The sequence below is a fragment of the Pristis pectinata genome, chromosome 26 (genome assembly GCF_009764475.1).
Source record: "Pristis pectinata isolate sPriPec2 chromosome 26, sPriPec2.1.pri, whole genome shotgun sequence".
Classification (NCBI taxonomy): domain Eukaryota; kingdom Metazoa; phylum Chordata; class Chondrichthyes; order Rhinopristiformes; family Pristidae; genus Pristis; species Pristis pectinata.
The window spans coordinates 15,632,152-15,704,240 of NC_067430.1; the positions used below are offsets into that span (position 1 = coordinate 15,632,152).

The 72,089-nt window shown below is 42.0% G+C and overlaps 1 protein-coding gene across 1 annotated transcript; it reads right to left on the bottom strand.

The window, feature by feature from the left end:
- Positions 1–273: 273 nt before the first annotated feature.
- On the bottom strand, positions 274–35,840 carry vwa1 (von Willebrand factor A domain containing 1). The gene is made up of 6 exons (XM_052039412.1): positions 35,544–35,840; positions 24,094–24,657; positions 8,285–8,560; positions 5,298–5,570; positions 3,742–4,017; positions 274–2,867 (listed from the first exon to the last, which is right to left on the bottom strand). The coding sequence occupies exons 2-6, from the start codon at positions 24,629–24,631 to the stop codon at positions 2,794–2,796; spliced, it is 1,437 nt and encodes a 478-aa protein (XP_051895372.1). The 5' UTR covers positions 24,632–24,657; positions 35,544–35,840; the 3' UTR covers positions 274–2,793.
- Between the last annotated feature and the right edge of the window lie 36,249 nt (positions 35,841–72,089).

The following is a 72,089-nucleotide window of genomic DNA, read 5'->3' on the forward strand; positions in this document are numbered from 1 at the left end:
AGTAGGACTGTCCAATAAGACCAGAGAAAGGATATAGTGAAGCAGAATGAAACAGCAATAAGTTAATAAACAGCAGGAGAGGCTAGAGGAAAAGGAACAACTCTGTGGGACCTGTGCAGGGACATAGTGATGTTTGAGGAAGCAGCTAATTCATTTCTTTTGATTGGTAGCAGCAAACAGAAATTGTTTTGAGGTTTTATGTTTTGAAATAAAATACCTGAAGGACTGTTGAAAAGAGAAAACCCCAGGCAAGTATTGCAACAAAGTTCAATATTGAATGTTAGAAAATGGTTTATTAGCTGGAATTAAAGTAGATATTACTGTGGCAGAATTATCCATTGATCCTGTGGATTGGTAGTATGCCAGCATTACTAATTAAAGATTAACTGTAAAGTTCTGTTCCAGGATTTCATCTGTCGATGTATAACATATATTTTAAATAATAATTTTGCATGCAGTGAATTTCACAATGACCAGTGAAGGATGGTTGTACATGATGTTTCAGTAAACATAATAGCTTGAATTAATATCTAAGTCCTTTATCATTACATTGCTGAATATTTAATATGGGATTTTGTAGATATGAAGTTGGAGGCGCTAGCTGCTTTGGAGGGTCAACCTTAACTCAATAGCTTTTTTACAGTAGGTAGAATCATAGAATCATTACAAAATGGAAGGAAACTATTCAGCCATTAAGCCCAAGACCAAATAAGACCCATTCTTGGCTGCTGATCCCACAAAATTAATTATTTCAAATGAAAACAAAGTGAAGTGTTCTATTTGGCTCACTGAAACCTTCTTGATGGTTTGAAGTAGATTCATACTCAGGCATTAAAGGGAGGCAGTAAACCACATTTCATGATAGAGCACATTCAGCATTCTTGTACATTAAAATGGGAGGTTTTGTTCATTCTACTGGAACCTTTTTTAATGATTCACATAACTGGTATTTTGGTTACTGTGTACTAACATGTTAAAGGTGAATTTAAAAGAATTTGAATATAGTTCAAGTGATATATAACTGCTGGTTGCAACACACCATGCATGTTGTACAGAACATTCTGGACAGTTCAACAATCCTCAAACACCACAAAACTATCAATGAAACCAACATTATAAGCAAACACCACGGTGCTGACTAATAGAACAGTAATTGAAAGGAATAATTCTTCTGCTTGTATCAATTTTTTCAATGATGGTAGCTTTGCTTTGATTGGTCTATTGTCGACCTGTAACAAAAGCAATTTTGAAATGGATTCCTTTTTCTAAAAATGTATAATACAAATAATGGATCAATGTTCCTTATGAATGAACTTCTAGTTAATAAATTACTCCTGATAATATGGGGAGGGAGGATATATATGGATGTTTAAGTACTGATAAGATATTTTTTTTAGAGGAATGGAATATTAAGACATCTTAGCTAAATGGTTATGTCCTGTGCGAAGGGTTCTCAAGACCAAATATGTCACTTGGGAAACCCTCTGACAATACTCACAATATACTCTTCTAGCTTTTCCTTATAATTGATGCTTTACAGGGGAGTACCAAAAGCAGCTGCATTATCAGGTCAGATCAACATCACATTTCATATTGGTCTTTTCTTATCATCTACAGTATTGAGAAACTTATGGTTATTGAAAAAGAAAACATAGCTTTCAAAACACAGAAATTGCAGCCTAATTAGCAGTGGAATCAATTCCTTGGTGACACACTTACATTCACATTTAATTTAATGTGTGAGTTACACACGTTTAATTGTGCATGGAAACCAAATACATAAACTGCTACATTTACATGGGATTTTATGAGGATTGGGCAGTCATTGAACAAACTAGTAAATAAAAACATCACACGCTAGCATTTGCTATCCCATAAAATATGCACAAATCCAACAAAGTTTACTTTTTCTTTCAGAATATCTTGTCCCATATTGATAGGCTGCAAGATCTAATTGTTTTTTCCTGTTTCAGAAGCTTATATTGTCTCTTTGATACTAATGCACACACACACGTGCATGGCCACACACACACACACTAAATGACTAAGTCACTGGGATAGCAACCAAGAGGAATCCAGATTGATATTTCATCTCCTTGAGGGTCATGAGGCCACCTGCAGCTCCCCACACCCATTCAGCCTGTGAGTAGCTCACTCTTTGAGAACTGGGGATTAAACCTGGGATCTTGTGCATTGCTCAACATCACATTAGTATTTCAAGAGACCTTTTCTCATTTCAAAACTTTTAAAATAAAAAAGCTAAAATGAAAGGTATATTAAACTGCCATGGGCATGAATCTGCCTCTTGGGCAGCTACTCAGAACAAAACCCTTCAAAGATAGAGCTATTTTCCAATTTTGGCATTTGTACTCAAAATAATTTCATAATAACTCCACTGCCAAAAATGAAACACACCAGCTGCTTCTGAGCCAGATTTTTGCTCTTCAGTTTAAAGGAAGGGCATAGCATCTTGGAACTATCACAACTACATGGATCTTGGCTCTGTTCAATAGGAATGTGAAAAAAGAAGCAGAGTTTTCAAGGCATCTCCGGGAAGGACGTTTTCACAAAATCTGTACAGTAAGTGCTGTTCACACTCAATGAGGAGGATTCTGCTTTGTCAAGAGCCTGGAATCACAGTACAACATGGATTTACACTTTCAACTGTCCATCAATGAACTCTACAAGTGAACTGCAGAGGGATTTATAGAAATGTTGGCTTAATGTTTTGTGATTTTTTCTGTTGCAAATCCTCCCGTTGTTTCACAGCTTTCCATTATCTTTAGGAATGATTCATCTCTTTTGCCAGCACTGGTGCTTCTGGGTGCAGAATGATTTGGTAGATTGTTTCTCAGGTGATAAAATATCTGAGAAAGGAAAGGAGTCAAGAGTTTGGAAAATTAGTTAATATTTCAGCACTTTATGTTAGAAAATGAAACTTAGAGGTGAACAAAAGCTGTACAGATTCAAATTTCTGCAGTTAAGCTGACACCTCCACATTGAGGCACAGCATTTGTAAATGTTATTGTAATGGTGGCAGAGTGGCCTTGAGTCAGCTTTAAATGTAATTCTGCAACATACTAGCACAGCCTCCTTGAGTCAGGATTTCTACAGTCAGACTGCCATTGGACTCATAGCAGAGGGCAGATACCCGGGAGAAGAGATTGGTCATTGCTGTTAGAAGCTGCAATTCATTCTGTGCATACATGAGGTTTATAATTAATCCAAAGTTATAGTGGAGTTTATAACCAAAATTATGCAATTAAAGTAGTTGACCTCAAATTACTGTTGGACGTTACTGCTATACATTGCGATTGTACAGTGGGGCTGCCGGAAGAACCACTGCCACACAGCTCCAGTGACCCAGGTTTAATCCTGACCTCCAATATTGTCTGTGAGGAGTTTGAACACTCTCCCTGTGACTGCCTAGGTTTCCTCTGAGTGCTCAGTTGCCTCCCACATCTCAAAAATGTTTAGGTTGGGAAGTTAATTGGCCACTGTAAATTCCCCCTAGTGTGTAAATAAGTGGTAGAATCTTTGGCATCAGGGTAAGGGTGTTGGTGCAGAAGTCAGGAGAATAAAATGGGTTAGGGTAGGATTAGTGTAAAAATAGTCATCGGACACAGTGGACTGAGGGGGCTGTTTCCATGTAGTATCTCCCTATGACTCTATAATCATTATGTACATCTCACCTGGTTGAAAGGACAGGCTTGGCAAAGCCTACATGCCTCAGTTACCTACCTTGTTGCTGGGGTGTGCGTGCCGTCCTGCACAAGGCTCTCCCCACACCATTTCTATACACTGCCTTCACACAAATCCGGTTTTCAGTCCCCGGAATAAGATCTGTTAATAGTACTCCTCGAACCTGTGCTGGGACAGTCCTCACAGATGGACTTCTTCGACGACGTGTGCACTGTACCCTGTACTGCAGCACTTTGCCTCTTGCAGGGTCCCACAAGGCTGCCACACCAGTAGGACTGATATTAATAAGCTTCAGTTTGCGGACTTTAGAACTCTCTGTTCAGAGCAAAAATAGAGAGGACAAAAATAATCTGGCATTAGGGGCAAAACCTAAGAGTAGTAAAGCACAGCATAACAAATCCAGTGCTTTTCTTCTAGTTTTTTGTGCTTCTGTATGTTAAATGAATTGGGTGTTGATATTGGCAAGGAGTGACTAGGTTGCAGTATAGATTGCTTTGTTAGGAGCTAATGTCAGGATCTCATTGCTCAAATTCAATGCACCTCCATGGAGTTTTTCTTGGATTCCAACATGGATGACTTTCTATCTGCAAGCACATCATTTATCTCACTAAGGAAGTAACAGGTCATCTCAATATAGCATTTCCCCACCACCATCTCTATTCTGCTGACCCCCACCTTTGTCTGCATTGCATCCCTCCCTTCTGACTCCATTCAGCTTCACCAGGTTAGACACACATTTAGTGGCTATCCTTGGCCATGATCTCTTTCATCCTGCAGCTGGGCCGCACAGGTCAACAAGGAAATCTCTTTCAGCTCCCTGGAACCATGAACTACAGCAAGGGAATTATGAAATGATGTCCTCACTGACAAATCCACTGGTCACACGGAGAAGCACCCCAAACTCAGATGGAAACAGGAAAACATTGATTGAAAGGAAGTGTGGAGGAAATAATTTAAATGGGAGGACAGCTTTTTCAAGTTAGTTTGGAAATAAACTATTTTATGATACAGTATATGCAGTACAACTTAAATGGAATTGAAATTCTGCATTGCATGAATAGTGTGTGGCAAATGACACACGGCTCTTTGGACTCCAGGGCTAAATACTTACTGTGTTCTTTTCCAGTAACACTATCTTCCTTTAAATGTCCTTTCTCAAGCTGCAAATACACGTATTGAAATAATATATCCGGAGTCTCTCCTGATGCTTCTACACTTTGCCTAACCTGCACTATAACTATTCTCATAATTTCACCTTATATTTGGACACCCAATCACACTTTGTCATTTCTCTTGCAATATTCCATCACTATTAGACCTGTGGTGTCACCAATGCTTTGTTGGTACTTCCTTCAGAGAGTCACTATCAATTAGAATCAATCTAGTGCTGATTTTTGAACTTGTGATGCTAAATGTCCAAGACCAAGATTCTAACTTTTTTGTGGGTTAGTGTAAATCAGCAAGGGAGACTTTGTGTTTGGCTGACATCTATGTAGTTGTCAGCCTAGTTGTCTATCAATCAGGCCATTTTCTGATAGATGAAATGAAATGCTTGTTATATAATGTTTCATGAGTCCTATTTCGGAGTTTCTTACCATCTTGAGTGCAAGCTTTCACTGATAATGCTTCTGTTCTGCCAGATTGATACATCGCTGAGACGGTCACCAAGTAGGTAGTATTGGGCTCCAAGTTGTTCACAATGGTGGTGTTCTGGTCGCCACTGACGGTGAGTAAGTTGGTTTCACCCCCTGGTAGGATCCCATACAGAACCTCATAAGAAGCAACGTTGTGTGGAGTGGGGGCCCAGCTGACATGAAAACTTCTTGGCTGTGACTCAGAAATTACAACTACCTGTGGGCTCATCTCCTCTGAAGTCACAAAACACAAAACAACATGACTTAATTTTGTACAATCCAATTAATGTAAAAATCCTCAAAGAATTGCTCTAGAATAATGAGTTTGTCACATTAATAATGTACCAATGCCATACATTTTCTAACTATCTTATGTGTCTCTATGTATCAAGGTATACTGCAATAAAAGAGTCATAATCATAGATTCATAGACTTATACAGCACGGAAACAGGCCCTTCAACCCAACTTGTCCATGCTGACCAAGATAATTATCTAAGCTAGTCCCATTTGCCTGAGTTTGGCCCATATCCCTCTAAACCTCTTCTATCCATGTACCTGTCCAAATGTCTTTTAAACATTGTAATTGTACCTGCCTCAACCACTTCCTCTGGCAGCTTGTTCCATGTACCCACCACTCTCTGTGTGAGAAACATGCCCCTCAGGTCCCCTTTACATCTTTCCCCTCTCACAAAGCTATGGCCTGTAGTCTTAGACTCCCCTACCCTTGGAAAAAGACTGACTATCTGTCCTATGTGTGCCCCTCATGATTTTATAAACCTCTGTAAGGCCACCCTTCAGGCTCATTCACTCCAGGGAAAACAGTCCAAACCTATCCAATCCCTCCTTATAACTCAAGCCCTCCAGTCTAAGCAACATCCTTGTGAATCTTTTCTGCACCCTTTCTAACTTCCTCTAGTGGATCTACTTTCCTGAAACCCAGGCTCTGACTGGTGTATTGGACTTTGGTTTTAAGTTTCTGATAAACATGTTTCCTGGTCTACCTTCACTGGATTGTTAACAGTTGAATCCAGTGATCAATCTGTCAAATCACCCAAAAGATAACTGTCTAACTGAATGGTGTATCTGAAGGTAACAATCCCTGATGTGTGCTGCGCTGAGTTAATCACCAATGTAAGTCATTGACCAAACGGTCCTAGATGTGATCGGCTGCTCTTTGGATTCCCAAAGTTTATTTTGATAAGTACACAATCCCTTTGTATCAATGGAAAAAGAAAGATCTGCAAATATATGGTGCCTTTTGCAACATCAGGATATCCTAAACTGTTCTACAGCTAATGAAGCACTTTTGAAGTACAGTCAATGTTATAATGTGTCAAACACTGTAGACATTTGGACAAAGTAACTCCCTCACAGAAAAAAATGATAACAAGCAGGTAATCAGTTTCTGTGCCATTGACTGAGGGATAAATATTAGCCAGGACATCAGGCTTAACTGCTGTTCACAAAACTAGGGCTAAGGATTCTTTGATGTTAACCTGAGAGGGCAGATGGACCCCTGGTTTAGTGTCTCATCCAAAATACAAACAACCTAGAAATCTAATCATATAGTGCATGTTCTTAAGCACTACAGAATTTGATTACGGAGTAAAATCAATTACTAAGCATGACTGATACTTGGTCATTCATATTAAAACTTTGGATCGTGCATTTCCGTGGGTTTAAAACCACATGCCAAAACACTTTGGACATACTGTACATCCATAATGTATGCTTGACCATGCTGCATAGAGACCCATCCATGATTTCACATTGTGCAGGGTCAGTGGTGCACATGGCTGCTGACATTATTTGCAATTTGTAAGTCAACTGCATAAAGCCTGGCAGACAAATGCACACATCACCAGAGTTAGTAATGTATTAATTAGACTTAGACATAGAAACATGCGCATTTGCTTTTATTTCCAGAATGATGGAACTCATGTTTGGAAGCTTGGTTCATTCACACTTGGGAATACGATGTACAATCCATCTCCCTATTACAGAAAGGGCATTGAGGGTTTGCAGGAGGTGGAAAAAACCCCAATTTACAAGGATGAAATTTGAGGTTCCAAGTATACGGAAAGACACTTTCTCCAGAAACAGAACGCAGTGAAGGTCTTTAAAATTATTAAGAGTATTGATAGATGAATATACAGAAGTTGCAAATTTAATGAGATTTCAGAAAATAGTACCATGAGTATAAAATAGTCTCTGCTAAATCCAATAAGAATTTAGGTGAAGAAGTTGCAGATTATATCATATTCTAAACAGAAGGATCAGTGGAGATGATCAGCATAGATACATATAACAGGAAGCTAATGAGCCACATGATGGACGTGATGCTGATAGAGTAAGATGAAGAGAAGAAGGGAGGAGCATAAAACGTGGGCATAGATCTGCTGGGACAAGTGGTTTATTTCTGTGCTCTGGACCTCTGTAACTTGATATTGATTACTAAAACTTTCCCTCTTTGCAGACTGATATAAAGTGAATTGTGCTGACCATTCCCATGATGGCCCTTGGGAATAATGGAGAGAGTTGAGCCAAAGAGGAAGTCTGGTGGTTTATCTAGATCTGCCTCCCCAGTGGCATTTACCAGTGGCAGGAAATTGGTGGTTGGAGGGTCTGCTTGTCTCCCACCAGTGTTAGAGCAGTGTATCAGTACAACACCCATTTAACACACTCCTCCCTCAAAAATAATCAAATATGGACAGACCTAGAGTGAACACAGATAAGGAGTCAGACCCACGTTATAGTCTGGATAGTTTTGGTTTCCATGTAGAACTGAGGACCAAAGTAATACCCTTCCTGTCTCCTTGCTGAGATCAGCTAACAGACTCGCAGCATTCTGTTTTAGGTTATGTTATGTAACAGCATGCTCATGTTCTTGTGAACTGTCTCATCGATTTCAGATAATTCAGGTTACAGTACATCAATCAGAACTCACCTTCCAATGTAGTTACCTTTGTCACAAGGTACTTGTTATGGTTGGTATTTATTGGAGTAAGTTTCACTTCATAGGTGGTCTCTGGGAGCAGCTGTCTCAAAACAACACTTGTTTCATCTCCAGTGACAGTCTTCCATGATTTGCTCTGGGAATCCATGAGCGGACTGTATTCAATCAAATAATAGCCTGTGCTGTCACTAAGCAGCTTGGGCCACAACAAGCGAAAGCTGCTTGCTGTGATGTCCAATGCTCTCAGTTTTTTAAGCTGGATAATCTCTGCAGGGAAAAATAAGACAGGACAAACAGATATCAGTGAAATCTTTTAACATGTAAGTGTTTCTATGCATGTGCACAACAGAGTAGGACATCTACATTAGTGATCTAAAGTCCACCATGCGTATCCCACATGCACAGCTACATGTATTTATGCAGGAGTGTTTGTGTTTTGTATGTGTATATGTACGTGTTATGCATGAAGTGTGTGTGCATCTATACATGTGTCTGTGTGTGAACTTTTGTGTTATGTTTTTGACGCATTGGTGAAGTCAAGTGCAGCATATTGCAGATGTATAACGTGTACAGAAAGTACTTAATATATGGAGCATGATTGTATATAGTTTGTGTCTGTGCCATGTATACAATGGCATGTGAATGTTATAGGTGTGGTATAGTGTGAGTCTGCATTGACATGGTGTGTTAAAATGTCAATGTCTGTGTTGCATGTACATAGTTTTGTGTGTCAGGGCTGTTGTGTGGGTAAGAAGAAAGGGCTGGGGTGTTTAGAGATAAAGAGGTACTTTTGAAAAAACGACTGACTGAAAAATTGCTGCGTTAGTTATACAACCAGGACTGAAACAGGGGTTCAAATAACATTTTAGTAACTGTCATGCAGAAGAGAGTAGAACCGAAGAGATTTTCCCATACAACCCAAACCTATTCAGACTGACTATTTGCCAGTGTTTCATTTTCTCCAAGTTGTGGCATCTATTCAGAGGAAGGGGTGATGGGACCTGGGAACAGTAATGAGGAACAATGGACAATGACAACAAAGATGCGGCTGTTGAAAATTATAAGGGTGATCCTGCACAATATTTCCTATCAATGTTCACCTTAGAGAAGATCATGTTTGGGAGCAGCAGTTCCACAATCACTGCTGTGTGTTTAAATATTCACCCAAAGTCTTTAGCAATCGTATGGAAATCAAAAGGCAATCAGCAAACTGTTGCTTTGTAACTACATGACAGACACATGACAATTCCACAGCAACTGCACAGCAAAAGTCATGCAGCAAGACCTCCAAAAAGTATAACTTCAACAGTGAGAATTGTAACTCTCTGCACATTTTCATATGAAGAAATGCAGAAATCAAGAATGCCATTTGAGACTCACAAAACACTCACAGAGAAGTGCCGTGCAGCTGTGATCAGGAATGATGGTATCAGCTCACACAGATTGCACTAAGTAGTAGAAAAATCAGATCTGTGCCACTGCACCAGCTGGAATAAATTGAGAAAGATATAAAGAGAGAGATAGAAAAAGAATAAAGGAGAAACAGAGAAAAAGTGAACATTAAGTCCTTAGTGATACTGACACTTTTCAACTCATATGTATGTGTTGATGTACAAAGTGGTAATATCATTCCAGATTAGGTATTTGATATCAGTCCGACCACTGCATTTTCGATATTACTGATGAGCGTAGTTCTCCATTTTTTCGTATGAAGGTGCAGAATTAGTGGCTGATGTTGGTGCAATCTGCAACAAATTACAGTTGCCAATATAACCTTAGGCTGTTAGATGCATATTACTCTGCAGACATACCAGAGGCCATTAGTTGTGTGCTACCTGCACCCTCAAACCTTCAATTTCTCATTCTACCAGCCCAGTAAAATCAAGGTCACAATCCGAGTCACTGATAAGTTTGTCAAATCCTCCAAGTGCAATGTGCCCTATGCACGGAGAAGAAACAACACTGATTTATATAGTGCTTTTTCACCTCCTTGAAATATCCAGAAGTAGTTTGGAGATAAACTACTTTTGAAGTGTAATCATTGTTGTGTAGGTGAACAGTCCACTATCTCACTCTACAAATAGCCTGTTTGCTACTTCAGAAGAGAGAGATCAGTCAGGATTATAGGACGATGTCTGTTAATTATCAGCTAATGTTGAACTGCAAACTTCAGGACTCAATATCAAATCATCCCACACCCACTCTGATCTATCTGTCTGTGGACTCTCCACTGTTCCAACAAGGCCCAACATAACCTTGAGGAAAAACACCTCAACTTCCATCTGGGACCATTACAGCCTTTGGGATCCAACGTTGAATGGGATCACCTTGACAACTCTGGCCTCACCCTAGCGGACGGATTCCTTTTGTCCTACCGATCTCTCCCCCATCCTCTCTGCAACTTAAAATTAACTTGTTTTCTCACTTTTCCAATTCAGATGAAGAGTCTTCAACCTGAAACATCAACTCTGTTTTTCTTTCCTCTGATGCTGTGTGGACCTGCTAAGTTTTCAGCATTTTCTGTTTTTATTTCAGAATTCTAGCATCAGCAGTTTGTTGATTTTCAATTTGTGATTAACAACCCCTTTCTTCAAACATCTGTGAACATGACTTATAAAATGATTTTTTTTTAATGAGCATTTTATATGACATTTTATGATGATTACCAATTGGAATGTTTTGACCTTACTGTCACCCTGTTCTTCCAACAAAGATTACTTCACAGATCAAGTCACTTTCACCCTCACTGTTTGAAATCATATAGTTTAAGAAAGCTCAAACCAAGAAATTTGGATCAACTTGAAAATCACAGATACGCCAAAGCAAAATACTGGGGACTTAAAAGGAAAAAGAAAATCAATCTATCAGCAGTCCACATCGCATCTCTGAAGAAAGAAGAGTTTAAAATTTCAGGTCAGTGACTTCCCATGAAATTGGAAAAAGTTCCACCTCTTCTTTGCTTTGCACCATCAGTCTTTTTGTCATTTAATCATTCCTAAACTCCTCCACTCTGATGTCGTCTTTCCCTTCAGCTCATTCCACCCTTCTTCATTACTCCCCTGAACCCCACCCCTTTCCCCTTAAAACCACTTCCAGTTCTGCCGCAAAGTCACCATCCTGAAGTGTTAATTTAGTTTCTTTCCCTACAAGAATGCTGCCTGACCTGATTGGTATTTTGAGCATTTTTTCTTCTCTTTTGAAAATCCCATAAATTACTCAAATTGAGTTCATTCCATTTCCTATTTTTTTTTTGCAGCCCTCTTAATCGGATCACTGGAACACTTTAGGGGGCCTGAGGCAACAAGGAGGGGTGGGGTCCTTCAAGGTCCGGGAATGGAGAGGGGAAGAACAATGTATGGCAACATCTGTTTCATGTTCGCACAGAGCTTCAATTTTTTTTCTGAAAGATATTGTAAGAACCGAAAATTAACACAATTGCCATCCAACAATGATTTAAGTACATGGAAAACGGGAGACCAACATTAATAATACAAGTTCCTCTGAATTGGGAGAGCCCAAGGCACATGGTGTTGGGGCGAGTGAAGCATTAGTTGCTGGGGGTGCGGGGGTGGGTGTAGTGGACACTAAGGCAAGAAGCAATATGGGAAGAATATGTAAAGAAGTGGGGTGGGGGCAGAATTTGTCCTAGACTTGAGGTAATGGGGGGTTGTGGAAGGACTCTGAGGCAGCAGCCAATGTTATTGGGGGGGGTGGAATTTACCCCAAAAACAACACAAAAGTGGGGTGGCGAAGCATGTCCAAGGCACAAGGCATTTGGGATGGGGAGACTGAGGCATGAGGAAGGGGGGATGGTCCAAGTTGCAAGGCAAGAGTTGGGACGAGGGAATCTGAGGCATAAGGCAATGAGCAGGGTGAGGCATTGACTGGATTGGTCCAAGGTGTGACCAAGAGGGTGTGGATCCAAGACACGAGGTTATGAAGGGGAGTCTGAGGCAAGAGATGAAAGGGGGCTGGGGTGGTCAGAGGCATGACACAACAGGGTGAGGCAGTGGTGGAAGGGGGGTCTAGGCCACAGAGCAGGGGTAGGTCTGAAGCAAGGGGTCTAAAAGGATTCATTTGTTTTTCCACTAACACTACATGTTCCAGTAGTAGCTGGTTGCAGTTTTCCTTTGTCGATGGGAGTAAGGACTCATGTTTCAATAAACCAGTTTATACTTTTAATTGGTTTAATTGATAAGATAAAATATCTTTATTAGTCACATGTACATTGAAACACACAGTGAAATGCATCTTTTGCGTAGAGTGTGCTGGGGGCAGCCCGCAAGTGTCACCACACTTCCGGCGCCAACATAGCATGCCCACAACTTCCTAACCCGTACATCTTTGGAATGTGGGAGGAAGCTGGAGCACCCGGAGGAAACCCATGCAGACACGGGGAGAACGTACAAACTCCTTACAGATGGCAGCCGGAATAGGCGCTGTAATAGCGTTACGCTAACCGCTACACTACTGTGCCTGCCCTAAGACATGTGATAGAAAACAAATTAAATGCATAGCTGACTAGTTTCCCTCTTTGTCTGTTACACATTCGAAATGAAGTCTGACAAGCCACACTTTTAGCTGTAGACAGTATTCCAACATTCAGGGATGCTGTTCCAATATCAGGATGAGATCAAAATTCACCCATAAGTGGGTTGGTCACAACAAATTTATGGTGCTGAGATGATACCTTCTATATAGTAGCACTGTAATTTAAGAATATAGGAACAGGACTAGCCAGTGTAGCCCCTGAAGACAATTCCAACATTCATTCAGATTTGTTCTTCAACTCCATTTACTTGCCTTACAGCAATATCCCCTGCGAGTCTTAACCAGCAAAATAGATCAATTTCATCGAGCATATTTATATTTCATCTTTATATCAGAACTTTGCTCCAATTTTTCTTTTCCTATCTCTAGCACATACTGTTAAATTTTTTTTTTAATTTTATTTACAGCGTGGTAACAGGCCCTTCCAGCCCAAAGAGTCCGTGCCGCCCATTTTAAACCCAAATTAACCTATCCGTACGTCTTTGCAATGTGGGAGGAAACCGGAGCACCCGGAGGAAACCCATGCAGACACAGGAGAACGTACAAACTCCTTACAGACAGCGACGGGAATCGAACCCCGATCACTGGCGCTGTAATAGCGTCGTGCTAACCACACTACCGTGCTGCCCTTTCATACATCGTAAGTTTTGAAAAAGCCTGAGCATCAGCACCTTCTGCTAGTTTCTGAGACCAGCCATTTCAGATAAATTGACAACCACTATCTATAAAGCTTACGGAATACATATAGACTGATGCATTTAGAGAGGGTATACAAGGGGCAAAATCATAATTAGAAGTTGGAAGACGAAGCACATGATCTAGAAAGTTGAACTTTTCTGCAGCAGATCACAGCTGTGTTGTCTGAGAATGTCCACGTAACCCTCAATAAATTGTAATTTTTGAGTCTTTGACTAATGTGTCTATAATCCTCATCCCTGTAACCTAGACATGTACTGCAACCTCCACCTATCTTTACACTTGGATCAAATGGATGGCCTCACACTTTCGCCCTTTTGGAAATCCAGTTGCCACAGTTTTGTCCAAGCATTGAATCTGTGAACACTTGCAATCTCCTCTTCCCAACTGCACAACCTATAGTGGTCACAATCTTAACCATATTGAATGTAATCTTACATGGAAATGAAATTATAAGACATTTTATTCAGCAAGATTCAGGGCAACCCATCCTTATTTTAAGTTAATGATAACAACTGAGTGATGAGTAAAGACAAAAGAAGGGAGACTGTCTACACTCTTTGGGATAGTACAATCCAATCATTCTGCAAGAATAACCTGGGAAAATGTCTAATTCTTTGGTTTGCTAGTAATAGTAGAAAGATACTTCAACAATAACGGCAACATTTTGTATTTGCATAGCACATTTAATGTTGTAGCAAACCCAAAGACTTTACAGGAATATTATTAAGCAAAATTTAACACTCACCCAGGCAAGGAAATATCAGGGCACATGACTTAAAATCTGGTCAAAGAACTAAATTTTAAGGAGAATCTTAAAAGAAGAAAGAGAGAATCAGAAAGGATTTGGAATAGCATTCCAGAGACAAGGACCTTGGCAACTGAAGGCCAAGCAGCTAGTAGGTTGATTAAATCTGTCAGTGATCAATAGGTCAGAACAGGAGCATTGCAGATAGGTTTTAGTGCTAGAGGAGATTAAGGAGGGGCGAGGTCATGGCTGGTTTTGAACACAAGAATTTCAAAATTATAGTGTGAGTCACCCAGAAATCAAAGCAGGTGAACAACAATAGGGTTGGTGCTGGTCAGGACAAAGTCATCAGAATTTTGGATGACCTCATTTATAGAGGGTAGAACAAGATAAAATGGCCAAGTGTGTATAGAAACAGTGACAATTCAACTCAAATTGTCATGGGCAATGCAGGAAAATGAGAGAAAGAGACACAGATTAGACAGATCCATTTAAAGAAAATGTCCAAGAGTGAATGAGCAGGTAGATTACATGTACAGGACATGCAGAAACATGCTTGTGCCAAATGCAAGTATGTGCACATAGATCTGGGTGTTGCATAAAGTTTCAATTTAAAAGCAAAAGGGAAAATTAAACTTCTCGTGGCACCAGCCAGAACAACACATGGCTGAGACAAATAAGGAAATGATCAGACAGATGTTGCGTTCTAGTCCACTCCTCCATTCTGAAGCAGCTGAAAAATGCTAGCTGGGAGTGGGAAGTAACTAGTCATAGTTCACTGCAATTAAATCTGAGGGTTCCAGCTGCTATGATGAGTGATGTGTCCTTACTAAAGTATTTACTCATCAAGTCAAGAAAGTCATGTATAACAATATGTACCGGAAATGAATCTGTCATTATGCTGCTGACACTCACATGCCTGAAGAATGTAGACTTTTTCTGTGGGGTAGTGGGCAGAAAGCCTAGCTTTTTGAATAAATAACTTAAAAGGTTTTGATGGATGAAAGGTTGTTTGTCCTGTCCTAATTTATCCATACTGAAGCAGCCTACATATTATCATCTCCTGTCGCAAAATGTATTACTTTCTTAACTGATTTCAGGATATTCATATCTATTTCAGATGTTTATTGTTTATGTTAAGCAAAGCTTCCTAATATAAGTCCTAAATTTTGATTGTGGCCACTTGTCCTACCTTTGCAACTTAATGTGGTATTCTACAGAATTGTATGTTCATGAAAGGTCACTTCTTGGACGCCTCCTTTTCTGCTGAATGGAGATGGGAGCAGTAGAAGCCTGGTTGGTGTTGTTAATAAAGGGTAGAAAATTATATCAGTGCAAAGTTAGGTTAGAACCAGAGAAATTATTAGGAACTGAAAATATTATCACCTAGAAATTGCATGCGTGGCCACATATAGTGCTAACACCAATCTGGTTCCCTGGCAGAAATTTGTGAAATTGACCAAAATACAGTTTGAAACAGCATTAGGTGGTTTACATTCCAGAAGCAAGCTCTAAGATTGGGCCTGCACCATTTATAACAGGACCTCATCCAATTTTGTGCATGTCCAAAGATTGCTGCACCTCATTCAGAGGACATCAGCCATTAGAGATACACTTCCATGGAAACAACACAGTAGCAACAAATACTTTGGCTGCCATGAAGGAGACAGTAGTTTTAAGGAAGATGGAGAGTTGGAGATAGCTCTCATATTCATTCAAAGGAGCATTCAAGTCCTGGTCAACAAACTACCCATCAGAAGGAAGTTGCTTTGTACCCAGGGAGGGCGGGGGCAGCGATCTACCAGATCCCCCATAAAAATCCAGTCAATGGCTGCTGGCTTGTGTGGGAAGCCAGCAATTTGGCAGATCCCAGTGCCTGAGATTCTGCCTGTTCTTCAGTGAAACCAAAGTAAGTGAAATCATTTCTTCACATATTCACTGCCAGGGCAATCTTTCTCATACAGTAAAAAACAATGAATTGGAGTACATGCCAGAGATCTGGTGCAGTAGTTTGGAAAGATACTGTGTTTAGTAAGTTGAAGGTCAACATGACTTTCAGCTCCAAGGAGAGGGTACGAGCACTAAAGTGCGGCTAAATGTCTTCCCTAGAGATATCACATATCACAAGTAATCACAACCTTAGGAAACCCAATCCTACAAATCAGGGAGATTTATGTAATATGTGGTGTCCCCGAATGCTCTGTGAAGGTAGGCTCTTTGCTGATGAGCATGTCTTTGCCTCCTGTCTCAAGATCCCTAACGCAGTCTGAGAGGCCAGCCATAGTCATAATGGATTGTTGCCAGCAGTGTCACCACTGAGGCACTGACTGAATGAGTATCTCAGTATCTCAATGCTAGGACAAGAAGTCCCTGTTACCTTCTGCACACTCTGTGGACTTTGGAAGATACTTGAGCAGTCTACATTCATTTTTGAATGTGATAAATCACGATGTCAGCAAACAGCTATGCTACAATGGTTGTGGTGTGGAGGTTTCTGCTCCAACTTATGTTGGTATGGGCAGAAACATGCATTAAGCAAAAATGGGTGCACACTTGTAACCAGTAAACATTAGGTGCATGTACATGAGTAGCCCACAAAGTCCAATTTTGTGATGTGATTTCACTTGATGTGATGTGATTTCACTTGGAAATAATTTCCAATTTAGTTGGGGTAAAACTAAAATTGAATTATGATGCTCCTAATAATTCATTTTGAATCGTTGACATTTAAATATACAGTATGTACAACATTCAAACTGAGGTTTTACTAATTCTTAATTCAATAGGGGTTCTACACAGAGATAGGTATGTAGTAAGAAAACAATTCAAAATGATCAGATCAAGGCATACAGCAAGAGGTGAGGTGGAACTGTGCAAGTAAACTAGATGGTAATCTCTAATATAAACTCAGAGCAGAGGAATGATTTAGACAATCCAGATCACCCTTCTACTGAAACCTGCAATATCCCTATCACAGCAACCAAGAGACCTTTTTCTTCATTCCCCTATTCAGAGATGGTTGCGTGGTAAAGGGAGTGTAAGTCCATGAAGGAATGAGAGTGGGAATGTTACCATTTTGGATTGAGAATCAATTAAACTTAGATGCCACGAATGACTGGAACATGGCAATGGTCAGGCAAGGCATCACAACGTTTTGGATGCTTAAACATGTCAAGTGGAAGACAGCCAGAAGATATAGCAGTCATCATGTTTTGAGGTAACAAATCATGCATGAAGGTTTCAACCACAGATGAGCTGAGGGGGGCAGAGTTAACTGATGTTATAGAAGTGAAAGTTTATGGCTTTGAAGATGAAGCAAATTTGTGGTCAAAAGCTCATCTGAGGGTCAAACATAATACCAAATAATCTAGTTCGGTGTCAAACAATTACAAGGGAGGGGGGTTGGCATTGGTAGCTAGTGAATAGAAATTGTGTGGAACAAAGATGTTGAGTTAGGTCCTTTAATACCTTGGTGTAGAAAATATCTGCTCATCCAGTACTGGATGTTGGACAAGCAGTGTGACAAATCAGTGAGAGTGAAGAGGTCAAGAGACGCAATGGTAAGATGGAGTTATATCAGCATACATGTGGAGTCTGATGTTATGTTTCAGATGATATCACTAGAAGGGCAGCAGGTAGATGTGCTATAAGGGAAAGCCAAGATTATAGCTTTAGGGTAACTTCAGGGGTAAAGGTACAAAAGTGGGAATAAAAAACATTGAGGGTGAATCTCTTTCTATGACTAAATAATTAAAAATGAAACCAGCCAAGAATACTTCCACCTTGCAAGAGGATGTGGAAGAGTCATTGGAGGATGAATGGTGGGGCAATCATCTCAATGGCTATCAACTGGTCAACAATGGGGAAGAGGCAGTACCACAGTCAAAGTCACATTGGATGCAATTTGTCATTTTGGTAAGGGTCCTTTCACTACTGCAGCATGGATTCAAATATACTGTGGTAACGATGACCCTGAATTTGAGGGTTAGCAACTGTGTTTGGGAGTTATTTCCTTACACACCTCTGTATACGGTTAATAATGAAAATCAAAACAAAACTGTGGCTGGCATAAAAACTGAAATCACTGGAAAAACTCAGCAGGTTAAGCAGCATCTGTGGAAAGAGAAACAGTTAACGTTTCACTCTGTGACCCGTTGCCAGAATTTTATATGCTTCTCCAGGTCTTTTTTCAATGTTCTCCTTTCCAGGTCACAGTATTGTTTAAAAACTGTGAAAAATGATTGGTAGACTCAAGATCCCCAACAGTTGCTGTTGAAAAGTGTAGCTGGAACAAACTCAACAATATATAAAAAATTACTGCTTCAGAAGCATTCATAACTGGAATCAGTGTAATGGGACAAATGCATTAGATTGTGTCAAATGACAGAATCTGAATGCTTTTCATACTCTGTGTTCTTCACACATTACTAAATTATGTCATCATATTTTCCTGCATTAAGCTAAGTCATTGGATTTCACACAGGCTTCATCATTGGCAGTATACAGTATAATGGAAAAAAAACATATTTATACAGGGTTTTTCACCATCTCAGCACATTCCAAGCATTTAACAGCCATTTCTTTTGTGAAGTGTGTAGAAGTGTAGGAAACACAATGTGGACAACAAGCTCCCATAATCAGAAATGTAATAACATCGGGATAAAGTGATTTGTTATAGTTGTTGATTGAGGTATTAATATCATCTAGCCCTCATATAATAACTCTTCACTGAAATTCACTGGTTGAGCAGATGGGGCTTCTCATTAGAGTATCATCCAAAATAATGTTCAAACACTTGGGATTAGCATTATCTGCATCCAAGGGAATCACTTCCATGGGGAGAGTTCCGTCAGTAGTCTGTCAGGGAAATAGTCAATTATGGGTCTGGAGAGGTAACACAGGATTTTTGAGAGGCATGAGTGATACATGTTCATTTTGAAAAACAAAAGTTTCATATCAGTGTTCTTGCTAGAACAGCAAACAACAATTTGAGCTTGTATTCCTTAGAAGACAGAATTCATCTACCACACCAATCAACAATTAAGACGGTAAACAGTCGATGTTTAGGGAAGCTTGTACTAATGGGATGGTCCTGCCCTTTACAGGGAGCCCTGGAGTTGCCACGAAACTGTTTTTATCCCCTCCTTTTCAATTACAAGCTGCCCATGACTGGTTCACATAAAGGGATAGGCAATGGGGTTAACAGTTAATTATTGGAAAATGAAGGTCTTTAATACATTAGTAAAGAATTTTGGAACTGAATTCCCCACCAGATGAACTGGAAGGCTGGCTACTATGAAACCATAGCTAGGAGGGAGTAAAGGAAACAGGGCTAGGGTAGTGGTCAGGTATCATGGTGGGAAAGGAGATCATGAGTGTAGGGTTGTGGACAGAGGAGAGTGCTAACCATGGAATTTATCCCCAAAAGCAGGAGAATATGGATGGCAATGAAACCCAGCTCTACCTATTCCATTACGCCTTCTGACTGGTCTGGTGCCACTGCCACTGAGTTTTCAAACTATTGCTCCATAGGTGCTGGATAGGCTAGAATTTTTTTTCTGTAAAACTTTGAGGAGGCCAAATCTATCATTTTTGGCCTCTTACAGAGTCAGTATTCTTGTCAAAGATTCCAACCCACCAGTCAGATAGCACCTCAGTTTCAAGCATATATTAGCCAACTCAATCCATCACACTACTGGATGGCTTCCTGCCTTTGAGCCCCTAGTAACTTAATCTTATTAAAAACTGTTACTTGTATCCAAACCCGCACTCAGTCTTGTTCACCCACCCCTTTTCTCTTGTGCTGGCTGATCTACATGGGCTGCTGCTCCTGAACAGCTGAAATTTAAAATTCTCAGCATCGTGATTAAATTCTTTCATGGTCTTTTCATTCCTAATCCTACAACTCTGCAAGAATTCTATTCTTTCAGCACTGGTCCAATACTTCCACTATTTTGTTTTTGCCCTGGCATCATAAGCACATTGACAATTGTAGCACTGGCACATAAGGATACCACCCTGTGCAAGCAGGGCCAAACAAAGGAGCTATTTAAACTATTTTCACATCCTAGCTTACAGCCTATTGGCTTGTATCTCTTTTCTGGGCTCTGAGTTTGCAATTTTCTCACTAAATCTTTTAATTCTAATATCCTCCTTAAAACTCACCGTTTACACTATGTTTTTTTAATCATCTGTTCAGTTTAATTATACTTCTGGAAGCATGTTGGGACATTTTCTCTGTTGCCGTTTTCCTGGCTCCAACATATTTGTGCTGTAAACTTCTTTTGTTTTGTACTATAAGGTCCTTTTGTTCCGTGCACTCAAGAGTTGATATATAACCAGGTCAGATGAGTAAAAGAACTTAATTAGTAGATTTTCTGTACAGGGCGAGCGTGGGTACAGTTAGGGAGGGGGAGTGAAGGAGGAATCACTGGATGGAATTAAGGAACCGCCTCAGCTGAAAACCGAGCAATTATAAAAAGTAAAAAAAACCTTTATAATACTTTAATTTTAACTCAATGGGAAGTCATTTTCATTAAGTGATTCTTCTAAAATGAACATTATTTTCTGAGATTTCCTTGTCAAACAATGAAGGAAAATGGCAGTCAGATAAAATGAACCATAATTAATCATAGGTAACCTTTCACACATATGTTAAAAGAAAAGGATATTACTGGTAGCTCATGGACACATTATAGGGGAAAAAGATGATGATCCTTCTGGTGTAAAGCACTCACAATTAATATAATTGAAAGGCATTTTAACCTTATTGACTGATTAGAACTGCATGAATGAGATTTAAATTGAATTCTCTGTTCCTTTCTCCAAATATATTGTGATCAGCTGCCAGTTTTCTTGTAGGTCCAATTGAATACAAAGGCCCATTTTCCTGTACCTAGTATAAAACACTACAGCAAATTAACAGAGTGTGAGAGATAAGATCAATAATTAAAGTGATGGATGTGTGTTTCAAAGCAGAGCAGATATATGCCAATCATCAGGCTATATTTGAGTTATGTAGCTGAAAACTTAATACTTATTCAACGCACAGCAAACTCTTCATCTATATTTGTTCCTAGCATTTTTCTTCAATTTTCTTACCTTACACACAGACATTGTTCAGCTATGGTTAAATAAAAATACACCGTATTTACAGTGGAAAGACACACCATTCAGTCCAAAGGGTCATGCTGGTGCTTATGTTCCTCCCACGCTTCTTGCCCTGGTACCTCACTCAAATGGCAATTCCTCATGACCCTAAGTTATCAGCAGGCAATTTATTATAATGGTCAGAGTCAAATATGACCCTCTCTTTGCCTGACATTGGGTATTTTCCAGCAGGAGCATAAACCATTTTATATGTTTCCCCATTAGTGCTGTTCCAATTGAAAGCGTTTAATTATTGCTCTGATTGAGATCAGGCAACTCAGTAAATTTCAAGAGTCTATTCCAACAAGAATGAATTTAATCAGCTCCCCATGGCACTATAAGGCAATAGCCAGAAGTGTGATAGAATACTCTCCACTTACTCTTCTGAGTTAAGATCCAACTACACCCAAAAACCTGGAAACCAACCACCACAAAGCAGCTTTCTTGATTGTCTTCACATCCACCATCTTAATCATCCATTCCCCCCCCCCCCCCCACCCCACTGGTGCACAGAGGATGCAGTAAAGCACTGTCAACAAGATGCACTCCAGCAACTTGCCAATACTTCTCCAAAACCCATGACCTCGACCACTTAAATGGGCAAGGGCAGATTGCAAATAGAATCCATATCAGTTCCAGATTCCTCACTAAGACTATACTGAATTGGACATATAAAACCATTCATTCATCTTTGCGGAGCAAATTTCCAGAATCCTTTGCATAACATCACCATGCACATGGTAGAAATTCAAAAAGATGGGTCATCACCATCTTCTCAAGGGCAACTAGTAAGAGACAATAAACACTGAGAATCACCCATATCTCAGGAACATATTTTTAAAGACAAAACAGTCATTCATCCTACTCCATGCTCATGCTCATTTCCATGTCCAGAACCAGAAGTATTTAATGCAGCAGCTGATCACAAGGTGACAAATCTCTAGGACTCAAAATGTTGCAAGAACTATTTGGTCTCCAACATAAAAGTCATTGTAATCATTCTCCACGTAAGTGCCCAGAGATGGTGGGTTGGATAAGCCCACAAAATATCTAGTTCCAGATAGTTCTGTTCAGCTATTTACTAAAAGGCTGATTACCGGATCTCATTTGCACTTTAAAAGCAGTTCCTGCACATTAGCACATATTACACCAGCTGCACAAGTAATAAACAAAACCTGTTTACTGCATTTTTTTCTTTTTCCTCCTCATGCTAACTTATCCTTTCTTGCTCCATTTTTGAAGGAATCTGATAATATTTGCAATGTAAAATTTAAATTGGTTGTCAACATAACTCAAATGGCTCATAATGGTGAATTATACAAAGCAACACAGATTACAGAGTGCATCATTTACTCATTCGGATACCTGAGTAGAATATTCTCGCAACTTTCTGCAGAGATATTTCCAAATATTTTAAGTACCTTTGTTTCTGAGGATACTCTAGTAAGACATGTTGTCTAAAGATTGTATTCATTTACTGGGATGTAATCAATGATTAATAATATAAAGATAACATTTCATCATATCAGAATCTTCGGAGTATCTGGTATGTCACATGCCTTCTATGTGAACATTGTGTCTTTGGCAATTCCACCATTGATATCTCCAGTTTCTGCTTCAAGCTCAGAATAGTGCACAGATGCAAACGATTCTGCACTAAACAAATCGTGTCAATTAAGGTAATAAATGAGTAAAAGCGCCTCACTAAACCACTTCAAGAGTCTATCCACAAGTAAATTCTCCTTTGGTAAAGCATGGACAATCGCAATGTCTAGTCTAAGTAGTTGTTCCAGGTATATGCTTATATAAAATATGCTCAGTATCTTACCATAAAGTATAAGTCCTGCTTTATATTTTTTTTATATATACTCTTAACTATAAAACCACCTTCAATACTATGGTGGGGGCTGGGGGATCATCATTAATGGAGAATTATATAAGATGTACAATCACCTCATCCACTGATCAGCATCAAGCACAGGATAACTGGGACCTGAACTCCTTGTTTCATTATTGTACAACCACACACTAGTGAGACTTGCTTAGTCTCTCCACTCAAGCCCAGAGCTGCACACATATAGCCCTGGGAAATGCCAGGTAGAAGCCATCTACCATCATGGATGTCTATATTCAGAGCCCTCGGATGTGCTTACCCCATACTCAGATACACTGTTGCACCAACCAACGCCTGAGTGGGGTTCCAGTTCCCAAATGAAATACGGTAAAGATGAAGGAAGTGTGAGAGTGTACCTCAGATCAAACTGAAAAATTGTATGGAATTAAATTGAACTTGGACAGCCAGTACCTTTTCCCCAGGGTGGTAATAGCAAATACCACACAACATCTGTTTAAGGTCAGAGGAGGAATGTACAGGGGAGATGTCAGAGGTAGGTTCTTTACACGGAATGGTGGGTCCCTGGAAAGCACTGCCAGGGTTGGTTGTAGAGGCTGGTACAATAGGGACATTTAAAAGGCTCTTAGACAGGCACATGGAAGTAAGGAAAATGGAGGGTTATGGGCTGTGCAGGAGGGAAGAGTTAGAGTGATCATGGAGGAGGTGTTCATATAGTTCAGCACAACGTCGTGGGCCGAAGGGCCCGTACTGTGCTGTACTGTTCTATGTTCTATGTTCTAAATGACGGTAACATACACATACCTAGAATTTCGTTACGCAGCTCCTCCATAATAACATACATATCATCAGGATCTACGTAATATAGGTGACTTTCTGATGGTTCACTAGCAGCAGCTTTCAATTCAATGTAATTGCCCCTGCCTGTGCTAACAATGAAAACTGTCACCCCAAGATCCTTAAGGAGTTTGACGGGCTCTGATATGTCATCTGATGATACGCCATCTGTCAGCCATACAAGCACCTTTGGAACATCTGGTCTGGCTCCTGCCTTCTGTGTGAACATGGTGTCTTTGGCATGAGTCAATGCCTTGCCGGTATTGGTATCTCCAAGTTTCTGTTTCATGTTCAGAAGAGCCCATTGCACAGCAGTGTTGGATGTGTATTTATTAAATGGAAACTCCACCACTGGGTCATCACTAACTTGCACAAAACCGATCTGCACATCCTTTGGGCCGATGGTGAATGGCTTCAGTAAATCAACAACAAACTCTTTCAATCCACTGAATTCATAAGGTAAGATACTTCCAGAGCTGTCCATCAAGAAGAGTAGGTCTCCCATTGCATCCTCTATAGTGTGCTCAGACCCTGGAGGAATGGGAGAAAACAACAGGTTAAATTAGAATAAAACACTAACAATACGTTGAACTGTAACCCTAAGTTTATCCAGCTGCTGCCAGGCTTGCTGATTGCTTCCTGTAATATTTTGCTTTTATTCTGAACTCCTTTATTTTTTGCATAAAACACAGGATCACTATACTTTTGACTGTATTTACAAATGGCACATATGTTGAAATTTGAGATTTGAAGTACTGGGTTACACTTCAGAACAGTTATTCTGATATTATAGTGGAGAGTAGAAGTGCAATCAGTTCCGAATTTGATATACAGTTTTGATCTCCTCATATTAAAAAGGCTTTCGGTGCATATATATTGGGTTCAGAGAAGAATGCCCAGAATCTTTTCAGATCTCAGGGAACTATGTTATAAAGTATCAAGTGATTTTTGCAGAAGGAAATACCTTTAGCTTGGAAGAGCACCAAGAACTCATGTATTGAACCTACCTTAAATTCGCTGTATTGGATGTTGAATTGTCAATCAAATCCATTTTGAAAGCTCGTCCCCCTATCTACTGTCCCCCATGACATTCTGTGCATAGTACAAAGAAAGTATTCCCAGAGCACACCCAATTTCCTGTCAAATGTAGGAATGAATCCCATTGTTTTAAATTAAAAGTTATGCATGGTTTAACCCTTTTCCATACATTTTCTGTGTTATGTTGAGCTAATGCTTTGCAAACTCGACCTAAGTAAACAGTAAAAACTCAATATAAATAACTCGCTCTCCTCAAGACCAAATACTTAATGATTTTGGAACATTATGGACACTTACAACTGACAGTCCTGTCTAGCTTGGGACTTATATCTTTATGAAATAAAGCTTCTTGTTAACTATTCTATTGTTACAAGTATCAATTCCTCTCAAGGACAAAATGGAAAGGAATACTGCATCTTCTTTTTTTTGAATAAGACATTCTATTTTTCAAGGTAGAGAATACCAAGGGATTGCATCGGTATTAGCATTAAACATTCCCGTGTCAGGTATTGCACAGAATAGAAATGTGAAGGCATCTCCACACTAACCCAGTATAAAGTAAAACATTGCATCATTTCCTGTGGTGAGTATCCTGTGGTCTCACAGGGTGAGGTTTTCAAGTTAATTCCAATTAATATCCTCAGAGAATTAGCTTGAGCCTGCCGAAATTCATTTCACACCATACTCTGACAGACACCAGATAAATACGATCATTCCATGTAACTGGTCTGCATGCAAACTCATGCCTCAGGCATAAAAGATACATTGTCCTTCCCTGTGATCAACAGTGTGGGAAGGAGAGCATATGTACATAACCAAAACAGTTGCAGTTTTCTTGTGTAAAATATCCCAGATGACAATTCAAAGAGCAGACCTGGAATCCAAGCCAACATTTACCTCTCACCTAAAATTACTAAAACAGATTATCTAATTATCCATCTTGTTTCTCTTTGTGAGACCCAGCTGTGCAAAAATTAGTGTCTAATGGTTTACAAGATTTATTTCAATTTAAAATAATTTAGTTAGCTGTGATTGCGGAGAACACTTTACAAATGCGAACTCCTGTTGTGCATTCTGATGTAGCTGACTTTGGCAATGTGAGGGAGGGTGAGATTATGGTGAGTGGTGTATTCTTGACGGCCTTCTTGCTGTAATTTTGCTGTACCCTTTCCCACACCCTCTTCCCTGCAATCGTTCATTTCCATGCTTCTTGGCTGCAGTTCGGTGCCTTCTCCTAAACTGCTGGTTGATGTTGCGCATTTCCTGCTTCTGAGCATATACTGTATATGATTCATTGTTGAAGACATCCTTCCTACAATGAGCATTCCTTAAGTACCGCTTTAAAGTGACGGCTTATTTTGTATGCTTAAGCCAATGAACCCACAACCTGCTGAGTCCTTGGGAGTCAAAGCTAACACCAAAAAGTGGCAGCTATTTGGGTTTGGTGTGTGTATATATGTATTGTTTCCAAAGTGGGAGTTAAAGGTAATACAAAACTTGCAGCTGAGATAACAGTGAAATATATAATAAATATCTACTGTGATCAGACGTTCCAAGTGAGGACAAAGACCAGAACTGAGGGTTCCCTAAACTGGTTCTGAGGCATACTAAAAGCCACATAACGGATAGATAATAGTTTCCAAGGGCTGTTTAAATACATGGTAAGTGATTGCATTGTACTTGATACATAATAACACATGATTCATTCAACATGAGCAACGTTCAACATTCAACAGATAGACTGTGTACACAGCTGATCAGTGGCCCACACCCTGAGCACCTGTACAAGCACTTTGTTCAATGCCATGTTATTTATCATTTAATCCCTCTTTACTCTACAATCACTGGAATTCTATCACCTTTAAGATGTTGGCTTTTAAACAAAATAATTATGCAACTATTGGTCAAATGACAGGGCTTTATAACAAACAAAGTCCCGGACAATCAGTAAAACATTACAGGTGGCAATCATTGCTTTGAATTGTTTATTAAAATGAATCATTATTTTGTGGCGACTCACCGTCTAGTCGGGCGAACCGGCTTGGCAGTCGGGTCGCGCGGCGTCGGAGCGACGAGGCCCAAGATGGCGATGGGCCTCGTCTTTCCGAGCGACGGGGAGAACCCGCGCGCGGGAAAGTCCTGATGACGTAGGACTTACGTCATTGCCGGTTTTTTTGGGCGGGAGTTTTTCTCCCTTAAAGGGGCCCGCACAAGGCGGGAAAATAAACCAGTTCTGTTTGGCAATCCTCCGAGTAGAGTCTTGTTTTATTCCGCGGTAGCAACCGCTACATTGGTGACCCCGACGGTCCAAATGGCTTTTGGACCCGCGAAATGGACGACAGCGCAGCAGCCAACGCAGTGGCCCTCAAGCTGCCCATCTTTTGGCACTTCGGCCCAGCGTCTGGTTTGACCAGGCCGAAGCCCAATTCCACCTTCGGCAGATCACCTCCGACTCCACGAAGTACTACCATGTGGTTAGCTCTCTGGACCAGGAGACAGCCGCCCAGGTTGGAGACTTCATCCAGTCGCCTCCGGAGGAAGATAAGTACCCGGCTTTCAAAGATCTTTTGATCCGGACCTTCGGCCTCTCCCGTCGTGAGCGCGCCGCCCGCCTGCTTCATCTGGATGGCCTGGGGGACAGATCCCCATCCGCCCTAATAAATGAGATGCTGGCATTGGCCGAGGGACACAAGCCATGCCTGATGTTCGAACAGGCCTTCCTCGAACAGCTCCCCGATGACATCCACTTGTTGTTAGCTGATGCCGACTTCAGCAACCCCCGTGAGGTGGCCGCCCGGGCAGATATCCTGTGGAGGGCCAAGCGCGAGAGCGGTTCGTCCGTCAGTCAAATCACCAGGCCGCGAGCCCAACGCCTGCCTCGCCCGGCCCCAGCAACCGAGCAGCCACGCCCCAGGAACGCAGACGACGACACGGGTGACCAGCTGTGCTTCTACCATCAGAGGTGGGGTGCGGAGGCCCGTCGATGCTGCCCACCCTGCAAGTTTCAGGGAAACGCCAGGGCCAGCCGCCGCTGATGGCTACGGCGGCTGGCCGCCGACAGAGCCTCCTCTTCGTTCAGGACAAGAAATCTGGACGGCATTTCCTCGTTGATACTGGAGTGGAGGTCAGTATTTAGCCCCCGACAGGCCGTGACACTCGTGACAGGCCACCAGGTCCTCTACTCAATGCCGCCAACGGTACAACGATACGGTCTTTCGGCACCCGTACGCTTCAATTACACTTTGGCGGCAGCCGTTTTACCTGGACCTTTACCCTTGCCACCGTCGCCCGACCACTCCTAGGCGCCGATTTCCTTCGGGCCCACAACCTGTTAGTCGACCTGCGAAGGAAGCGGTTAGTCCACTCTAGCACTCTCCGGACCTATCCCCTGGGAGAAATCAGCCCACCAGCCCCGCGCCTGGACTCCATTACCCTTTCTGGTGACGATTTCGCCAAGCTCCTAGCCGAATTCCCATCGATTTTGACACCTTCGTTTACAAATTCTCGGCCCGCACATGGGGTATGACACCACATCATTACCACAGGGCCACCCCTTCATGCCCGAGCACGACGATTACCTCCAGACAAGCTCCGCCTGGCAAAGGAAGAGTTCCATCACATGGAGGAGCTGGGAATTGTTCGCAGGTCGGACAGCCCCTGGGCCTCCCCCCTGCACATGGTCCCCAAAGCCACCGGAGGGTGGAGGCCCTGCGGCGACTACCGCAGGCTGAATGACGCCACCACCCCGGACCACTATCCCATCCCTCACATCCAGGACTTCGCAGCGAACTTACACGGGGCCCGCATCTTTTCCAAAGTGGACCTCGTTAGGGGATACCACCAAATCTCGGTCCATCTGGATGACGTCCCCAAAACTGCGATTATCACCCCATTCGGCCTGTTCGAATTCCTTCGGATGCCGTTCGGCCTTAAGAACGCCGCGCAGACCTTCCAGCGGCTGATGGACGCGGTAGGCCGAGACCTGGACTTCGTGTTCATTTACTTGGACGACATACTGATCGCCAGCCGTAACCGCCAGGAACACCTTTCCCACCTCCGCCAGCTGTATTCCCGCCTCCACGATTTCGGCCTCACGATTAACCCGTCCAAGTGCCAATTCGGACTTGACTCTATCGATTTCCTCGGCCACAAAATCACCAGCGACGGGGCAACACCCCTACCCGCCAAGGTGGATGCTATCCGCCATTTTGCCCGCCCCGACACAGTCAAAGGCCTACAGGAATTCCTTGGGATGGTCAACTTTTACCATCGTTTCATCCCTGCAGCAGCCCGTATCATGCGCCCTCTGTTCTCGCTGCTGGCTGGTAAGGGCAAGGACATCACCTGGACTGACGAGGCTGCGGCTGCTTTCGTTAAGGCCAAAGACGCCCTGGCAGACGCCACGATGCTGGTCCACCCTAGGACTGACGTCCCGACTGCCCTCACGGTAGACGCGTCCAACACCGCGGTGGGTGGGGTACTGGAACAGCTACTCGAAGGCCGCTGGCAACCCTTGGCACTTTCCAGACCAACCATCCACAACCTATCCTTGGGTGTCGACTACACGGCCCTGGCTGACGCACAGCAAGCCGACGACGAACTGCCCAGCTACAGAACCGCAGTCTCGGGTCTGCAGCTCCGAGATTTCTTGGTTGGTCCAGGTCAGCGGACCCTACTTTGCGACGTTGCGACTGGTCAGCCCCGCCCTATTGTCCCTGCAGCCTGGCGGAGACGCGTTTTTGACTCGGTACATGGGTTGGCGCACCCGTCCATCAGATCTACTGTCCGACTGGTCGCCAGCAAGTTTGTCTGGCATGGCCTGCGCAAACAGGTCAGTGAGTGGGCCAGGACTTGTCTGCACTGCCAGACGTCAAAAATCCAGCGACACACCAAGGTCCCACCACAGCAGTTCGAGCCTACCCGTAGGAGGTTCGACCACATACACGTCGACCTCGTGGGCCCTCTGCCGGTTTCAAGAGGAGCCCGGTACCTCCTTACCATCGTGGACCGGTTCACGAGGTGGCCTGAGGCAACCCCCCTGACTGACATCACAACTGATTCCTGCGCCCGAGCGCTGCTCACAACTTGGGTCTCACGTTTTGGCGTTCCGGCCCACATCACTTCAGACAGAGGCACCCAATTCACTTCCAGTCTCTGGGCTGCATTAGCGAACCTGCTAGGGACGCAGCTGCACACCACCACGGCCTACCATCCTCAATCAAACGGGTTGGTGGAACGTTTTCACCGCCATCTAAAATCGGCCTTGATGGCCCGCCTGAAGGGTCCTAACTGGGTTGACGAGCTGCCTTGGGTCCTGCTCGGCATACGCACTGCCCCCAAAGACGACCTCCGCACTTCGTCAGCTGAGCTTGTATACGGGGCGCCACTAGTTGTCCCCGGGGATTTCATACCTGCCCTTCAGGACCAAGGGGAACAACCCCCAGCAGTTCTACAAAGACTGCGCGAGAAGCTCGGCGCCTTGGCCCCGATTCCCACCTCATGGCACGGTCAAGCCCCATCCTGCCAGCCCAAGGAACTACGGGACTGTAAGTTTGTTTTCGTTCGCAGGGGCACACCTCGGGCGCCATTGCAACGACCATATGAGGGACCGTTCCGAGTCATACGGAATAACGGATCCACTTTTATTTTGGACATTGGAGGCAGGGAACAGGTTTTCACGGCGGACCGCCTCAAACCGGCCCATTTGGATCTGCAACAGCCTGTCGAGGTTGCCACGCCACGACGCAGAGGCCGCCCCCCTAAGCGGCAGCTGGCACAGCCCACGGACCTTGGGGACTGTCTCGCCGGTTCTGGGGGGGGTTGTGTGGCGACTCACCGTCTAGTCGGGCGAACCGGCTTGGCAGTCGGGTCGCGCGGCGTCGGAGCGACGAGGCCCAAGATGGCGATGGGCCTCGTCTTTCCGAGCGACGGGGAGAACCCGCGCGCGGGAAAGTCCTGATGACGTAGGACTTACGTCATTGCCGGTTTTTTTGGGCGGGAGTTTTTCTCCCTTAAAGGGGCCCGCACAAGGCGGGAAAATAAACCAGTTCTGTTTGGCAATCCTCCGAGTAGAGTCTTGTTTTATTCCGCGGTAGCAACCGCTACAATTTTGTGTTTAACAACAGCCTAGATACAAGGTAAAGTTCTTTCTAGGCTGTTCCAATGTTATTCTTTAGTATAAAGGTTTCTACTGTACCATGTGGAAGTGTGTCCTGTATATCTTTCTCTGGATTACCTAGTTACTTCACATTCTGTGATATTCACACAGGCTTGAAATAAAGAAGAAGGAAGACAATTTAGCTTATTTTAGTTCATACATCCAGAAGGATCGTGAACTTCCCTTTGCAGTGCAGTGAAGCTCTCATTGCTTCCTAAATATGTCCAGGTTTTTTTCCTACAAGTCTGCTCCATATGTTGATCTACCTTTGTATAAAGAAGAATTTCTCGAGATTTATTTTTACTAGTTTGAAACATTTTATCAGTATCTTTTCTATTCCGTTAACCAAAGATTTCAAAGACCACTTGTAGACACTTCCTTTCATTAACAAAAGGCCAGCATTTCTCCAATCTTTTCTCAAAGCATAACTAACACCAATGGATCAGTTCTGTGGCTCTTTACTGCTATTGTCTCTTGTGCCTCAGGACAAAATCAAATATGGTGTTCAAGGGGCAGTCTGACCAGAGCAAAATGCAATTTGATTGACTTGTGCTTGACTGATTTTATTATGTTGTACAACATTCAATTGACTTTATAGAATGCTGCTGTTTTCAGCAGATAATGAGTATCATTTTAACATTAGGCAATTATTTAAAATAGGTTATATTATATTTCCATACACTTCCTAATTTTCCAATCCATTGACATAAATGAAAGAAAAGTCAAGCATGGTCTATCATAGTTTTGCCCATTTCACAAAATTGTACGAACATAAAATGACCTTATTGAATGTTGAATCTACTGAGAATCTTTGTTTTTGTTTCAGCTTCTTGAGCACTACCATCTTTGAGTAAACCTGTTACTATTTTTCTTTTTGTGTGTAGTAATTTACATTTGACTGCCATTTTTAAAATATTAATTCAACTGAAGCTCATTTGCCATTATTTTGCATAAGTTATTTAGATTATGTCTACTTGTTTCTCTTTAAATTTGCTTTTTAAGTTATATTTGCTGACATTAATATTTTTGAATCTAGTAACTCACTTCATCCTTGATGCTCAGCATAACAAAAATATTGATTCTACATCACAGTTTTCCCAGTTTACAGTTTGGTTGATTAAACTGTTCAAGTAAAAATGTTCCCAAAGACTCTTTCTATCTCTTTTGGAGAACAAATTGCCTCTGATACAGAGGCCAGTAACATTCTGCTCCTGTAAGTTTTTCTGAGATGCTCAATTAGAGTAACTGATATTGAAATTTTCTCCTGTTCGTAGAGCCACTTTTAAACACCAATTCTTGCCTTGCTGGTGTCTTGGAATGAGGTCTGTCGAGGTGGGTAGGAAATCTGAGTGCTGTTCATTATTTAATGGAGAGTTACTGTTATCTAGAATAAATCTGAATCCCTAAATTTATCTTTGTGGGGCAACTAGAAATGTTGTTATTGTGGTTATTGTTATGGAAGGGACCACTGAAAAGATCACTGGAAATTATCAGTAGTCATCCTCTGACACCGTTTTGATTTCAGCAGAAACGGAAGTTTCCACTGAATTAATGAACATTTGTAATTCTGTTCACTGGATATTCTCTCCAGCTCCTGTTCAGTTGTCTCCAGCTCCGTACAGTGTCTGTACATTCCAATGTCATAGGAAAGGATCGCCTAGACAATGAGCTACACAGTCAGTAACTTGTGTAGAGCCAAAACTTGGGAGATTAATGACGTTAAGAGTTCGTTGCCAGGTTTTTGGTACAGGAGCTTAAGTATTTTAAATTATCTTAAAACCAACTAAGAGTTGCTCAGCATTTCAGCCAGGTTCTCAATGTAATACGAGGTGAGATGCAGTTACTGTGCTCATACTAAAGATCAAACATACGGTTGCACCATCAACTAACTACCAGGGATTTCGAGACATTTCTGCTTCAGTTACGCGAAGATGTCCCCATCTGGTCAATTAACTGCCTTCTTCTAAAGAGCCTTCGGCAAAACCCGAAATAGTCAGTAAGAAGAAAATCTTCCTCTCTCCAGGCGGAACTAGCTAACCAGGCCAAGAACCAGCTCAATACGTTAGACAAAAAAAGTTTTAATATCTGGAGTGAAGAACTCCGAACTGCAATATGATTTATGATAACCATTCGATGAGACAACAGCAGTCTCAGTTAATGGGATTCTGGTCTAGTACCACCGACAGCTATTCAGTAATTTAGACGCATTGCCATTATACTGGAGTTTTACCAAAGTGGGGCCGATGATCGTGTCAATCCACAGCGACCAGGAGGATGCTCACCTTCGGCTGCATTAAGTGCCGAGTGCGACGTTACCAACTCGTCAGAACCAAATCATACCCCCATCGGAACAGAAGAGAGAGGCAGGTACAGGGTCGGAGGCAGAAAACTGGAGGGATGGGAAGAATGAGAGAATCAAAGAGGTTGCAGCAAGTCTTTCTCCTCTCTTCCAACTTGGACAGAGGCAAGGCCCTAACTGGCTTTTATTAAAAAAAAACTTCTTCTGAGTTCTTGCTTCTCCTTTAGAACATAAAGGAAGCAGGTCGTGGCCCATTCAAGCTCTCACGCCCGCTCTGCTATTCAGTAAGACCATAGCTGATCTTTCACAGCAGCCTCATTCTCCTGCATTAACCCCATCTCACTGGATTCCTTTAATATCCGACGTGAACATACTGTGTCGTAGCCCTCCACTGTCCTGCATGGTAGAGATATTCCAAGCTTCACTACCTTTTGGAGAAAGATCTTTCTTTTCATATCTGTCCTTAATGGCTAACTCCTCAATTTGAGACAGTGGCCTTAGTTTCCAGACACCCCGGTCAGGGAAAGCATTAACTCTGCATTTACCCTATCAAGCCAGTAAGAATGTTGTATCTTTCTATGAAATCACTTCTCATTCTTCTAAATTTAAGTGAGTACAGCCATTGTCTGCTCAACCTCCTCCTCAAACAACAAACCTTCCATCCCAGGAATCAATCTGGTGAACCTTTGCTGCATCCCCTTATCACAAGTATATCCTTACTAAGGTGGGCAGATCATACTTGTATATGTAACATCCAGATTCTTCGGCAGGGCTCTATGTAATTGGAGCGAGGTGTCGCTACTCTTTTACTCAAATCCTTTGTCATAAATGTAAACATAATGATTGCTAAGCCTGCATAATAACATTCAGTGATTTGTGTATGGGCACGGCCAGGATCTGGGAACACCAACACCTTCAATCTTTCTCATTTGAAAATACCCTGCCTTTCTATTTTTTCAACCAAAATGGATAACCACACATATTCGATCTGCCATGTCCTTGCCTTTCCCTGAAGCCTTTCTAAATCCTCCCCACAACCCACATTGCCCCTAGCTTTGTATCAGCAGAAAACTTCAATATATTATACTTGATCCCCTCACTGAAATGACTTGTGAACGGCTGGGGCTCCAGCATGATGCCCTTGGCATTCCTCTAGTTACAGCTCCCCATCCCGAAACAGCGACCCATTTATTCCAAGTTTCTGTCCATTAGCCAATCCTCAATCCATGCCTAGACGTTATAATTGTGTTTAAAATCTTTTGTGTGGCAGTTTATCAAATGAAAAAAACTGTAAAGTCCCTATCCACGTAGGGAGAGTGGGGAATTTGACTCGGATTTAAAAGTGCAAGTTCTCAGCCTTGATTTCAATTTGCATACTTCAGGCTGGAAGGTATAATCCAAATTAGCCCAAACAGAATGTTTCAGTAGTACAGACGAGCTCGGCATTAACCCTAACAGCTAGCATCAGTGCACTCTAATCCCTAATGTGATTCTAAAACTGCCATTCCCATAATTAAAAATATTTAAGGAAATTCCAGAAGCCGCCTCTCCCAGGGTGGAGGAGGTTTCTGTTTCTGGGTGGAAGTAAAATTCTCAGATTTCAGTTTCAGGTGGTGATTTTACACCACGTCTCAACAGGGACTTGACACCCGCATTAACACCGAGGTTATTACGAACTCAAGACGCACTGGTCTGTACTCGGAAAGACTGCACCTGCCCGTTTCAGACTTGTTTAAAATAAAATCTGCTGAACCTAACTTTAAAAAAAAACCAAATGAGCGTTTCCTCCGCTATCTACACTATAGCTCTCTGGAACTTCGGCAAGTTCGGATACCATCTATCCTTCCCGCTGTTGACGTTTGTCTTCGAAATCTGAAATGTGTAAGACAGTCAACCCCATTTCCCTGATTCCGCCTGGCTCACCTGCGCTCAGGACCCTGCTCTGGAAGATCCAAGCACTCGCAGAAGAGACTGCACACTGACGGCTGTGAATACGTGCATGGCGGCTGCCGCTCCCGAATCTCTGAGCACTCGGTTGTCTCTTTTCTCATATTATTCCCAGTGGTACTAAGGTGGAAATGTGGCCGAGTAATCGAGCACGTTTCAATCATTTATTTCATTCGCTGCGGACTCTAATCCGCATCGCTCCTCGTTGTCGAATCCGTACGTCCTATCGAGGACTGGAAAAGTTCAGGGAACACTGCAATCAGATCTTTTTATCGTGGACTTCTAAACAATCGCGTCACCACAAGGTTGGCACGGTTGCCTAACTGAAAAAAACACAAGAACTAAGCAATAGGTTAACCATCTCATAACTTGGTGTTTATATTATACGAAAGGGAAAGGTTCCTGCGGCCCCAAATGCCTTTAGTTGCACCTTAAAACAACCTCATAACTCAATATGCTTCTTCTACAAGGTTCGTTTAGTGAGCGGCCTAAATCGACAAGCTGTTACTTATTGGAAACAATTCCAGTGGATTCGTCGCCGAATCCGAGCTTCAGCAAGTTCCGAAAATTTCTGATAATTTATTTTACGTCAATTCAGCAAGGAACGTTAACCAACTAGTACTGAGTGTGATGTAGCACTAAAAAAGTATAAATAACGACGGCAGCAAGATTGAACGTTAGGGAAAAGTATACACGAGATTGAATGTCTTTTTGGTAAAACAAAACGGCGGTTTGCTAATCGGTAGCGAGAGCATGGCCGATACATTATTTCTCCCCACAACAATCTTGTAGATGTAAACGAGCTCCAAGCGCCTACTGTGGAAAGGGCGAGATGCATCGCACGTTCCAAAGCGGAAATACACCACCTACCACATTGGTAAGACAAAAGTGGCCATTGCTGGGGATATGTGTGTGCAGATAAAGAGTCCAATACCCGTTTCTGGTCTCCTACTTGAATGGAGCCGGTGACATTCGGGTAAGCTCGGGCTACCCAACGATTCTAAAAGACAAAGACAAGATCAAAAAGTTAATTTGCAACACATTGTCACCTAAGAGCTTTCGGCTCCACTGTAGTATTGATTATTAGACTTCTGATCATACCTCGTCCCACTCCCACTACCAGATCTCCCCGCCTCCTCCCTCACAAATTCCAAATGCTTTCCCAAGCTGATAATTTCCCTTCCTTGCGTTCGGTTTCACTTCTCCTACTCAAAATAGAGCGCCTTATTTAAAAATTAACTTTCTAATGAATGAACCCCAACATCTTATTGCCTGGTAGTTTCGTCCATGCATATTTTAAAATAAATGGGCTGGGATGTGAAGATAGTTTCTCTCTCATCTTCCTTAATGCTTTTTCCCTGACGGACGTGTATATGTGGAAATATTGCTCTGTCTTCATGCATAAGACTGTACTTGGAGGATTGTATACAGTTCTGGTCGCCACATTACAGGAAAGATGTGGTAGCGCTAAAAAGAGGTTTACCAGGATGTTGCCTGGAATGGAAGGCTGTAGTTATAAGGAGATGGAATAGGCTGGACTTATTCTCACTGGAATATAGGAGGCCTTAAAGAGGTTTATAAAATTATGAAGGGCATGGAGAGGATAGATAGATTCTCTTTCCCAGGGCAAGGGAATCTAGACCTAGAATGGACAGGTTTTAGGGTGAGAGAGGAGAAATTTAAAGGAGATCTGAGGGGCAAGTTTTTCACACATATGGTCCTGGTTATCTGGAATGAGCTGCCAGAGGAAGCGGTAGAGGCAGATACAATTAAAATGTTTAGGGTACTTGGACATGTACTTAGATAGGAAAGGGATATGGGCTTAATGCAGGTAAATGCGATTAGTGTAGATGGGCATCATGTTTGACAGTCATGTTTGATTCTTGGTAGTGTGGAGGAGCAGAGGGATCTGGGGGTCCATATCCACAGATCCCTGAAAGTTGCCTCACAGGTCGGTAGGGCAGTTAAGAAAGCTTATGGGGTGTTAGCTTTCATAAGTCAAGGGATTGAGTTTAAGAGCTGCGAGGTAATGATGCAGCTCTATAAAACTCTGGTTAGATCACACTTAGAGTACTGTCCAGTTCTGGTCGCCTCATTATAGGAAGGATGTGGAAGCATTAGAAAGGGTGCAGAGGAGATTTACCGGGATGCTGCCTGGTTTAGAGAGTATGCATTATGAGGAGAGACTAAGGGAGCTAGGGCTTTACTCTTTGGAGAGAAGGAGGATGAGAGGATACATGATAGAGGTGTACAAAATATTAAGAGGAATAGATAGAGTGGACAGCCAGTGCCTCTTTCCCGGGGCACCAATGCTCAATACAAGAGGGCATGGATTTAAAGTAATGGGTGGGAAGTTCAAGGGAGATATCAGAGGGAGGTTTTTTACCCAGTGAGTGGTTGGGGCATGGAATGTGCTGCCTGGGGTGGTGGTGGAGGCAGGTACATTGGCCAAATTCAAGAGATTGCTAGATAAGCATATGGAGGAATTTAAAATAGAGGGGTATGTGGGAGGAAGGGGCTAGATAGTCTTAGGTTTAAAGGTCGGCACAACATTGTGGGCCAAAGGGCCTGTATTGTGCTGTACTGTTCTATGTCTATGTTCTATGACATGGATGAGGTGGGTTGAAAGTGCCCTTTTTTGTGCTGTATGATTCTATGTATCAGCCTGAGGCCAATTTGAAGACCATCATTTATACTATATTAATAGGATATTTGTGAAGAAAATGCTTTTCATTCATGGACCACATCGAAGGAAATCTGTTTCCTGCCTTTCATTTATCAAGCTAAACTCTTACTGATTGCACAATGAAAGAGCAGGAAGCTAGGTCTATATCAGTTGCATTTATATCTAGATCTGTCACTTCTGCACACTCATTTAGAGATCAGCCGCCAACACTGCAAACTAAAATTAGATACTCAAGTTCACTAGCAAAATACTTTCAAATCATATTTGGCCACGGATCCTACAGTCTCTGTCCTGCATTAATGTTTTTAGAAACATCACAGACTTGATGCAATTTCACTCCCAGTCAGACAAACAGAGCATCAGTTCACCAAAAGCAACAAAAGAAACCTATTTCATTATATTCATTCTGCAACTGGTTATAAATCAAGTACCAGGGCCAGGTTTATGTCTCATTTACTCTCGGTCGTGCTGTAGGATGCAGACTCTCAGTAATGTGACATTGCTTACCATTTATTTCACAGGTAAGTGATTTAGGATAGGAGTTGTCCAAGTGTGATATTGGCTCAGTTTATTTATATAATTTCCTTTATTATCTCTCTGGGAGTGGAGGGACATGCCCAGTCTGCCCCATGGGGCATGCCTTCCTGTTCTGCAGTTCACAATTCCTACATTCTTTTGTCTATGTTCTTACTCTTTAACTGCTACCATTCACTCATTGACTAGATAACAATGTTTACAGCTTATCCCCATAGTCATTCCAGTTTTACCCCATCAGAGATATCCCCTTGTCAGTTCTGATGAAGGGTCTTTGGCCGGAAATGTCAACTGTTTCTCTTCCCACTAATACGGCCTGACTTCCTGAGTATTTTGAGCATTTTCTGTTTTTATCTCTTCTGCAGCTTTTTTGATTTACAACATAGCTCTCCATGGTTTTTACGTCTTTTACTTTCTTACTGTCTTTACCTGTTTTTACTTCTGGCCTCTACAAAAAGTCTCAAAACTGAAATGTTAAACCTCTCTGCCTTTCTCCACAGAAACTGCCTTACTTGGTGAATGATTCTATTTGATTTTAGTTCAAATTTCTGGCATTTTGCTCTGTTACTGTTTTGACTGATGCTGTGGCAATGAGAGTTAATAATTCTTCGCTGACTAGAGCCCAGAGAAATTAAACTTCCATCACTTAATTGATTAAACATTTTGTGGTGCTGGAGGTGTGGCAGGGGAGGGGGCATTGTAATCATCTGATGGTTAGATATCTAGCTTGTACATGCATGGCAGAAGTACTTTCCTTGATATGTGGAAAACAGTGAATTAGTCTTTATGTCTTTTATGTCTTTATGTCTTGCACTGTACAGCTGCCATAAAACAACAAATTTCACGACATATGCCAATAATAATAAACCTGATTCTGAATTAGTATGTGTTTTGGTGCACTATATCAGTTTTAGAATGCTCTAACTAATTACTGTCCTGACTAATGACAAATGTTTAAAAGTTTGCATACAGTAGCAGATTGTGACAGGTGATGAGCAAATTAAAAATAGCAATGTATAAGAACACATAAATGCCGTCAGAACCAATAAACACATTGATCCCATTTACATTATCCCACTTTAATATCCTTTCCTAGTAACCTACTCCATAATTGATTACTCATTGAATCATTTGTGTCCATAGAAATTGCTGACAAGATGAAGCTTCGACAATGCCATTTTAGACAAATGCATACATTTATTACAACCAGTCACGCAATATGGTTAAATATACTTCAAATGTGTCTATTTACCTAACAAATATATTCCACCACTCAGTAAGAGAATAATTTTTTATTTATGAATGCATTTTTACCAATAAATGTAAATTTTCAAAAAAGCTCTGGTGGAGTTTGTTGAGGGACAAATATTGTCAGACACCCGGGGAATGCTGTGCTGTTCTTTGAGTTGCATGACTTATCTTTAATTGATTAGAACTGGCAGATTTAGTTTAATACTTCATGCAAAAGATAGTTGTCCCAGCAATGAATGTCTCCCTCGGTATTTCACTAACATGCAAGTGAACATTTGTTTCAACTTAAATTATGGAGTGGACCTAACCCCAAACATCCAGTTAAAAAGGTGAGATTTCATCATCTTATCTTATTAGTCAATATTAAACTGTAGTTCAAAATTGAAAGCAATCAAAATGTAAACTGAATAACATAGGACAATAGAACAGGAAAGGGGGGAGGGACGTGATGTACTGATGGACCCTGGAAGAAGTGGTTCTACTTTCCATTGGTCAATGGCCATAACTCAGTAAAGGTTGACATCAAAGAAGAAATCATTGCCTCCATCGTGGCAGCACAGCCTTTGGCCATTTGAGGAGAAGAATGTTTGAAGATCAAAACCTCAAACCAATCCAAAGCATGTTCTAACAGGCAGCAGTGACCGTTACCCTCTATATTCTTCTGAGACATGGATCACCCACAGCAGCCACCTCAGAGCATTGGGGAGGCACCACTGGCACTATCTCTGCAAAATTCTCACTGGCAACATCAGTGTCCTCTCCTGGACCAGTGTCCCCGATATCAAGGCTTCAATTACACTCAATCAGTTCCAACAGACAGTGTGCTTGATACCAGACTCATGAGACAAGCATTCTGCTCCAAGCTCCACCATGGCATGAGATTACCAGAAGGAGAAAGGAAATGATTCAAAGGCGTTCCCAAAGCTTCTTTGAAGAAATGTAATATTTTCACGGAATCATGGGAATTCCTGGCCAATAACCACAGAAATGAAAAAGGAGTTTCTGGAATGGCACCAAAAACCTTGTCTTGTTGTGTGGAGCACATGGAAGTGTTACAAAAATGGCGCAAGGAGCACACCATTTCTCATACCACCCACCCCATAAACACCTCCTGCCCCACCTGTAGCAGAGTTTATTGACTCCTACATTGGTCTCCTCAGAACCCACAGAACTACGGTGGAGGCAAATCATCCTCAATGAGAAGGAGGAGGAAGAGAGAATTGGAAAGGAAGAGATCCCTAGAATGTACATTAATCTGTTTCTACTTGGAGTACTGTATAGATTAGCCACTGCACTACAATGGTGGGAGGGAGAGGCTAGAAAGGAATATAGTTAAGGAATATTGGAGTGAATTGCTGAAGTATGAGGAGAAAAACAAGGAACCAACAAATGTTTTATAGTGAAGACAGCTTATGAAAGACTTCAAAAATCCAACTATAAATATGTTTTTCAAGTACAAAGATGTAATTAAAAGCAGAAAATGAGCAGGTCAGGCAGCATCTGTGGAGACAGAAACAGTTAATGTTGCAGGCTGATGACCTTTCATTGGCACATTTCAAATGGTAACTCTGCGCATCTCCATTTTCTGTATTTTCTGTATTTTCAGATTTCCAGCACCTGCAGCTTTTTGTTTTTCAACAATGAAATAATAATCACACTTATACTTGTCGCATTTTATTAGTAAAGACATATTTTGTCTGGTAGTGTGCACAAATAGTGAAGGTTAGTGAATCAAGGTGCGTGTGCAATGTTGTGATTTGATACAGTTTGGGACCCAGAACATTTTCACCGATAATGCAGTTATAAATACCCAGTTCTGATAGCCACCATCTTACCAATTAAAATTATTCTAATTTCCTGCTAAGTGAGAAACAAGATTGCAAAATATATGGGAGTTGGGGAAAGGTAGAAAATGGATAAAGAACCTGGCAGGGAGGTTCTGCCAAATTTAACATGAGGACCTCATTACCTTATTTTCTTGTTTCCTGTTCAGCAGCCTGTTCAATGATAGTCTGGTCAGCTGTCTGGCACAAAAACCAGTGTCTAGGGGCCTTGTAAGGGGATTTCTGGGGTCCAGTCTGCAGTAATTGAGAGAAGAAAGTAAGTTTTGTAGAACATTGGGGAGTTGGGTTGCCAAGTTCAAACACAAGTGATAATTTGTGAACAGATTATTATCATGGATGTGATTGTCATGGGCAGTCCTTATAGTAATAAACAAGTCTTGGGCTGCTGCTGGAATTTGCCTTCTGGATGGATCACTCCAAGGTAAGTTTAAATTAATTTGGAAGTCAATGGAAAGCTGACAGTGCTCTCTGCTATCTGCAAAATCCTGATTCTTAGATGATTTTGGGACAAGGCCTGTCCCAGAGTCATTCGGCTTGGGACCTTCTGGAATTTGATATTTGTGGGCAGGGTGCCCGGGTTGGGCAAACGATACAGAAAAATGGGCATCCTGTACAGATGTTGCATGGTCAGCCTAACCTTTCCACTTAAAACCCTTCAAACATGGGACCGTTGGCAGCCCTACTCTTCCATTCTCCTCCCTCCTCTTCACCTCTCCTGCTTGTCCCCCCCAACCACTCCCCCAAATCACGTCGCTTGCAATTCAATGTCAGTCTTTGATAGTCAGGCAATGACTGCCAAACCAGCCTGCCAGAAAGGCAGACACTGAACTACTGTGGCTGGTTGCGACATTAATGTTGGCCCCTTACAGAGAGCGATGGGAGAATTTATACTGGGGAGTAAGAAATGGCAAAGGAACTAAACACAAAATCTACCAGATATATTAAAGAATCAAGGATCTACTAAGAAAGATGAACTGAAGGAACTATTAGTCAAAATTAGTACTAGAGAAATCGGTGAGTTTGAAAGCTGATAAATGCTAACAATACTGAGGTTGGTGGGATTGTGAGTACAGAGGAAAATGAAAAGAAATTTAAAGATGATATGGACAAGCTGAATGAGTTGATAAAGCATGGAATATAGTGGAAAAATGTGAGGTCATTACTTAGATGAACATAATGGAAAAGTAGAGTAATTGTTAATTGGTGAGAGTCTGGTTAGTGTCAATGCCCCAAGGGACCTGGTTGTGCTTGTACATGAGTCACTGAAGGCCGACCTGCCAGTGCAGCGAGTGATCAGGAAGACAACTGGCATGTTCACTTTTATTAAGAGAGGATTTCAATACAGGATAAGGAAGTTTGTTGCAATTGTGTAGGGTGTTAGTGAGACATGCCTGAAGTATCATGTATAATTTTGGTCTTCTCACCTATGAAAGGATATACTTATCAGAGCAGTGAAGGTTCACTAGACTGGTTTCAGGGATGGTGGTGTTGTCATATGTGGAAAGATGAGTAAGCAGGGATTGTTTCTCTAGGATTTAAAAGAATGAGAGGAGATCTTATTGAGGCTTAGAAAATTCTCACAGAACTTGAAAGACTGGATGCAAGAATGGATGTTTCCCCTAGCTGAGGAATCCAGGGAGCACAGTTTCAGAATAAGGGGTAGGATTATTGAGGACAAAAATGAGGAATTCTCTATGCTGGAGAGCTATAGAGGCTTAGTCACTTATTGCATTCAAAACAGATTGATAGATCTCCAGACATTAAGGGAACTGAGGGACATGGGAATATTCCTGGAAAGTGGTATTCGTGTGAGAAGATTAGCATGCTCTTGATGAATGCATGGCAGGCTTGTATAGTTAGATGGCCTAGTCCTGCTTCTACTTCTAATGTGCTTATGTTTATGTTCTATGTTCTCAAATATAAATGTGGAAGTCAGTTGCACACAGCAAGGTGTGGTGAAAGATACTTAGAATATTTAGGTGTCAAAACATAACATGCACCACTCCACTTTAATCAACTACCAGCTTCACGTGCAAAGAGATTTGAAAATGGTGTGTCATCTCCAATGGCCATTTTACAACTTGTTGGAAGCAATCCAATACAAACATATGATCATTGAATTCATATCTAATCAAGAGTTCAGTTGAAAGGTTGCCAGAGATTGATCCATAAACATCATCAAAAGCTGCAAGCTCACTGTTTCATTGAATGGGGAGTAGGAATGCTTGTAAAACTTGTACCACTTCGGACCCTGACACATCACTTCAAAAAAGTTGACTCAGTTCCTGAAAAACTGGTAACGCAAATTGAAAAATATCTCCAAATCTAAAACCATACCATTGATAGAAAATGAGGGAATAAGTTCATTAGAAAAATGTATTACCTAACTGAAATACAGGTGAGAATTCTTGTGCCTACCATGTAGGTTTGTTAGAATTAATGTAAATAAATTTTGGAATGAGCTGGCGCTTTATTTCTGGATTCTACAGCAACTGACCAAGGAGATAGGAGACAGGAAATTGTCCTAGTTATTTCTTTTATGGAAAAACTGATTTCAAATATTGCCTGTTTGCACAGAATGGTTAGCACAAATGGCTCACCCCTGAAAACAACTGGTTGATCAAGACTCCAGTTCGTTGTAGATGAATTTTAGGAGGGTTTTAGGTCCTACCCTAAAAGTCTTGTAGCTCTGTGTTTTTCAGTTTGAGACTGGTTTTCAATATTTTTATATGCAAAACACAGGTCGTGCAGTTTGCAAAATCTGACCTAGTACTTCTCGATCAGTAGTTGTGCTCATAAGGATTTCTTAATGTATCCTGAAGAATCATTCAGTGCAATCAGCTGATTTTTCTTCAATCTGATTAAGTCATTGATCTGAAATGTTAACCCTGTTTCCCCCTTCACAGATGCACCTGACCTATGGAATATTTCTAGCATTTTCTGATTTTATTTAAGGCAGTATGAAAACAAGTGATCAGCATTTTGTGACTGGGTCCTCTGTCTTAATAATTAGTTTGACTTATGAGTATTTATAGCCGATTACCTTGTCATCAGAAATGAATTTATCTCTGGAACTCCAAACTGGAACTCAACATTTGATGTTTCAGTTTCAGGGAGGCCATACGGCATGTGGTCCTTCTGAGGTGCACTCATAAACCTACCCCTGATAATGACACCATCAGTGCTACTGGGAGTTTTGAAACTCCACCTCTGATCTCCACATACACATCAGCCAAAATATTCTCTTCACCTTACACTAGGCCTACCTCATTAATGAAAGTGAATTCAAAGGTCTTTCTGGTATCTGCACACACTGAAAAGTACTTTTACTTCCACAACATGTATGATCTTACACACAAACAATAAATGAAAGAGAAACATTCCATAAAGCACAGGCACAATTCCATTTTTATGAAGTCTGCTATGTCCCCCCCCATCTACGCACTTCATTTTGGCTGAGACGCAAGAGCCTGAAATCTGGATCAACAAACAAGATGCCGGAGGAACTCAGGGGAGTCAGGAGCTCAGTAGCTGTACCCCTTTCTGTCACCTCTTTATTCTGCCAATCTCCCCTCTATCTTTCGTTCTAGATGAAGGGTCTCGACCCAAAATGTCAACTGTCCATTTCCCTCCACAGATGCTGCCTGACCCTGTCTTGTTTGTTGCTTCATTTAGGCTGGATTGATTCAACTTAAATACTTTAATTAACGTAAGTCTCTGACCATTAAAGTCAAAAGAAGCTCACCGCTAAAGAGTGACAGGAACAATTCACCTTTGCTTTGTGCCTTTGTGACAGCTTTCCAGTTTGGTTTGCTGCCCCTGTTACTTCCTTGCATGACTGCAGCAATGTTATTGGAAGGCTGGTCCCTTTCAAAGATAGCGACTGAAGATGGATGACTAGAAGCAGCATTAGACCTGGATGGGCCGATTGGTGTGTGCACCATCTCAGGCTGAGCAGCTTCAGTGTGGGGTAGCTGCCTGTTGAGCATGTGTAAGACTGGTATCGGAGAATTGGTCAGTGGTTTCTGACTCTATAATCTCACTGGCATCCTCTGGGACATGATATCCAATGAGCTATGTCGTGTGGGCCTCCAAACCCGCTCCAACACAGTTAATAAAGTCCACATGGCAGGAGTCTGGTCACTGATGGCAACAGTGTGGCTCCTGTTTGGCATCTCTGTTCTGCAGAACATCAGTCCATTTCTAGGTGGCAACAATCTGTACCCACGTAGCACCTCCTTGCTCCTGAAGAACAACTATCTGCTCACCATTGAAGCAAATAGAGCCCTGATTAGTGTTTGCTGAGAGTCAATTGAGACATAAGGACATTAAATGGCTCCCAGCTTTGCCTCAATGGAAGCAGAAAACCTGCTCCATCATCCACTGCACCACGAGGGTGTTAATGCCAGGTAGCACTGAAGTGCCCATTACTTTCACCTTGCTGCTTGTCATCTCTTACAGGCTGTGAGTTAGGCCAAACAATATGGCACATTTCCATGTGCAGCTCACAACAGCTTACCAAACATATTCCTCTATCATAGCCTTCATCTGAGACCTGTAAAATCTGTGCCTCTAATTTTGTTTGCTCAATTCTTAAAGTGTACATGATTCTGGTGCTGGTGGTGTCAGTACAATAATGTAGTGTTTTCCTCTACATCTTTCTCTGTGGAATGTTGCTCCTGCGAAAATGGGTGGAGGGGTGGGATCTCCCGTGATTCTGCAATGATAAAGACAAAATAAGAGCATAGTGATGGTGAACACATGGCACTATTAGGAGGAGTACACAGCAGATATCCAGATATCTATAAAACTTTCATTGCTTTGAGGGGAGGTGGTCTGGGAAAACTTACCTGTGAGATCCTCAGCTCTGACAGTGGTGATGGCAGGTCATCCCAATGCCAGCTTAGACCTTATTCTCCAGCCTCATGAGTCCTTGGAATGGAATAGTTACCCAGTTACCCTCAGGTATTAAAAGAATTAAGCGAGGAAATTGCAGAGGCTTTGAACATGATTTTTTTAATCCTTGCTGCCTGCAGAGTAGTGCCAGATGTTTGGAAAACTACTGACATTGTTAAAAAAAGGGAGAAGGGATAAATTGAGTACTTGAGCTCCGGTGACAGGCAATTTATTGGAATCAATTCAATGAAACAATATAAACCTTTACTTAGGAAGATACAGATTAATCAAGGACAGAGACAGAAGAGGTCGCATCTGACTAATTTGATAGAATTTTTTGAGGAGATAATGAGGGTCAATGAGGACAGTACATTTCAATGCAGAATGCATGGATTTTAGCAAGGCTTTTGACAGGATCCCATAGGCTGACCAAAAAGGTTAAACTATATGGGATCCAGGGGAGGTGAGCAAATTAGATCCAAAATTAGCAAGTGTACGGAGCAAAGCCTCTGTTTAGTGTGCTTATTTTCAATTCACTGGGCTCTGTTTCTTGCTCTGCATTTACAGACCAGAACAGAGTTTCCTGCGCTCCTTTTAAACTTGCCTAGGCTCTGCAATCTTTGTACAAGCACCAAGCCTCTGTTTGCTATCCTCCTTTTAAAATCATTGGGGCTCTCTTCCTCACATTCCATTCACTCGCTGGGATTTCGTGCTGGAGGGGGAGAATGGTCTGGAACAGTTAAGGACAGAATCTTCCATGCATCTATAGATTCAGGGTTGGCAGCCGAGGATGGGAAAATTCAGATGTTACACCCTTATTCAAAAAAGATTCTTGGGGTAAACCTAATAATGACAGACCAGTTAGTTTAACCTCAGTGGCAAGGAAAATTCTGGAAACTAATAGACATAACTAGTAGACTTTGGACAATTGTTGATTGACTAGAGAAAGCCAGCATGGATTTGGTAAAGGCAAGTTATGCCCAACTACTTGACAGAATTTTCTGATGAAATAACAGAGAGGGTTGAAGAGGGAAATACAGTTGATTTGGGAGATATGGATTTCCAGTAGGCATTTGATAAAGTGCTTCATATACCCTTGTCATCATGACTAAATGCCATGGAATAACAAGGATAAGAGCAGTGCAGATAGAAAATACAGGATATGGAGTAGTAGCAAATTATTTTTATTCATTCTAAAAGGAAGTATACAATGGATTGAAGCCAGGGCCATGCTTTTCTTAATAATATATTAATAATTTGGACTTGGGTGTGACTTCAACCTGGGATACAATTCCCAAAGAGCAGATGACACAAAATTTGGAGGTGTTGTGAATTGTGTGGAGGACAGTAAAAGATTTCAAGGACATATAGGCGGGTTGGTAGAATGAACAGATTAGTATCTAGAATGGAGTGCTGGAGGTAGATTTAGCACTTTCTTTTCTCAGCAATTTCTAAATTGGGCTATTTTCTTTTGAACAAAGGCTGTGTGAAGATTTAACTGAGGTGTGTGAGATTATGAGGGACCTAAATAAAGTAAATAGGAAGGACCAATTTCCCTCAGCAGAGTGATCAAAAATCAGACATAAATTTAAAGTAATCTGTAAAAAGGTTAGAGAGAGGAAAAATATTTTCACCCAGTGGTTGGTATAGGTCTGAAAGGATTAGTAGAGGCAGAAACTATCATCACATTTACAACTTAACTGGATGTCCTCTTGAAAGACCTGTGACTTGCCAGCTATAGTATTGGAAGGTAGAATTAGGCTGGGTGGCTCTTTTTTGATTGGTGAAGATGTGATGGGTTAAAAGGGCCTCCCTCTGTATCATAAATGTTTTATGATTATAATGGGCAGGTAACTGTTGCAAGAGACCATGTCCTTCAAGAGAATGGAGAAAATTAATATCAATGTTCTGACATGATTGACTGGATGTGTGTTGTGTGTATTAGTCTGGGAAGAAGGGACTGAAGCAGTGAGGTGCATCTGAGGGTAGATGGCAATGTGGCTGGCCTGGTGGATAGATGTCTGCCAGTGGTTGGGGTGGGCAGGGGGCATGTAGGTGTTTGTGTGTGTGTATGTTGTGACCTGTGTGACAGGGAAGAAGTGCTGATTTAGTGTGTGAGAGCAACTGGAGACAATGGAGTCATGGCTGGAATGGTGGGATAGGGGTGTGTGTGTGTGTGTGTGTGTGTGTGTGTGTGTGTGTGTGTGTGTGTGTGTGTGTGTGTGTGTGTGTGTGTGTGTGTGTGTGTGTGTGTGTCTGAGTGCTGCAGCTACGTCTGTTTCAAATAGCAAATGTGATCTACAGTATTAAGGATTAGAACATTAACAAATTAAGTGAGGTTATGAAATAAATATTAAATGCTAGAAATACTAAGCAGGTCAGGTTGCATCTGTGGAGAGAGAAAAACAAAATTTAATGTTTCAAGTCGATGACCTTTCATGAGAATTAGGAAAACAATCTGAGGTCATGGGATCCTTGCTGCACTGCTTCCAGGTATGTGGGGTGGGGATGGGCAGCATGGGAGGCTGGTGGCAGAATTTAAGACTGTCTGTTATTCTGCTGCCCCTCCTTTTCCTACCTGGTATCGAAGACCTTCTGGCAACCCCAACATAGAAGGCATGGCTGCTACTCATCACTTTATCAACAAAGGTATGGAAATCTGTTTCAGTGAACTGGCAGTTGTATGGAGGAAGGAAGAGAGGCAGTGGCATGCTTTTCAGTTGCATTGTATCCCTTCCAGTCATTTCAGCAAAAGGTAACTTATACTCTTCCAGCGGTGCGGGTGCTAGATCCTATCATCAACCCATACATAGGAATGTGTGCAACTGTTTGCACATTAACAAGGAAAGGATCGTGCATAAAAAACGTGCACAGCCATTTTCATTAAGATTGCAATCAATACCCAGCGTGAATAGGCATGAAACAAAAACAGAAATACAAGAAGAACTCAGCCAGTCAAGCAGCATCTGTGGGAAGAGAAACCAGTTAACATTTTGGGTCAATGATCCTTGGTCAGAACTGGGAGGAGAGTGGAGGGTTTACAATTTTCAAAGCAGAGCTGGGGGGGAGGAGTGGAATGTCAGACAAAGGACTATATGGAGATAGGGTAAGGGCTGAGAAAGGGACATGCGCATAATGTAAACCCTTCACTCTTCCCCCAGTTCTGAGGAAGGGTCATTGACCAGAAATGTTAACTGGTTTCTCTTTCCACAGATGCTGCTTGACTGTTTGTTTCAGATTTCAGCACTTGCAGTTTATTTGTTTTCTATGAATAGGCATGAGTTAAGTGTGCAGCTCCTATTTAGGCATGATTAAATATTTAGGCCCCTATCTGTTAACTGAGATTTGAGAATGACTATATATAGTAAAAATGAGGAACTCTACACTTCACTGCTTTATTTGAATGTTGCTTTTTCAGATTTTGAGATTTTGTATTGAGTTTGCAAAACCTGTTGACCAACACGTGCAGCTTGCTGGTATGTATATAACTATGAAAGTCATCAGTTATATGTCCATTGCTGTACCATATAGGATATCACAGTTTTAATTCATACATGCACAAATTGTGTTAACCTCCTCAAGTTTCATCCAGCCAAGTTAGAAATATCTAATCACTGGGGCATTCATGCCAACTTGCTGGTATACACAAAAACCTCAACTGAAAGCACCAAGTATGGAAAAGCCAGAGTTAGAAATTCAATTGTCACTGATTTGTCATTTCTACAAAATTCAGACATGTTTCCGGGATACTGAATGTCATTGAGTCATACAGCACAGAAACAGGTCCTTTGGCCCACCCTTTCCATGTCAAGCATCAAGTACTCATCTATATTAATCCCATTTTCCAGCACTTGGCCCTTTGTAATTCAAATGCCTGTTCTAGATATGTATATGTGAAATCTCCAAACATTACATTTTAAAATCTTTGTTGGCCACAGATAACTAGAGGATAGCAAATGTGATACTTTTTTACAACCTTTGAGGTCCTACCCTAATTGTTTAATATTAATAAAATATACTAACCTGTTTAGACTAACAGATATTCAAGTCAATGATGTATAAGTGGCACTAATGTATCTTAGGATTCAAAATTGTGAGCACTCTGACATTGTGGTGAATATTAGATAGACATAAACATCACATCTCCCAGTTATGTGGAGTATTCAATACTCCTGCCAACAATTCTGAACATCATTTAGATAGCCACTATTTTATCAATGTTACTTTAGAGAAAGCAATAAATTTAAGTCAGACATTAGTAAATATTTGAAATTCAAAATGCGAAGTACAGAGTTACAGTAAATAAATCCCTTAGGTCTGGGTTTTGCATGTTTGGCAAATATGCATTGAAACAAAATAAAGAATTGCACTACATTTTAGATTTTATGACTATATTGGCCTTATTTTCAGTTCTAACTTATCTCTTGCTTAGTTTGTATCTCCCAAATGTTATGTATTTTGATTATATTGCTTTTTAAAACATAGTTTTACACTGTTTTCTCTATGTTAAGCCTGTAGAGAACCTCTTATCCCATTTAATATTTATTATTCATTCAAAGCCACTTCCCCATTTTAGTACATAATGCCATGGAATTTGTGGTCAGTGGCAAGTGGTCCTTGCTCATCACTAATTTGTAAAACCATATTGCAATTGCCATGCATAATTCCTCCTGTGAAAAGTTGCTGCAAAAGCCAGATCCAATCTCAGCAACTGGGCACTGCTCAACAGAAGAGCATTCCTCTTGCAAATCCCATCATGAGCAGAACAAGCTTCACCCATGAATACAGATAAACTACTGGGAGCCGACTACACCATCTCATATGCACAAGTACATGTATGCACAGGTGCAATGAAGAACTTGCAGCAGCATCACAGGTACATAGCATCATATAAGCAGCATTCACAAGAAAAACATAAATTAAACATAGATTATACACAATTTTTACAAGAAAGAACACAATTCTAACAAAGAAATGTTCAATTTAGTGCAAAGTGATCAAAGTGGTCATATTGTTGCTAAACTCTAGGGATTAGGGTCGTGTCGGCTTGTTCAAGAACCGAATGGTTAAAGGGAAGTAGCTGTTCTTGAACCTGGTGGTGTGGGACTTCAGGCTTCTGTACCTCCTGCCCGATGGTAGCTGCGAAAAGATGGCATGGCCCAGATGGCGGGGATCTTTGATGATGGATGTTGTCTTCTTGAGGCAGCACCCCTGTAGGTACCACCGATGATGGAGAGGGATGTGTTCGTGATGTATTGGGCAGGGTCCACTACTCTCTACAGCTTTTTACATTCTTGCGCATTTGAATTGTCGTACCAGGCCATGATGCAACCAGTCATGATACTTTCAACAGTACATCTGTAAAAGTTAGTTAGAGTTTTTGGTGACAAGCCCAACCTCCTTAACCTCCTAATAAAGTAAAAGATGTTGGTGCACTTTCCTTATGATTGTATCTATGTGCTAGGCCCAGGACAGGTCATCCAACATGTTAACACCCAGGAATTTAAAGACCATAAGACATAGGAGCAGAATTAGGCCATTTGGCCCATCAGTGGACTCTCTCCACTGCCAATCCCCAATGTAGACTGGCACATGTTCACCCTCCTTCCCCTTCCTGAAGTCAACAATCAGCTCTTTAGTTTTTGCTGCTGATGATTGAGAGGTTGTTGTTGTGGCACTACTCAACCAGGTGTCCTATCTTGCTCTGGCAAGCTGACTCATTGCTGTGATTTGTCCAATGTAAGTAGTGTCGTTGGAGAATTTGTAGATGGCATTGGAGCTGTGCTTAGCCACACAATCACGTGTGTATAGAGAGTAGAGCAGGGGACTAAGCACGCAGCCTTGAGGTGCAGCTGTGTTGATGATCAGCGAGGAGATGTTGTTACCAATCCTCACTGATTAAGGTCTGCCAACGAGGAAGTTGAGTATCCAGTTGCAGAGGGAGGTACAGAGGCCCAGGTGTTGGATGGGGTGGCTGTGTTGAATGCCGAACTGCAGTCGATGAACAGCGGCCTGACGTATGAGTTCCTGTTCTCCGGATGGTCTAGAGCAGAGTGAAGAGCATCTGCTGTTGACCTGTTGTGATGGTAGGCAAGCTGGAGTGGATTCAGGTTATCTCTGAGGCAAGAGTTGATTAAAGGTTCTTAGAGCAGATTAGCCAGATAAAGAGGTGAGGGAATTGCGGCATCTTCCACATCCCACCACTTGACTTCATGAGGATTCAATGTTGGAGTGTACACATGCACAGCAATCCCAAACTTGTTGGTACTTGGGTCAGGAAATGTTGGCAATGGTGCATCTAGCCTAATGTTTGAAACAACAACAGAAAATCCTGTAAATACTCAGTCAGTCCAAATCTGTGTAGAGAACTGATAAGTTTACAATTCAGAATTATAAAATGTTTTGGGTGATAAGTTTACATGCAAAATGTCAATTCATTTGTGGTGTCCTCAAATGCTGATCTTTTTGTGTTTACAAACTGTGTTCTGTATTTTCAGTTTCTGCACTTTATTTGTTTTTGTGAGTATGGTTAAATTTATCTGTAAAACATATCCATAATAATAATTCCCATATTTTACCTCTTTTTGTCATTTTATTTGCAAGAAAGATTGAAAAAAGTGTCAGGACAACGATGAAGCCTCGCTTGACACTGATCTACATCGAGATTGAGTCTGTTGTGATCCATTGTTAAGATCATGGCTTGCATGCCATCATGAAGCAAAAGTTGTGATCCATTGGTCAGTTTCATTTGCCTACTTTGGAAGTATAAAGTGGGGGACAAACTTTTGTAGTCAGCTGAATCCGAGGAGGGTGCTTCACAGATCCCCCGCCGTTGATGGGAGTGAGGTTGAATGACGTTATGTATTGTGGTTGGTGCTGCTCTCTGTATTTCTCTCAAAGTTACCAAGATCCAAATACAGGCAACCTCCACGTTATGGGAGGTTGCATTCCTAGAAAGTGGCCCATATAGCAATTTTCTGAAACGAGAAGCCTAATCACCTGCGCAGGCATTAAGAAATGCAAGTTGGAAAAAATACATTTTGTGTTTATTTATTTACTTTTTCACATAAATTTTGTAAGAGTGAATTTTATTCCTCATCCCAGATTTTTTGGAGGTGATTTGAGAATTCTGTAAAGACAAATTTCCATTACCTGTACTGCCGTAACGTGGGAATCACCTGTAGTATAATTCAAGGACAAGGACATGGAACAAATCTGAAATTTTGACCAGATTGATGCTTGGGTAACAGTAACACTTGCTTCAAAATGAAGGGTTTAGTAGTAATATAAAGGTCAGCGAAACTTCTTGTTGTAAATAAGTGGTGACAAAGGCATTAGCAAATGTTTTCAAAGGACTCAGTTTGACACAACCATTATCAATCCTTCTGTAATCCCAATCTTACAATAAAAATCAGAAATACTGGAAATACTCAGTGAATTCTGACAAAGGGTCTTTGACCTTAAACATTAACGCTGTTTCTCTTTCCGGCAGTTTCTGATTTTATTTCTGATTTCCAGCAACTGCAGTATTTTTTGATTATGTGACTTTAGCCAATTCAGGTAATATTACTAATATTGATTATGATAGATAAATAGGGGGCTATGTGGGAGGCAAAGCTCAGATAGATCTTAGAGCAGGATAAAGTGTCGGCACAACATTGTGGGCCGAAGGGCCTGTATTGTGCTGTAGTGTTCTATGTTCTATTAATGTATGATTCTTGACAACTCTTCGGGTGAAATTTTCTGATGAAAGGTCATCAGCTTGAAACTCTGTCCCTCTTTCCACAGTTCTGCTTTCATTTCAGATTTCCAGCATCTGCAGAATTTTGCATTTATGTTGTGTTGTTCATTTGTCTGTTTCAGGGATGCTGTAAACCTAAGGCCGACATGTACCAGCAAAAGGTTGCTTCCTATCACAGCTGGGTAAGAGTAATGCTCGCTTCAAAATGAACAGATTAGTAGTAAATGAAACTTCCCATTGGAAATAAATGCTGACAAATGCTATATGCACAAAGGTAAATTGCAGATGTTTTGGTCAGCTGTCAGGTCAGATGATTTTGTTGTTTGAGAACTCTTGGTCCCTTCATTATTTTGTATTTCCTCTTGCACGGTTACACAGAAGCTGATACAAGGGTATACAGGATATGAGGTCTAGGGAGGGTGGACAGGGAATGAGATCTAGGGAGGGTGGACAGGGGATGAAGTATATAGGGAGGGTGGACAGGAGATGAGGTATAGGGAGGGTGGACAGGGGATGAAGTATATAGGGAGGGTGGACAGGGGATGAAGTATATAGGGAGGGTGGACAGGGGATGAGGTATAGGGAGGGTGGACAGGGGATGAAGTATATAGGGAGGGTGGACAGGGGATGAAGTATATAGGGAGGGTGGACAGGGGATGAAGTATATAGGGAGGGTGGACAGGAGATGAGGTATAGGGAGGGTGGACAGGGGATGAAGTATATAGGGAGGGTGGACAGGAGATGAGGTATAGGGAGGGTGGACAGGGGATGAAGTATATAGGGAGGGTGGACAGGAGATGAGGTTAAGGGCTTTTTTGACATAACTTCGTCCCCATACCTGGTTCGCGCCGCCACTTCCAGTCACCAATCGCCACCTCCTTCAATTTGCCGCCTCTGCGCATGCGTGTGCCCCGCGCGGGAGTCCGTCGAGGCTCGACCGATGGTTGAAGAGGCATGTATGCGCACGGGCAGGAGTGAAGGAGCGAGCCCACCTGGTCCCAGACCCTGTTGTCAGGTGTGGCTTTTGGGCGGGGAGCTGTACGGCTCGGATTTATCTGTTCTTTGTGCATGTTGTACTCCTTATTTTAGGGACCCCTTCCCGGAGGAACGATTATAATTGCAGGAAAGCAAAAGCACAGAAAAACTGCATGATTTACATCACGGAAACAGCCTTTTGGCCCAACTCGCCCATGTCAACCAAGGTGTCCTCCTTAGTTAATCTGCATTTGGCCCATATCCCTCTAAACTTTTCCTATCCATATACCTAACTAAATGTCTTTTAAACGTTGTAATTGTGCCCTTTGTGGGAAACATGGAATGGAAGAGTGGTTGGGAATAGGTATGGAGTTCAGACTTGCACTCCACACGAACCTGGAAACATAATACTGTAATATTTACACTGCCAAGCGTCGAATATGATAACTTTTGCCATGATCTCAAAACTATTACAGACTGAAAAAAAAACAAATTTGCATTTAGATAGCTCTTCACCTTGTCCGCAGGATCTTCCAATGGCTATTGGAATAAGGCAAACACAGTACACACTTGTGAATGTGGTGGTTGTTTGAAAACTGATAGTAAATGACAAATTTCTCACTGGTTATTTCTTTATGATTACAGGCTGTTCCCAGGTTGCAAATGGGTTCTGTTTTTACAGACATCCATAAGTCAATTTTGTCCATAAGTTGGAAAATATACAAATATCACTCGATGTAGTAACTATATCTCCATGGTATTTTACTGAATAGCATCAAAGGCACAAAAAAAAACAAGTGGAGAGAGAGAGGAAACTAGTTCTGCTGTTCATAGGAATGAATGTATATACGTACATCGGACTTTTGAATTTAATAATATTTTGGGAGCTCGTTTGTAGATGCAGATGTCCATAAGTTGGGCGCTTGTAACCTGAGGATGGCCTGTATATGGTTAGGCAGATCAAGGTGTGAACACTGTGATTGTCAGTTTTATGCCGTGGGATACGTTCTGAGACATCCACCTGTTTACTCAGCTGGATACAAATTTTTGCATCTCATCTGAAAATGTACCACAGCACTTTCTGACAACTGCACTGAAGTGTCATCCTAGAGTTGACCCCCAGATCTGCGGTGATTTTGAACCTACAATTTCTCACTACCAAAGGTCAAACTGTTAGCAACTCAGAAAGGCTTATGATGCAGCCTCTGATGTATTCCACTATAAATGATCAAACAAGGATTAAATGTCTTGATAGGTTCCAACCTCCAGTTTAAAATTTATCTAGTTGAAGAAAAAAATCTTTAAAGCTTTCATATAACTTTATGTGAAGGCACTTGATGATTGCTTTAAATACCATTTGAAGTAGCTGGCTTAAAACCAATGTTGTTTATTGTTTCTCAATAAGGAGCAGAAAGCAATACTGTTATTTGACTCCTAGATGAACAAATTCATGAGGCTCATTCCTATTTCAGACAGCTGCTCAGGCTTTCAGGATTAAGTCCTGAAAAATTAGGCCAGTTGTAAAAGCAGCAGTAAGTTGAAAAAGCAGTAAAAGCATCAAGATCAAATGTTCTGTCCAAAATTTGTAGTAAGTGAAGAAGCAACACCATTACAACTGCCCTCTAAGGAAGTTTCCCACAGACCTAGCAATTTCTTTGGTGGTTGCTTCCCCTTTTCCTACACCTGGTAATATCTATTGAAGGGAATCCGTCTTGTCCTGTTAGTGGCCTGGGCATTCACTTTCATGAATTTTCACAGAAAGCAAAGAGCAGAAATTTTTATTCACTTTTTAAACTTTGTACAGTGTTAAGTAAACATTAGACCTCGCATATTTTCATTTTTAGAATCTGGGTGTTGTTAGCTACGCCAGCATTGATTACCTATCCCTAATTGTCCTTGAGAAGGTGATGGGAAGCCTTCTTGAACTGCAGCAATCCTTCTGGTGAGGGTATTCCCACAGTGCTGCTGTGGATTTAGACCCAGCAACAGTGAATGACCAATGATATTTTTCCAAGTCAGAATGCTGTGTGACTTGGAGGCAAATCTGAGGGTGGAGTCTATCAAACTGGATGGTTTGTACTGAATGGTATCAAGTTGGTTGTGGCAGGGCTTACATGCTAATACAGGCTACAAAACAATGTCGGGCAGCATCGCCAACAACAGTGCATCTCTTCCCACTGAGCTTAACGCATTCAATGCACGTTTTGAACAGAAGGGGATTGGAATGGCACCACCTACCCTGATAGTCTCCAATGCACCTGAACCCACAGTCACCACTGCAGACGTAAGATCAGTCGTCCGAAGAATGAACCCGTGGAAAGCATCTGGCCCAGGTGGTGTCCCTAGCCATGTCCTAGATCCTGTGCAGATCAGCTAGCGGGGGTATTTGCAGACATTTTTAACCTCCCCCTGCTTCAATCTGAGGTTTCCATGTGCTTTAAGAAGACCACAATCATCCTGGTACCTAAGAAAAACAAGATCATATGCCTTCATGACTAACACCCGGTGGCTTTGACACCCACCAATCGTGAAGTGCTTCGAGAGGCTGGTCATGGCATGCATTAACTCCAGCCTCACAGACAACCTCGACCCACTGCAATTCGCCTACCGCTGAAACATGTCTATGGCAGATACCATCTTCCTGAACCTACACTCATCTCTGGAGCATCTGGACAGTAATGACACTAACGTTCGCCTATTGTTTATTGACTACAGCTCCCCATTCAATACTATAATTCCAAGCAAACTCATCTCCAAACTCTGAGACCTGGGACTCAACACCTCCCTTTCAAACTGGATCCTTGACTTCCTGACCAACAGACTGCAATCAGTAAGGACAGGCAGCAACACCGCTGCCACAATTATTCTCAACACTGGTGCCCCACAAGGCTGTGTCCTCAGCCCCCTACTCCCTCTATACTCATGACTGCATGGCCAGATTCTGCTCTTACTCCATCTACAAGTTTACAGATGATACCTCCATTGTGGGCTGTATCTCAAATAACGCTGAGTTGGAGTACAGGAAGGAGATAGCCTACTGACTTGGTGCCATGACAACAACCTTTCCTTCAATGTCAGCAAAACAAAATAGTTCATCATTGACTTCAGGAAGGGGGGTGGTGCACTCGCCCCTGTCTACATCAACGGTGCTGAGGTTGAGAGGGTTGAGAGCTTCAAGTTCCTAGGAGTGAACTTCACCAATAGCCTGTTCCGGTCCAACCACGTATTCATCACGGTCAAGAAAGCTCACCAGTGCCTCTACTTCCTCAGGAGGCTAAAGAAATTTGGCATGTCCCCTTTGACCCTCACTAATTTTTATCGAAGCACCACAGAAAGCATCCTATCTGGATGCACCATGGCTTGGTATGGCAACTGCAAGAAACTGCAGAAAGTTGTGGACACAGCGCAGCACATCACAGAAACCAGCCTCCCCTCCACGGACTCTGTCTATACTTCTCGCTGCCTCAGTAAAGCAGCCAGCGTAATCAAAGACACCACCCACCATGGAAATTCTCTCTTCCCCCAGCTCCCATTGGGCAGAAGATACAAAAGCCTGAAAGCGTGTACCACCAGGCTCAAGGACAGCTTCTATCCCGCTGTTATAAAACTACTGAAAGGTTTCCTAGCATGATAAGATGGACTCTTGACCTCACAATCTACTTTGTTATGACCTTGCACCTTATTGTCTACCTGCACTGCACTTCCTCTGTAACTGTAACACTTTATTCTGCATTCTGTTATTGTTTTACCTTGTACTACCTCAATGCACTGTATAATGAATTGATCTGTATGAAGATCAATTCTGTACAAGATCAAACCTGTACAAGACAAGTTTTTCACTGTACCTTGGTACATGTGACAATAATAAACCAATTTACCAAGCTTCTTGAGAGTTGTTGGAACTGCAGTCATCCAGTCAAGTGTAGAATATTACATTATACTCCTGACTTGTGCCTTGTAGTTATTGAAAAAGCCTTGGGGAGGTGAGTCACTTACTACAGGTGGCCCAGCCTCTGACTTGCTCTTGTAGCCAAAATAGTTACATGGCTGGTCCAGTTGAGTTTCTGGTCAATGTTGAATCCATATTGATATTGTTGGTGTTGGTCATTGCATGGCATTTTTGTAGCACAGCTGTAACTTGCCACTTACCAGCCAGTGCCTGAATGTTGTCTAGGTCTTGCTGCATGCAGGCATAGGCTGCAATATTTGCTTTGCGGTTGCAAGTGAAATTGGACATTGTGCAGTCATCAGCAAACATCCCCACTTCGGACCTTATGATGGAAGGAAGATAATTGATAAAGTGGCTGAAGATGGTTGGGCTCAGGACAGTGCCCTACAGAACTTCTGCAGTGGATGTTTTGTGACTCCAAGAACTACAGCCATATTCCTTTTTGTGAGGTATGACTCCAACCACGGTAGTGTTTCCCCTTTTGATGTCCATTGACTCCTGTATAGCGAGGTCAAAAGTTAGCCATCTCGGTGGAACTTCCAAGAAACTGTCGTCACTGATATCAACTGGATTCTGACAACTTGCACTCATTTCCAATTAAACTTTAGTTACTTGTGCACAAGGAGAACAGTCTGACCCCTGTCACCAAACTATTCCAAAGTTTCCATCAATGGGTAATTGAAGCTCAGAAGGTCATGACGACTGCAGAGTGCCCTACCTATCAGCCGGGGGATTGGGTACTCGTCAAATCCTATCGATGGAAAAATTGCCTTGAACCCCAGTGGGTAGGTCCGTATCAAGTGTTGCTGACCATGCATTCTCCCGTGAAGGTCCAAGGGAAGCCGACCTGGGTCCACGCATCGCATTGTCAAACCTGCTGTGCCACTGGACCAGGGAACTGGTGGCAAAGAAGATCCCGGGGACAAGAACTAACTAACTGAATTATTTGATCATTATCGTCCATGGTTTTAAGTAGTCGTTATGTGTTTTAGGCTATGGATATTCTGTGTGCATGTACTTTGCTTAAGTGTCGAACCACATTATATCACCTCCTACACCTTAGTTATGAGTATGCACTGCCTTCTAACCAGTCGAGTTGTTGGACATGCTCCAGAGGGCCCACGCATTCAGGGGAGGGAGTGCCAATGTGGCCAGTAGTCCTGAATCAGAATGACACTAGAGCTGAAGGGGTAACAAGAGAACAAGGCTTGGCTTTGCAATTGCTTTGAGGGAAGGTATCAGCCTTCCTATAATGAGTCACACCACCCTCCAGCTTTGAGATTGCTCCATGAGAGTCAGGGAGAGGTTGGCTATTGCAATACCCAAGGTGTGGGGCTAGACTTAGGTAACAGTACTTGCAACTCCTTCACCACTGCTGACACCCCCCAGCCCTGTTAATGGTACTTATTGGGTGTATAGCCGTAAGGCCTACTCCTGGCTGCCAGGGATGCACCTTTCCAGATGGGATTCCTGGCCCGAACCAAGGCTTTGGAAGGGTTGCTGTTACCTGGCCTATGTGATACCATATATGTACCACCTACCATCACTCTCTCTACATCTGTCTGTGCGAGGCCACCATCGAAGAGCTATCACAGAAGCTGAAATAATAGTGACCCTATTTTGCGGACCTGCAAGGATTGCTCATGAAGCCATCAATATGGCCTCAGCAATGGAAAGGTTGGCTAATGAGATGGCCCTAGTGTTACAAGCCACGAGCCAGGCCATTAAGGACATTACAGCTGAGACGGCAGCAATTTGTACTTTGGCCCTCGAGAACAGGTTAGCATTAGACTTCCTGCTGGCCGAGCAAGGAGGTACTTACACCATTATTGGCTGGGATTGTTGCACATACATTCCTGACTCATCTGAGAACATCACTGATTTGGCCACACTCATCCAGAAGGAGGCTGACAGGGTCAGAAAGATTAGGCAGGAGTTACATAGGACCATGTTGTCACCTTGGGGGCCCTTTAGCTGGCTTCATTCCCTGTTGGGGGTTTGGGGCAGCTCCATCATACAATGGATACTGGGGGCTTTATTCCTGCTGGTTGTGGCATTTGTTTTAATCTCATGCCTGACATCACTCTGTGCGGTGATGGCCCATAGAACAGATGCCTCCATCATGATCCAACAACCAACCGCCCCTGAGGAAGTCATTACGGAGTTCCAGAAACTCTGTGCTATTGAATCTCAGTAAGATTTGTGTTGTCCTTTACAGCAGTGGTTTTCAACCTTTTTCATGCTGTGGCCCCCCAGAACATGTCCTTGTTAGATGGCAGACCCCCAGAGCCCACAAAATCAAACAATCGATAATTCATGCATACAACACTTACATTACTGCACATAGGCCCTATTGAAATAGTGACTATTTCAATCACCGATAATTACCAGCGGTGTCTTTCAGTGTTCAGTTCAATGTGAAAGTTGTGCCTGTTTCGCACTGCAGAGTTTGTCCAAACGTGGTGGTATGTGCGACAAACATACGCGTATGTCATCCTCAATATTCAGTCTTGATCTGTATTTGGTTTTCATGGCAGTGACTGCAGAAAATGCTATTTCGCACAAGTAAGTGGTTGCAAATGGTAACAGAACATTGATGGCTTTGCCGGACAGCAGTGGATACTCCTGGGAACATGCTATCCAGAACAACAACAGTGACATTCAGTTGAACTGCAAGCGCAAAGTCCTGTCAGATGACAGTTCAGCCAATTCTTCTTGTTCACGTCCAGTTAAATCAGTAAGCATGCATTCAAACGGATTTCAAATCTAATCAAACATGCTCGTGTCATCATTGCTGAAATACTCATGGAAATCATGTGACAGCTGTTGAATATGGTTCATAACGGTGCTCACAATGGCCTCTGTCTTAGTCTCGTTCACTGTCAGAAAGTCAGCCAGCAACGGAAATATATCATAGATGCCTTGCTCGCATCTTCCCTTCCAGATATGGAGTTTTGTCTGGAAGGCATTGATTTTGTCATGTGTTTTCAGAACATTTGAGCCAGGTCCTTGCAATGATAGATTTAAGCCATTCAAAATGTTGAAAATATCTGCAAAATAAGCTAATCTGGCAACCTGCGTTTCATCTGCCAAGAATTATGCCAATGATCCATTATGCTCATTTAGAAAAATGAGCAGTTCATCTCGCAATTCATATACATGCTGCACAACGCGGCCTCGTGACAGCCATCTGTAGCAACAAATGCTTATGCTCGGCTTCCATTTCACAGCATATGTTTTCAAACAAACAATGATTGAACGGCCTGGCTTTGATAAGGTTAACGATTTTAATGCACGTGGAAAACACATCTGCAAGATATATCCTTTGCAGCCAAAGCCTCACGGTGAATCATGCAGTGGGTTGCTGCTACATGTGGAGCTACTTCTTTCACTCATACGACTAGACCCAATTCCCATCCCGTCATTGCGGCAGCACCATCCGTGCATACTCCGATACACTGTGACCACGCCAATGCCAATTGTACAGAAGAAGTGTCAAGCACACGGATAAGTTCTTCACCGGTTGTACGCCCTGGGAGCGCCTTGCAAAACAAAAAGTCTTCCAAAGCCTTTCCTTCCCAGCAATATCGAACATAAACCAACAACTGCGCAGCACTGGCAACTTCAGTACTTTCATCGAGCTGAATCACAAATCTGACTTGCTGAAGACGTGCTGTCAGCTGGCTCTGTATATCTTCTGCCATATCGCCAATTCTTCTGCTTACTGTGTTATCAGACAGTGGAATGGCTTTCAGTTTTTGACTGGATTCTTTTCCCACTACAACTTCACACATATCTACTGCTGCAGGCAGTATAAGCTCTTCTCCAATTGTGTGAGGCTTTCTGGAACATGCTATTCCTAATGCTACCAAATATGATGTGCGAAGAGCCTTCTCATTTACAGTGGAGCAGGCTGTCATTTTGCCTTTCTGTTTGAGGTACAGCTCCTTTTGCTGCTCAAAATATTCCTTCCTCTTACTGGCAATATCTGGATGCACTGTTGTTCAATGGCGCTTCAATTTCGCTGGTTTCATTGCATCATTGGACAGTGTTTGCAAACACACAGAGAGGTTGGTCCGCATTTGTCCCCACTGCGATGAAGCCATATGAAATGTATTCTGGATTGGACTTGCATTGTTTTCTCTTTCGGTCACCCCTATCCCCTTCATCATCAGAATCTTACGTTTTCTGGTCAGCTTTTCTCATCAGAAATTTCTCCATACTCAGCAATACATGCTGGACAGTTTAATTACTATTACTGATAAACAAAATTATCAAAACTAATCTAAAATTTACAAGCTTGCGCACTTTTCGTTTAACAGTGACGTCACTGTGGCGTAAATGCACAGTAGGTAAGCAATATTATTAAGGCACACCAACGACGTCACTCAGTCTCGCTAACACTACAGTGCACAACATAATAGTAATGAGTAGTGAACACTACTGACTACACAAATCGAATATTAAGCAGCATCTAACCAGAAGGGAACACCGTCTAAGTCTCTAAGATTGTCACCTATAACAGATCGAATAGATATGGCCGATTTTCTGAATAGTGGAAAACTGGAGCAAGCAAGTAAGCTACGTGTTTGTAACAGGTCGCTTTTCCATTTTTTTCTTGGCTTGTTCGCGGAACCCCTGGCAACCCACCTGGACCACAGGTTGAAAACCTCTGCTTTACAGGACAAAATGGGGGAAGTGTGGAAGCTGCAGCATAGCAAGGGTTAAGATTGTTTGCAGCTAACTACAGCTGTACAGAACAAGAGTCCTTGGGAGGATGAATTCCCGTGTGAATAGCTGGAAGTACCAAGAACATGAGCAGACTCAGCAGATCAAGACAAGATAAAAATGCAAACGAAGGACTGCAAGGCACATACTAACAATTGGACAATTACTTTACTAACATGAAGGTATAATTGGCCATTAGCGTAGTTTCTATTGGTTATTAACACCTATATTAATGTATTGTGATTGTTAATTTATGTACGTAAATAAGGGATTCCATGGTGCACAAGATTTCAATTGCTCAATATCTGTATAAAATAGTTCTTTGTTGAATCTTTGGGATAGTTTGCTGACAGGGGCTGAACTGTTTGCCAAGTGCAAAAGTAAGTGAAGTTTGATTGGAAACAAATGCAAGTTATCAGAGTGCAGCTGATATTAGTGACAACACATTGACTTCATTTCTATCAGGGTAACATGTAGCCACATACAGTCAAATGCTGCCTCAATATCAAGAGCAGTCACTCTCACCTCACCTCTCGAATTCAGCTCCTAGGTCCAATGACAGCTTCTAACACTGTTCATTGAGAATAGATTGATTGGATGGTAATTAACCAAATTGGATTTGTCTTGCTTTTTGTCAACAGGATATACCTGGACAATTTTCCACATTGTCAGTAGATATCAGGGTTTTGGCTATACAGGAAGAGCTTGACTAGAGCCACAGTTCATTGTGGAGCACAGGTCTTTAGTGCTACAGCTGGGATGTTGTCTGGAACTGTAACCCTTGATATGTCCAGTACTGTCAGCTGTTCCTTGACATCACATGGAATGAATAGTGTAAGCTTGATGATTGGTCAGACTCAGCTCAGGGCCTGTTTCTGTATTGTATGAATCTCTGAATTTAATTAGCTGGAGACCAGGCTTCTTTGATGGTGGGGATTTCAGGAGAAAGCTGAGATGAATCATCTATTTGGCATTTCAGGTTGAACATGCTTGCAACTGCTTCAACCTATTCAACACACACAGGCTGGACCCTACCGTTATTGAGGGCGGGGATACTCTTGGAGCCTTCTCCTCCTTTTGCTGTTTAATTGTCCACCACCATTCATCTAATGTGTTGGTTGTATTAGATTGTGTTGATATCTAGCTCTGTCTGTTGATTTTGCTGCTTAGCACACAAATAGTATTTATTGCAGCTTCAATAGGCTGGCATTTCATCATTTTGAGGTATGTTTAATGCTGCCCTCGGCACCTAATTGAACTTGCTTTATAGTAAAGGAAGATGAGAGATCTGTTGGACTATGATCTTACAGGTTGTGTTGGTGTACAATGCTGTTGCTGATGGTCCACAGTCCCTCATGGATGCCTAATTTTGAGCAGCCAGATCGTTCTGAATCTATCCCATTTAGCATGTCCATTGTGCCACACAACACAATGGAGGGTGACCTCAATGTGAAAGTGGGATTTTATGCTAGAAGTTGAAGTACTGTATATCAATGTTTTCTAAAAATTAGAATGCTATTTTTAAATTCCATCTTTTGAGGAATTCATTAGAGCAAATAAGAATAGATTAATAGAATCATATCATTTGAGCTGTAATTATGTTAAGGAATTAAAATCCCACAGAATTCATGTAACAGAGTATAAGATTTCCAAGGTATAGCAGTAATAGTTTATGATTAGCCTCTATTTTCTTTAATTGTCGTGCAAAGTCTGCACAAGCAGCACAGACCACAACCCATGAATGGAAATCTCAAACCTGCTGAATATTTGGTGGAGCACTAATTGTGTGTAGTAATAAGGAAATCACCTAATTAGTGTTTAGTGCTGAAATCTACCTGTAACTTCAGTGACAACTCATTGCACTTGTGGTGTAAAATCATTCCATTTGATCACAATATTTTTATTGGATTTGATCACAACCATATTTCCTCACTTATGTTGAGAAGTTCAGAATGCATATAGTACCAGGTAAAAAGATTACAAGCTAGGATTAAAACCAGTTCTTCACTTAATTCTGCAAATGAGCTTACGATGGGGAGCAGATTTGTTCTGTGTTCTAACATAGTTCCAATGCCAATATATTGTTTGGTTATACATTAACATGGAATTTTCTACTATTTATAATTCTACTGCATTCAGTACTATGGGACAAAGAAACTTAACAAAACACTGACTGAAATGCTTCAATGAACAAGAATGTTACAAGTTGTGAACACAGATCTCTTGATCTCTTGCACCTCCTGAATATATTTTGTGTGACTGCTTTTATGATGTTGCCTTACAATCTGCAGAAATAAGCATAATATGGCTGAATATTTCAAACACTTCCTTACAAGTTGAGAAAGACCCCTGCAAAGGTGTGATGTATGAGTTCAGTTACACACAAATGATTGTCTAGATTTTCAGTACAGATAGATGGATTTATATTGCAATTAAATAAAAAGTTTTATAATACATACCAGCAAATGCATTCAGGTGTGGAGGTTTAATAAAATGGAAAGGGGTTCACCACCCATGAACTAAGTTGCAGTGGCAACTGAAAGGCTAGTCCAGTCATCTAAAGTAAGGCGGTGAATGCAGTGTGCAATGTTTGGAGATGACTGAACGTCTTGAAAGGAAGTGTATTGAGAAATGGGTTTGCTGGCCTACTGTCATAGCCCAAGGTATGCAAAGTGAATGAAGTAAACAAATGAAGAGATAAGAAGCAGATCCTAGTCATAGACTGTATACAAGGAGGATAATCCTGCTGCATTCTAGCTAATATATAACCACTACTATACAGAAAAGGTACTGATTTTGTGCAGAACTTTGAATGTTACCTTATTACATTTGACCATCTGTTGGTCATCTTTCTGAATCAAACTTGCCTCTGATCAAGCCACAAGTTTCTGGTAACTTGTCACAAAACCTCCTCATGTGGATTTGTATCATATTAGGTTTGAAAAGATGATGAAGCACCTTGGGATATTTTAGTACATAATAACAATTTGCCTTTGCATACTTACATTTGAGATGATATAAGAGGTAAAAGATTTGCCTAGTAACGTCAATGCACCCTAATGGGCATGGTGTATGGTTGCTACACCAGTGTGCCAATGAGCATTTTGGTTAGGAGCCTGTTGCAGCAGTTTCAGTAGTACCTGAAGCCTTGTGCCTTGGTAGGGCACTGCTGAACTCACAGTTCATTTGCTCAAACTAAAATGTGCCCCGTGGAAATCCAGGCAGGGGAGTGAAAGATTAGGTGCATGGGGAGAACCAGAAGCTACAGGCCTTATAGAGGCTTAGATTCAGGTTGGTGATCAGATAAGTGGCTGGTGGGAATGGTAATGGTGCAGTGACTAGAACTGGGACCTGGGGTTGGGTCCATTTAGAGATCAAGTAATCAGAGAAGGGAAGAGAGGGTGAGGATGGGGCTTCAAGATCACTGGGTCGGGAGCCTCAAACTTATCGGGAACCTCAAGGAATTGGAGGGGCAGAACCTGGACCATTAGGGAATTGAAGGGAGAGGAGCTGGGTCAGTACTTTGAGAGGTGGAGGAGCCCTATGGGATTTACCTTAGTGTATCTATTCTGGCATTACACCATGAAGACTTCGTTGTGCTGGAAGTGAATCATGACGTGCTTCAATTCTCTGTTGCTCCAAAAGGAGAATGGCCTAATTTAGTGCAGTCTCATGTGGAAATTGCTGTGGATATTTTAGTCAATGGTACTTGGTTAACTTTCTGGAATGACATTAATAATTAAAAGGTTCATTTTCAGAATCTGGTTCAGAGTTTATTCCCCATCACTAATTGCCCTTGATAAGTGGTGATGAGCCACCTTGTTGAATCGCTGAAGTATTTATGGTATAGGCATTCCTACAGTACTTATTAGGGAGGAAATTTCAGGATTTATACCCTGCAATAATGAAGGACTAGTGATATATTTCCAGGTCAAGGTGCTGTGTGACTTGGAGGTGAAGTTGATGGTGGTGGGAATGAATGTTTAAGGTGGTGGATGGGATGCCAATCAAATGGATTCCTTTGTCCTAGATGGTGTTAAACTTTGTGATCTATGCCATAATAACTTCACTGAATCTGTTCATATTAGGATACTCAACCATTTTGTTTAAAATTTTGTTGATTGTAATAATGTTCCAGGAATCTGCATGAGGTATGAACAGACACGGTTTACCGCAGCACATCTAAATGAGCCTTAGATGTCAACCAATGAACTTGAAGTGGACCAGTGTTTTGTGAACATAGTGATTGAGTCATGAATCAGCTTTCCATTTTTATTTCTTTACAAGCAATAAAGGTGCTAGGGTTCCAAGGAATGTGGATTGAGCTGTGAAAAACTTGAGCATCTGTGATTAAACAATCTTGGGAGAGTATGGGGCGGAGGTCACGTTAGTGCAATATTCACTCTTACTGTTTACAAATGCTCTGTACTGTTTTGAAAAAAAGTGTCCTTGCACTTGATTTTCATTTTAATATTTGTTGATGTACAAGATATGTGGCTGCTAGAAGTGCCAATTGTGTGTGTGTGTGTGTGTGTGCGCGCGCACGCGCGCGCAGGCGCATGTAACAAGAGTGGAAGCAGGTCATTCTCAATCCTGAGTGACTGCCTAAGAAGAAATATATGTGGGGAAATACTGCAGTGAAAAGGTGTGGGAGAGACCCACTTCCCATCAACTGCGACCCTTGGTTCCAGGCAACCAAGCCAGCAGAAACATCAACTCTGCATCTACCCTGTAAAACCCCATAAGAGTTTTGTTTGTTTGAATTGTAATCACCTCTTGTTCTTCTAAGCTCTAGATACTAAAGCCCCAGTCTGCTTAATCCATCCTCATTTGACAAACCCTCCAACTGAGGAATCAATTGAGTGAACCTATCACAAGTATCTACTTCCTCGTGTAGGGAGTTCAGATACAACGTTGCACGTTGTCCCACTAAAGCCCCTATATAATTGGAACAATACATTTAGACTCTTGTATTCCAATTCTTTTCCACTAAAGGTCAAACATCATTTGCTTTACCAATTGCTTGTATTATCTGCATGTTAACTTACAGTGATTCATGTACAATGGATATATTATTCATGATCCTTTCATCCAAATCATTGATATAGATTGTGAGCCTCAGGATCCTTGATATTATAGTACCTGGGGCACTATAGTGGTTGCAGTCCCTCAATTTGAAAAAGACCAGTTTTTCCAGCTCTTTGATAACAACCAATCCTTATTCACATCAGTACATTATTTCCAATGTCATGTGTTCTAATTTTATTTAACAATCTCATGTGTGGCACCTTATCAAAAGCTTTCTGAAAGCCCAAACACACCACATCAGCTGGTTTGCCCTTACCTATTTTGATAATTATGACTGCAAAAATATTCCAATAGATTTACTGAACATTATTTCTCTATTATAAATCCATATTGCATCTGCCTAATCCTATTAATATTTTCTAAGTGTCTTGTTGCTACTTCCTTAATAATAGATTTCAGCATTTTCCCTATTTCTGATATCAACCCAACTGGTTCAGGCAGTCCTCAGGTTACGACAAAGTTCCATTTCTGAGAACTGTTCATAACCCAAACTGTGTGTAAGCTGGAAATGAACAAAAACAGTGTGAGGGACAGGAGATTGAGCAGGCACGGGAAAACGAGTGAGTCTGCTTACTGCTCCTAGCTCTGCTCAGCTCGACCCAGATCCTGATTGTTGTGGCTCAGGGTGGGTGGGGGGGGGGGGCAGAGAGAAGGCACACAGAAAGGCCCCAGATGCACCCGGCAGAAGATGCCTGCAGCCCTGCAAGCAGCCAGCAAATCCATCTCCATCCATCCCACCTGTCTCACAAACACTTGTTCATTTGTACGGTGTGTCTGTAACTTGGGGAGAACCTGTAAATAGTTCCCGTTTTTCTGTTTCCTTCCTTTCTTAACTAATGGGGTTCTCCTCCAAGGGGTGGATTTGGTCATCAAGACTGAAGTAGTCTAGAGTGTCATTGACTTCCAATATGGGATAAATGAACAACTTGTAACCCTTGCTGTCTGCCACAGGAAACTTATTGCAAGGGATCTCCTCAACTACTTTCTCCTGGTGGCTGGAGCTGCTCACTGAATTACAATGCACATGATCTTCACCATGTGACAACGTTAGGAGAAATGCAGAGAGCAACATCTTATGATCTTATAAATGCCTTTGCCTCTGGTCAGTGGAGGAACTCTGGGGTATCCTTCTCAAATTTGGCTACACTCAGAAATTTGTCTTCATCCTACATGATGGTATTCAACTGGTGATCTTGACCAACAGTTGACAATAAACCAAATCTCAGTATAGACTGGTCTCAGGTAAGGCTGCCTCATTCACCACTACCATGACCACTTATCTTAATCTTTCTCTCCCCAGAACGGCATGTTACCTTCAATAGGCTTCTCATTGAAGTGGAGCTAAATAATTCACCTAGTTTGCCTTCATTCTGAAACTGAAGTCATTTCACCCTCTGTCATTGAGTTGTAGTACACCAATAATATTTGCATATGCACATGTAAGGAGGCAGAGCTCCAAATCATTATCGACTTGTTCAGTGATGCATCCAAGACAATGGGCCTTAAACTAAATATCCACTAAACAGAGAACCTCTCACAACCTCCCCTGGCTGCACAACACCACTCCCTGACAATATAGGTCCATGACAAGACCCTAGAAAATGTGGACCACTTCCCATATTGCAGGAGTGTCCTCTCAAAGAACACAGACTTCAGTCACAAAATGCTGGAGGAACTCAGCAGGTCAGGCAGCATCTATGGAGGGAAATAAACAATAAATATTTTGGGTTGAGGAAGAGGGCAGAAGCCAGAATAAGAAGGTCAGGGGAGAAGGAGCACAGGCTGGCAGGTGATAGGTGAGTCCAGGTGAGAGAGGGAAGGTAGGTTGGTGAGGGAGGGGAGATGAAAGGGAGTGATGTAAGAAGCTGAGAGGTGATGGGTAGAAGAGGCAAAGGGCTGAAGAAGAAGGGATCCAGTAGGAGAGGGCAGTAGACCATGGAAAAAAGGGAAGGAGGTGGGGAATAGATGGGCAGGTCATGAGGTTGTGGAAGGGGAAAGAGAACAGGTGAGTGGATCACAGGAATAAGAGAAAACAAAGTGGGGGGGGGGGGGAGGGAAGGGGAGGGGTTACCGGAAGTTAGGGAAATTGATGCTGAGGTCGTCAGGTTGCAGACTACCAAGGCGGAATATGAGGTGCTGTTCCTCCAACCTGCGTCTGGCCTCGACATGGCGGAAGAGGAGGCCATGGATAGAAACGTCAGTATGGGAGTGGGACGTGGAATTGAAGTGGCTGGCCACCAGGAGGTCCTTGGTTTTGCAGCGGATGGAGCGAAGTTGCTCGACAAAGCAGTCACCCAATCTGCACCGGGTCTCACTGATGTAGAGGAGGCTGCACCGGGAGCACCGAATGCAATAAATAACATCCTTGGATTCACAGGTGAAGCATAAATCATGTGACTAGGTAGACATCAGTGATGAAATTCAACATCACCTTCAGTGCCTTAGTGCAATCTGAAGAAAGGAATGTATAAAGATCCAGCAATGGAAATGTACCACCAATACTTTGTCTGCAAAATCCTCTAAATACACTGATAAGATTCGTGAACTAGCATTAGCATCCTCTCTATTGACCAACATCCCCATCATTGAGGCATTGTGGGCTCTGATGAGCAGACCACATCACTTGCATGACTGACATCTGACTCCTGAAGCAAGTTGTAACAGAGCTCAGAGTAGAGTGCAGAGATTACCAGGTGGACAGAGCTAGTGATTCAAGAATGTTCTCAAAGGATGACCCTACCTACTCATGGGAATTCCTGCCCCATGACTGCTCAGTTTGGAGAAGGAGCTTTATGGTGGCATTAAAACCCTTGAGTCCCTTTGTCAGGAG

What these genes read in the sequence shown, in the direction of transcription:
- vwa1 (XM_052039412.1), bottom strand. Translation starts at nt 24,631, where the DNA reads ATGGGAGACCTACTCTTCTTGATGGACAGCTCTGGAAGTATCTTACCT. An exon ending in GCTGCGTAACGAAATTCTAG is followed by an intron (nt 8,561 to 24,093) that starts GTATGTGTATGT and finishes TTTTCCCTGCAG; the next exon opens with AGATTATCCAGCTTAAAAAA. An exon ending in ACGCACACCCCAGCAACAAG is followed by an intron (nt 2,868 to 3,741) that starts GTAGGTAACTGA and finishes TTCCTTTCTCAG; the next exon opens with ATATTTTATCACCTGAGAAA.